General features: G+C 38.2%; 4 protein-coding genes and 1 long non-coding RNA gene across 5 annotated transcripts in view; 2 read left to right on the plus strand and 3 right to left on the minus strand.

Annotated features, from left to right (window-relative positions):
- Positions 1–2476: 2476 nt before the first annotated feature.
- Positions 2477–32796, minus strand: meis1a (Meis homeobox 1 a). The gene is made up of 13 exons (XM_079853044.1): positions 32419–32796; positions 31053–31264; positions 30422–30560; positions 30168–30218; positions 29979–30029; positions 29341–29487; positions 26309–26414; positions 23976–24121; positions 18949–19025; positions 11904–11962; positions 10950–11039; positions 3888–3988; positions 2477–3277 (listed from the first exon to the last, which is right to left on the minus strand). The coding sequence occupies exons 1-12, from the start codon at positions 32428–32430 to the stop codon at positions 3927–3929; spliced, it is 1152 nt and encodes a 383-aa protein (XP_079709170.1). The 5' UTR covers positions 32431–32796; the 3' UTR covers positions 2477–3277; positions 3888–3926.
- A 2724-nt stretch (positions 32797–35520) lies between these two features.
- Positions 35521–47230, plus strand: spred2a (sprouty related EVH1 domain containing 2a). The gene is made up of 6 exons (XM_079862531.1): positions 35521–35921; positions 42257–42440; positions 42522–42690; positions 42769–42833; positions 45190–45339; positions 46368–47230. Exons 1-6 carry the CDS (start codon positions 35896–35898, stop codon positions 47055–47057), a joined length of 1284 nt encoding a protein of 427 aa, XP_079718657.1. The 5' UTR covers positions 35521–35895; the 3' UTR covers positions 47058–47230.
- A 10417-nt stretch (positions 47231–57647) lies between these two features.
- Positions 57648–59638, plus strand: LOC307146968. Its single transcript, XR_013819194.1, has 2 exons — positions 57648–58987; positions 59081–59638. It is a non-coding gene; the product is annotated as an uncharacterized lncRNA (long non-coding RNA).
- A 555-nt stretch (positions 59639–60193) lies between these two features.
- Positions 60194–69379, minus strand: actr2a (actin related protein 2a). The gene is made up of 9 exons (XM_079851357.1): positions 69262–69379; positions 67944–68054; positions 64298–64513; positions 64136–64208; positions 63039–63175; positions 62418–62567; positions 62104–62249; positions 60969–61101; positions 60194–60641 (listed from the first exon to the last, which is right to left on the minus strand). Exons 1-9 carry the CDS (start codon positions 69307–69309, stop codon positions 60471–60473), a joined length of 1185 nt encoding a protein of 394 aa, XP_079707483.1. The 5' UTR covers positions 69310–69379; the 3' UTR covers positions 60194–60470.
- A 1117-nt stretch (positions 69380–70496) lies between these two features.
- atg4da (autophagy related 4D, cysteine peptidase a) overlaps positions 70497–72089 on the minus strand; it is a 10594-nt gene continuing 9001 nt past the window's right edge. Inside the window, exon 11 of the mRNA XM_079896455.1 lies at positions 70497–72089. This exon is cut by the window's right edge and continues 635 nt beyond it. The gene's annotated coding sequence lies outside the window, so the exon portion shown is untranslated.

Raw genomic sequence — 72089 nt, forward strand, 5'->3', positions numbered from 1 at the left:
TCTTTACCCTTGAACTGAAACAGATCCAGAGACACTCAATCGCCTCGTTTCCTGTTGACTGTGGGCACCTCTTATTATGTGCATGATTTAAATGGTTAAAACAGTGTGTGTTAATCAGGCAAAGCTGATTTAATAATAATAAATGATTATGCCCCAAATATTAATCTGTCTGGTTCTATCTATCTGTCTCTCTTTCTCTATCTATTCTGTCGATCTATCTATCTATACACACAAACACAAAAAAAAAAAAAATATATATATATATAACTTTTTTAACTACTTTAATAAAATGTTTTATAAAATGTCATAAAATAATAACGGTATATACGTATTTTAGAAGTTTATATGTAAGAGATAATGTAAAGCGAGGCGGTTGTTATAGCGAATACAACCCCGACAGGCTGATCGGTTCGCGTCGGGGTCTTGAATCAGCCTGAAGGGGATGTATTCGCTATAACAACCGCCTCGCTCTACATTATCCCGCTTATTACATGGCTACCTACCAAATAAATCAATAATTTGACACAAAATATTGATTTAAAAAGGAGTTTATTGATTTAAAAACGATAGTATTGCTTCCGCTAAAGAAAATAGTCCGTTCCGTCTCTATGGTTAGAATCCTGCGTCCATAGCAACGCTCTGTTTTTCATGGCAACGGTGTGTTCGCATTCTACATTGGAATTCAACCAAGCCATGTAATATATATATATATTTTTTACAAGTAAAATTTCTGGATGCATTTTTGTAATTGCAATTTTTGCAAAAAACACTTTATTGATCCTAAAATACTGTAGATTTCGGCTGAAGGTCTGTAGGAACTGTAAAACCCTCCAGAATAACTGATCTGAAACATACACTCATAATGCAAACAGGAAAGCTGCTTCAGAGTCAAATATGTCAACGTAAAACAGTTTGCCAGAATTGTAAACATGGTTTTGGATTAGCTTCAAGATTCTCCTCTGTTGAGATGATGGCGGGTTTGTTTTGGTAGTGAGTTTAAACAGGAAAGTGGAAGAAGAGAGAGATCAAGCATTAAAATCCAACCCAGACATTTTAATTACACTGACCATCACTCACCTTCATGCCACAGATGGTTTCGTTACAACCGCAACCCATGTTCGCAAGCCGCTGAACTCTCAGTCAATCCTCCTCCCTTTTCTATAGAAGTCAGTTGTGATATAGTTTTTAGTTCATTTTTGTTTGGACTAGACCAGGGGTGTCCAATCCTGTTCCTGGAGATCTACCATCCTGATCAAACACGATTGAAGCAGCTCATGAAGGTCTTGATCATTACAGACCGGTGTGTTGGAGCAGGGATGGACCTGACCTCTGCAGGATTGGACACCCCTGGACTTAGACATTCATTTACCCCCGTTGTTGATGAAATTTCCAGTTTAAGTTATTGGACTGCAAAAGAAACCACAGGAGAAAGCAGTACCTCTCATGCCCTACAGGGGGCGATACACACCACCTCCATTGTGCAACCCGCTTACCAACAAAGCAAAGGCTGTGCAAAGGTACTATTCTGCAGTATACAGTATGTGAAGTGTGCACTGTATGCATAGAATATGTAGTATTTAACAGAGCACATTGCATGGACTACTGTATCCCACAATGCATTGTGCTCAAATTCATCTTCCATGGTCAGTGTGAAGAATAAACCGGACATAAAGTTCACATAATTATCTCATTATATGGTAAGACATTTTTAAGACTTAACGGCAGAATTTGGTCAGACTTTGAAACTCATATTTTTGAGATTATAAAAATAAACATGCAACATACTGAGGTAAATATAGCTGTTTGCAACATGTATCAGTGCTTATTGTTTTACATTCACTACTGTTCAAGTTGGGTGTCCATTTAATGTTTGTGAAAGAATCTCTTCTGCTCACCAAGGCTGCATTTATTTGATCAAAAAATACAGTAAAAACAGTAATATTGTGAAATATTATTTCCATGTAAAAGAACTGTTTTCTTTTTGAATATATTGTAAAATGTAATGTATTCCTGTGATCAAAGCTGAATTTTCAGCATCATTACTCCAGTCTTCAGAGTCACACGATCCTTCAGAAATCATGATAATATGATGATTTGATTTTCAAGAAACATTTCTGATTAATATCAATGTCGAAAACAGTTGTGCTGCTTCATATTTTTGTGGTAACCTTGATACATTTTATTTCGGGATTCTTTGATGAATAGAAAGTTCGAAAGAACATAATTTCTTTGAAATAGATATCTTGTGTAACATAAATGTCTTTACTGTCACTTTTGATCAATTTAGTGCACCCTTGCTAAATAAAAGTACTAATTTCTTTAAAAAAATAAAAATCTTACAGACCCCAAACTTCTGAACAATAGTGTACTTTTTAAACTATGTACTGTATGTAATATTCAGAAAGCAGTACATTAGTAGTCCATGCCAAACACAGATGAATCACCCATGTGCAATAATAATGATATAACACACGTGTTGAGGTATGAATTTTTATGTGAATAAACCCACACTCACTGAAAACCAACCAAACACACACACAAACACACACACACACACACACATAGTGTGAATATACAGCTCAGCTCACTTCAGTCGAATCCAGAACGATCATTAGTACCTTTTCAAAATCTCATCGACTGTCCGGATGCATCTAAGCGCATTTATACCGCAGTAAATGGTGTATGAGAAACCTTCAGTTGCATTCATTGGGCGTTTATGAACCTTTTCTGTCATATTTGACACATCCAGCAGCATTATATACAGTTATGGGCTTTGTATTGAATTGCTTTGCACAGATTAGATCGCAGACTTCCGTCAGTGTGACGTAGGCATCTGGTGGTGTGACGAAGGCGTCTATCGCTCCCGGACTTTTGTCTGCAGAATAATGACTCTTGATTTCAGGTGGCACTTGAGTTGAAACACGAGACTTTGTTTTGACCTTTCAGGCCACTTGAAGATTCACCTGGTTCCAGGTGAGAGGTCACGTGAAAGAATCTCCCGGCCCAGAGCGAGTACGTCCAGGGCTTGAGGCATTTCTTTTTTTCTGTATTGTTTACTGATACAGTTGATCTGCCCATCACAGGGAACACGAGTCCCGGCGGCCATCTTGAATCCGTCTGGCGCCTCGCTCCGAGAGTAAAGCTGTAGGGGTTTCTTTAGGGTATCTGTACCGTTGAATAAAGGCCGTTTATTGTGATGCAAGTCAAAATCCAATTTCCGAATCCGCCCGAAAACTCCGGGTCCGTGAGCAAAGGATCGATCCTCTCGCCAAAAAGCCTGAGTGTGTAATGAAAAAGAGTTGAAATCATTTATGAGGAAACACTACTGGCGACAGCACGGTCACAAATCAATTCAGCTGACATTTCTGTCAAAACCGCCGCTTTCATCTTTATCTTTTCCTGTGGGTTGAGACATTAACTGATTCCAATGTCATAAACTGTCTCCACTTAGTAATTGAGTGACTAATTAATTGGACTGGGCGGTCTTGTGACGGTGGAAATATGGGATGGTGATTTTGCTGTACAGTTGCTGTGAGCTGATTTTTATAAATTATTTTTATAAACTGCTCTTAAAAATAAAGGTTCCAAAAGTGTTTCATTTTGTTGTTTTTTTGCAAGAACCATTGCTCTTAAAATAACCTTATTTTTAGTGTGAAGAACGTGTTAATAATCCAAAGAACCTTTTGTGGAATGGAAAGATTCCATGGATTTTAAAGGATTTTCATGGAACCATCGATGGCAGTAAAGAACCTTTATTTTTAAGAGAGCATGAAGAAAACTGAAAAAGTGAACAAACATGAAAGCGTTAAAGAATTACGACTATTAGCTGGGTCGAACCGCCGTGAGGGATGTTTCCATACAGGGGAATCCCTGGTGCAGAAGCGTACCTCTCGTCTGCTGTGTTCAGCAGGATGGCAGGGGTTTGTTTACATGTAGTGCCACTGACTCTCCAGACCCATATTCACTCCCCCAAGACCACCCAGAGCCGCTGAGAGAGAGAGAGAGAGAGAGACTTTCATGAAATCACAAACACATCTACTGGACAGCCTTGAGAATGGATCATTCTCATCTTATATATTAAAATGTTTTTTGTGAATTTAGAGTAAATGTTTATTATTAATTAGTTATTTCATTTCAGTAATATTGTATACATCTAATTTGCTAAAATAAATGTATATCTATGCATATAAACACTGTATATAAACCATATATTGCAGGTGGACTGACATTTTTATGACAGTTAAGCAGTTTTTTTTTAAATGCATTATTTTCAACAACAAAAAAATGTAATTTACAAAAATATAGTAAAAACAGTAATATGGTGCAAGAACATGTCCTGTATGACACATGTCCCACTGAGATAATAATAATTATATATATACACACACACACACAATATATAAGGGCTGCCAAACGATTAATCGCATCCAAAATAAAAGTTTGTTTTTACATAATATATGTGTGTGTACGGTGTATAATTATTTTCTATATATAAATACACATGCATGTATATATTTAAGAAATATTTGCATGTATATACTGGGTATATATATTTATATTATAAATAATTTATATTATATATAAATATTTTATATATAAATAACACATTTTTCTTAAATATATATGCATGTGTGTGTATTTATATATAGAAAATAATTATACTACACACACATATATTATGTAAACACAAACTTTTATTTTGGATGCGATTAATCGCGATTAATCGTTTGACAGCCCTAATATATATATTCTACTAGTAAGTGTTTTCTATTTGAATATATTGTAAAATGTAAATTGATGGCAAAGCTATCAACTAATTAGAGAACTAATTAGTGAAATCAGCTGGCTGAGTTCATGGCTGGAATAAACAGATGGCAGGACTTTTACTTTCTGCCCCCTGGACTTTACACCTCTGAAGAAACATTTATTATTATTATCAATGTTGAAAACAGTTGTGCTGCTTCATATTCCTGTGGAAACTGTTCTCTTTCATAGGTTCACTCAACGCTGCGGATAGCGCAGTGGGATATTCTCTGAATGTGCCGATTGTCTGAAGCCCTATAGAATCACGCCAATTCATTGGCTGATGGCGCTCGCGCAGTCTGGCTCCGCCCCGACGCTCTTACGTCGCATCATTACATATTCGCGCGCGCGCCATCTGTCCTCAGATTTCTCTGCCTTCAGAACGAAGCGGTCACGTTGCCCTTCGCTCTTGATTTTTCTAAGCTCATACGACTTCTGGATTATTCTCGGCGCTTCTGCGACTGTTCAAGCGGAACTCTGTTTCTCCTTACGGTGAAGTTGCCATGGAAAACCGACGCTGTTCTCCGCCATGTGCTCGTTACATCGCTAACGACGACCCGCACAGTAAGTGTGTTAAATGTTTGGGTTTTTCACATGCGCGCGAGGCAGTCATAGGATCGTCTAAATGCAAATTCTGTGAAAATTTGTTGCTCAAAACCCTCAAATCGCGGCTCGCGGTTTTTGAGAGGGAATCATTCGTCCCCCCCTGTCGCGCTCCCGAGGCCTCTCGAGGATCCGCGACTTGGGGTTCGGATGTAGAGCTTGAGGATGTGGAGTTCGAGCAGATGAGCCCCGCTCTTTCTCTCCCTCCCTCCCCTCGGCACGCGCGAGGCATGCCAGTCGAATTTTCATATGATTATTTGCGCCCCAGCCCGGGAGCACGCGACGCGGTTTCTTTCGGGCTGGAGGATGTACTTTTTACCGAGGCTTCCGACTCCGAGGATTTCGGGCCTACTCTCGCCGACGAGGTTATCCCGCCTAGCGGCCAGGAAGCGCGGCCTACTGCGGCCTACGCGGAGCTCGTTGATGTACTTTCGCGCGCTACGGAGAAGCTCGCTATTGATTGGCCCGACGAGCCCCGCGAATCTCAGTCGTCGAAACTCGACGAGAGACTTCTCAGTGGCCCTAATTCTAGGCCTCAACGGAGAAAGCTGCCATTTTTCAGTGATCTGCATCACGAGATTTCCAGATCCTGGAAGCAGCCTTTCTCTGCGCGCCTCACTAATGCGGCAGCTGCTGATTTCACCAACCTAGTAGGTTCTGTGGAACAGGGCTATTCCGCCGTTCCGGCGATTGAGGAGACTTTAGCCGACCATCTTGCTCCGTCCTCTGCGCCGTCCTGGAAGTCGCGCCCCCTCCTCCCCTCTAAAGCATGTAGGACTACCTCCTCTCTAATTGGGAAATCCTACATGGCGGCTGGCCAAGCAGGCATGTCCCTGCACACTATGGCCATTCTTCAGGCCTACCAAGCAGACGTCCTTAAGGAAATGGACGAGGGCGATGGCATGACCCCTGAAGCAGTCAAGGAGCTTCGTAAGGCTACGGATTTAGCCTTAAGAGCCACCAAACATACAGCACGTGCTATAGGTCGCTCTATGGCTGGTTCCGTTGCGGTGGAGCGCCACTTGTGGCTTAATCTCACGGAGATCCGTGACAAGGAGAAGGTTTTCCTCCTGGACGCCCCCATTTCTCAAACAGGTCTGTTTGGTGAGGCGGTCAACACAGTGGTTGAGAAATTCCGCTCCTCCAAATCCCAATCGGCCGCGTTCAGACAGTTCATGCCCAGGAGGGCTAGGGAACCTTCTGCTCCCTCCCCTGTTCGACCCAGAGAACGTCCCTCTTTTAGACCGGAGTTCTCTTCCAGGAGGAGCGAACCGGTGCATCCCCCACCTACCACGGTTTGGGGAGCCCGCGGTCGCCCGTTTCCCCGTCAACGGCCTCACAAGCGCCTCCAGATGAAGCGGTCCGACAAACCGACCGCTCCGGCGGCCCAGAGCCGTTCCTGACCCTCCGGTCGGAAAAAGGAGAGCTCCTCTGCTTCCTCAAGGTTGGGACAGACCGCGCAAGCGTTTCTGCCCACCTCCCAGCTCTCCTTTCCTTGCCCTGTCACCTTCGCCACTCACAGTGTTTCGAAGTGCAGGCCATTTTTCATCATCTCAACTCAGCCCGGTGCGGGAGGAAGGAGACGCTTTTTGCTTTCTCCCCTCACCCCCGACACTCTCTATAACTGCCGGTCGCATCCTCGGAGGCACTTTTCGCTTTCCTCCGGAACAGGCGGACCTGGTCACCATGACCCCAGCATCGATGCCTCCCATCACGTGCCAGGACGCCAAGGGCTCTCCTGCACGGTCAACTTCTCTACCCCACGAACGTCAACACGGCACCCTCACTCAGGTATGTCGTCTGCATTACAACATCCCTCTTCCTCTTTCACATTTCTTTCAAGAGTGGGAGCGCTTACCAGGGGTATCGTCTTGGGTTCTTCGCACAGTTCGGTTCGGCTACACTCTTCAGTTTTGCCGCAATCCCCCTTGTTTCAACGGGGTCTTTCCTACCGTAGTAGACAGCGCCACTCAGGCTTCTGTACTTCAGCAGGAAATTTCATCCCTCCTTCTCAAAGGAGCGATAGAAGAGGTTCCTTCAGGGGAAACCGAACGGGGCTTTTACAGCCGCTATTTCCTGGTCCCGAAGAAGGGCGGCGGTTTGCGTCCCATACTGGACCTCCGCCGACTGAACTTCGCCCTTTACAAAGGGAAATTCAAGATGTTGACGCTGAAAGCTATCATATCTCAGATTCGGCCAGGGGATTGGTTCGTGACAGTAGACCTAAAGGATGCTTACTTTCACATCCAGGTTGTACGGCGACACAGGCAGTTCCTCAGGTTCGCCTTTGGAGAAAGAGCGTTCCAGTACAGGGTCCTTCCATTCGGCCTCGCTCTGGCCCCGAGGACATTCACGAAGTGTATGGATGCAGCTCTGGCCCCATTGCGGCTCCAGGGCATCCGTATTCTAAATTACCTGGACGATTGGCTCATTTTAGCCCAATCCAGGGAGTTAGTGACCCACCACAGAGACATCGTCCTGAGTCATATCCAGTCTCTCGGTTTGAGGTTGAACTCGGAGAAGAGTGTTCTTGCTCCGGCTCAGAGCACCGTTTTCTTGGGAGTGAACATGGATTCCGTTCTCATGCAGGCCCAATTGGCTCCTGCACGGATTTCCAGTCTGACGACATGCGTGGCCCGTTTTTCGCTAGGCCACCATGTGTCTGTGGGCACTTGCCGCAGGATGCTGGGCCTTATGGCCGCGGCCTCCTCCGTGCTACCGCTGGGCCTGCTCCACATGAGACCTTTCATGTGGTGGATGAAGCTCTCAGGGGTTCGGCCCTCCGGGCCAACCCTTCGCCTACTGAAGGTATCGCGCAGTTGCTTTCGAGCCCTGTCAGTTTGGCGGGACCCTCTTTTTCTTCAAAAAGGGGTCAGCATGGGTGCGGTATTTCGTCGCCAGATGATTACGACGGATGCCTCTCTCACCGGCTGGGGAGCAGTTTTCGAGGGCAGACCAGCATGTGGCGTCTGGACTGGCGAGACTCTCTCTTGGCACATCAACTGCCTGGAGTTAAGAGCCGTTTTTCTGGCTCTGCATCATTTTCTCCCTCTTCTGGAGGGACACCATGTAATTGTCAGGACAGACAACATGGCAGTGGTGTCTCATGTAAACCGACAGGGGGGTTCTCGGTCACGCACCCTGAACAGGCATGCGCGTCACCTTCTCCTGTGGTCTCAGAGCAGATTCCTTTCTCTGAGAGCAGTTCATGTCCCAGGGATTCTGAACCTCGCAGCAGACTTTCTGTCGAGGCAGAAACTCAGATCGGGAGAATGGATGTTGAACCGCCAGGCAGTGGCCCTGATCTGGGAGGTTTTCGGAGAAGCGGAAGTGGACCTCTTTGCATCTCAAGAGTCGTCCCAATGCCCGCTTTGGTTCTCCCTGAGTCCCCCGGCTCCATTAGGGATAGATGCGTTCGCTCACCCTTGGCCAACGCGGAAACTCTATGCCTTTCCGCCCATCAAACTGATCCAGGCGGTCTTGGCCAGAGTGAGAGAGAGCGGAGTCCGCCTCCTCCTGGTAGCTCCGTTCTGGCCGTCCCAGCCATGGTTTTCGGAGCTAATTCCTCTGCTGGAATCTTCCCCCTGGAAGATCCCGGTCAGGGAGGACCTGCTGTCCCAACTGCAGGGCAGGATATGGCATCCTCGCCCGGACATGTGGAAGCTGTATGTTTGGCCGATCAGAGGCTGTTAGCATTAAGTTCTGATCTCCCATCTGACGTTCAGGAGACCATTGCGAGTGCTAGAGCCCCTTCTACAAGGAGGCTATATTCTTCCAAATGGAAGGTGTTTGAGACATGGTGCTTAGCACATGATAGGAGTCCAGTTAACTGCCCTGTTGGTTCAGTATTGGAATTCCTGCAGGAGAAGTTTGCTTCTGGAGCAGCTGCTACCACTCTCAGAGTTTATGTCGCAGCTATTGCAGCGCATAGGGAATCGGACGAGATTCCCCTGGGGAAACTAAGGTTAGTTTCGGCCTTCATGCGTGGGGTTAAGCGCCTGAAACCGGCTCGCTCCCCTAGAGTTCCCTCATGGGACCTTTCTGTTGTCCTAGAGGGTTTGACAAAGGCTCCCTTTGAGCCCTTAGAGTCAGCTCCGGAGCGGATTCTGACTCTCAAGGTTTCGCTTTTGTTGGCTTTGTCATCATTAAAGCGTGTAGGAGACTTACAAGCTTTTTCTGTTAGCGAGTCTTGCTTGGACTTTGCTCCTGGCTTGGTCAAGGTTTCCTTGAGGCCGAGACCAGGGTATGTTCCCAAAGTTCTTTCCACAACTTTCCGCTCGCAGGTGGTTAACCTTAACGCTTTCCACCCTCCTCCATTTTCTTCTGAGGAAGATAGGAAGCTTAACTTGCTCTGCCCAGTTCGTTCTCTTAAGATATATGTAGACCGCTCAGGCGGTTGGAGGAAATCTAACCAGCTTCTGGTTTGCTTCGGTGCTGGCCGCCGTGGGCTTGCTGCATCAAAGCAGAGGATTTCTCACTGGGTTACAGAAGCTATCTCGTTGGCTTACGAGGTGCATGGCTTTCCTTCACCTCTTAGCATTAGAGCACATTCCACCAGAAGTGTGGCATCTTCTCAAGCTCTTTTTAGAGGAGCACTTTTGGAGGACATTTGTGTTGCGGCAGGCTGGTCCTCTCCGCACACTTTTGTAAGGTTCTATAATTTGGATCTTGACATGACCCCGGGTTCCCAGGTTCTTTCTGTTTGAACTCCTCTTGGTCGTTGTCTATTTTTGTACCAGTCATGGAAAGCGCTCTAGCTTGGCGAGTTTGGTAGTCCGTTCCCACTGCGCTATCCGCAGCGTTGAGTGAACCTATGAAAGAGAACGTCTCTGGTTACTTGCGTAACCTATGTTCTCTGAATAGGGAACGAGACGCTGCGTTAGCTGCCAAGCTCCTCGCGCTGCTGACAGTTTCCTTTTCGGCAGAGAAATCTGAGGACAGATGGCGCGCGCGCGAATATGTAATGATGCGACGTAAGAGCGTCGGGGCGGAGCCAGACTGCGCGAGCGCCATCAGCCAATGAATTGGCGTGATTCTATAGGGCTTCAGACAATCGGCACATTCAGAGAATATCCCACTGCGCTATCCGCAGCGTCTCGTTCCCTATTCAGAGAACATAGGTTACGCAAGTAACCAGAGACGTTTTTTCAGGATTATTTGATGAATAGAAATGTCAACAGAACAGCATTTATTTGAAATAGAAATCCTTTGCAACATTATAAATACCTTGACTATCACTCAATTTGTTCAAAATCTGTCCTTGCTGTATAAAATTATGAATTTCTTTAAATATAAATATAAATATCGAACAATTGGGATTTTTCTGTGTTATAGTAACGAAAAAGTTTTGTCATAAACACATCAAAAAACAATGCAATGATGGCTTCATTTTCTTTAAGCAAAATATAATTTCTTATATATTGATTATTGGTGTGAATCATCCTTTTATAGAGCGTTTTATAAATGAAGCAGTGCTTTGCTGGCTTCAGTTACAGGACGTGTGTTCATTTCACCCTCAAACATTTGAGCATTCGTTGATGTACCTGGTGGTCTGATGCCCATGTGCGACTGACCGTCCATTACGAAACCTCCCATTGGCTGACCATCAGGGGTGTACGGGCCACCGTGACCTACTGCGCACACACACACACATACGAGACAGTTAAGAAGGTCAGACATATCCACACATAACAGCTTCCCAAAGGAAATGTGTAAACTGTCACAATGTTAAGAACACTTCCTTTCCAATCCACCCAGACATTTACTGAAACCAAGCTGTGTGTGTGTGTGTGTGATGGATAAGGCTGAGTTCAACTAATTCATCCTGAAAACCATTTTAGGGGCAGTTCATACAGGACATGTTCTTATGTTTAAAAATAGCACAACAGAATTGGACCAAAAGCATGTTTGGAAATACATGATTGGTCCATTGTTTTCAAACTGATGCACATTAAAACTTTTTTTTTTGATTTTGCATACATCCAATTTGCTACACAAACATATATCTAAGCACATATAAGCTGTATATAAACCATATATTGCAGGTGGACTGACAATATTCTTACGAGAATTAAGCAAAATAAACATTACATTTTTTATTCCCAATATATGTAAGAAGTCTCTTCTGCTAATTTATTTGATCAAAAACACAGTACAGTAATATTGTGAAATATTACAATTTAAAATAACTGTTTTCTATTTTACATGCTAGTTTATTCCTGTGATGCAAAGCTGAATTTTCAGCATGTTTGGAGACAAATGATTGTTTCCATTGTTTTAAAACTTCATTTGACTCCTTCAAAAGCATGATACTTGTGGTGCAAGACACTGAAATAAACAGAAAAACAGCAATGCAACAGCAAAAGTCATCCATCTGTCGCATGCTTGCATAGACCAATAATTAAAACATAGTGCAGATTTCCTGGATGAAAGAGCATTTTATACAGTTTAGCTCTGAGAATTGAAACAAAAATCCGTCAGTTTTACAAGGCACTTGCCTGCGCGGTTGGACTGGTCGATCATCGGCTGGACGATCCTTCTCCTGGCATTGATAAACCTGATGGAGCAAAGCAAAGAAAAGTTGAAATGAGCATAAAAGGACATTTTTTATTATTATTAATGTGCTGGCTCCTTTCAAACGCAAGCATCAATAAAATTTATGGTTCTGGATCTGAACAAACGTATTTGAAAAAGTATTCAACTTTGGCGCGGCTCATCCAGCACAGTTTGTGCTACAGACACGAGTGATTTCTCAAATCATGCAGCTTATTAAGTCTAAAGAGAACAGATTTGGGTGAAAACGGGTGAAAATCATTGTCATGTCGGCGAATTCTGCATATGCAAACACGCCTGACGTTTACAGAACACTAAAAAAACCTAGTTTATTTTAACACAGAACATAAATTAACACAGAACTTCAATGCTTTCCGCATTTATTCCCATGCTATGCTTGACCTATGACCCCCTGACTCGGTGACCTCACACCCCGGGCAGCAGCCCAGCTCTGCTCTTTCTCAGCCTGAAAAATTCCCCGTGACCTCTGACCTTGGAGTGCCAGGGCACAAGTCCACACATGATTAATGACCCCTCTGCGTCACCCCAGGTGCTTCGCTTCCATTCGAACCTTCACAAAAGAGGGGAAGTTCTACTTTTAATTCATAGGAAGTGAATTACACACACTGACCATGTGATCGTTCTTTCCATTAGAGGAGAAGCCTGCCTTTACATCAAGTTTTCTGGCCAACTTTGGCCAAATCTAAACATTCACAACAATATTCCCTTATTGCAACAAAGATGCATTTACTTAAGAAGCAAAACTGCACAAGACACAAGGACTCATTTTCAGAGAATGGATGAATTATGTTATTTCTCTTACCGCACTCTTGTTGTTAGAATAATAAGAAAAATAAATTCTTTGAAATCAACTCTTACACAATTTTTTTTTTTTTTATAAATAGTATATAAATTCATACGGGAAAACTGGAAAAAAATACAGATTTAGAAAAAAAAATCATATACACCTGTTCAGAAGTTTAACAAAAAAAATAAATTAATATTTTTATTAGACAAATATGCATTCAATTGATCAAAAGTGACTTAAGACATTTATAACTTTCTATTTATCAAATAATCATGAAAAAAAGTATCCTGGTTTCCACAAAAATATGAAGCAGCACAACTGTTTTCGACATTGATCATAATCAGAAATGTTTCTTGAGCATCAAATCATCATATTAGAATGATTTCTGAAGGATCATGTGACACTGAAGACTGGAGTAATGATGCTTTGATCACAGGAATAAACTACATTTTTCAATATATTCACATAGAAAACAGTTCTTTTAAACTGTAGAAATATTTCACAATATTACTGTTTTTACTGTGTTGTTAATCAAATAAATCCAGCCAAGCACATTACTATTCCCATTGCAGGAGTGAGAATGTACCAATTAAAATGTCTATATTTTATAAGATTTTATAATATATTTTCCATGTAGTGTTGCATCCCACAGCTTGAGAAGCAGTGGCATAGATGAATGTCAAGAAGCAGTAAAAACAGATAAACAGGATGAGCAGCGTGACGAGCAGGTACAATAAACACTTTTTTGAGGTTGTTAAGCGCTAGCATCTCTCTCAACTCCGCCCGTTAGGTGACCAATCAGAGATAAGAGCCGTTTCCCCAGCGGGGACGAGCCCGTCCCACTCTTTAAGGGGGTTAAAAGCTGACCCCTCACTGAACCCCTCTTCTCACCACGAGACCAAGTTTACGAGCTTCATGCCTCTGCCTGTTCACTCCAAACACACACACACGTACACGGCCCAACACGCACGCCAAACACATAACAACACTACGCAGCAAGTGAAATATTTGGGGGCCCTTTCTTGTACACAAGGGAGCAAAGAAACACATAGTACCTTTACTGCACAATCCAACACAGAACAAACCTGCTGTGCCGTATAGGCTCATTTATATAGGAAGAGCTAGTCTATGTGGGGTTCAAATGCTAAGATCTACTATATATACAGTGCGGTTGAAAGAATCCACTGGTAAAAATACCTCTATTCTGAATTTTAATACAAAATATTTACTTGCAAATTTTATTGCAAATGCAAGATATATATATATATATATAGTGGGATTAATTGGTTGTTGTTGTTTTTTTCAATTTAATACAAAACATTTATTTTCAAATTATATTATCAGCATAATTTGAGTGAAAATAATTTTAGTTAATGCTCAATTTTTATGCTCTTTGTCAGAAATAAATAGTTAAATCAATAAAGTTAATAAAGTGGGAAATATCAGTTTACATTTCCAAACATTCCTTTTGCCATTAATTGTAATAATCCAATAATCCAATACAGCAAAAGATATAAATAACTGGCTTAGAACCATTTTTTGGGGTGAAAATACTAACGTACCTAAATATATATATATATTTAATATTTAACAATATTAAATTAATAAAACATTTATAAATGAAGAGTTCAGATGCAAAAGCCTCTAAGTGCTATATTTCTCTCCTCTAAGCTCGTATATTTAAGTTCAGTAATTTCACTTAAATGGCAATGAAAATCACCTATTAATTGTCACTTAAGTGAAATAACTGAACTTAAATAAACAAGCTTGATAAAAATGATCATTCTAGAAGAAAATTTCAGATGGCACTTAGAGGCTTTTGTATCTGAACTCTTCAAATAATTCAGCATTATATATATATATTAGGGCTGTCAAACGATTAATCACGATTAATCGCATCCAAAATAAAAGTTTGTGTTTACATAATACATGTGTGTGTACGGTGAAAATGTGTTATTTATATATAAAATATTTATATATAATATAAATTATATATAATATAAATTAGAGGTGGGCATAGATTAATTTTTTTAATCTAGATTAATCTAGATTAATTTTGAAATTAATCTAGATTAATCTAGATTAAAATGGCTCATTTGAATTCTGCCGAAGGCATTCAGAGTATGTGTGCTACCCAAATAATGACTATAAAAGTAAGTCTTTGAGAACGGGTTTCTCAAGCCAGGTGGCGCATTAGACCAGGTGCTCATCTCCTGTTTCCAAAATGCATCACAAACTGCTTGAGAAAGCTGTTCTACTCATAGACTGTAAAAGGTTACTACTGTACTGTTACCGTCCGTAGGCAACATTAGGTAGGCCTATGTTATTATCAACTACTATAGGCTATCAATTAGGGATGGGCGATATGGCCTAAAATCCATATTGTGATATACATTGCAGCCTCTTGCGATAACGATATTATAATAAAACCATTTCAGAACAGGTTACACAGACCCTGCTAAACAACTGCTAAATGTATTTTTTTTTTATTTTTTTTTTTTTGAAAGGGTGTATGTAGTTTTGAGAACATATATTGTGCAAAACTGTAAGTATACAACATAATTTTGCAGATAAATAAAATTTAAGTACACTAGCTGCAGAGACTTAAGTAGGTCTAATGTTTATTATGGCTTGGAGCTTATGAAACCCCAAATTTAAAATTAGAATATTGTCTAACTGATGTATTTTCAGTTAAAAAGAAACACAACAACGATTCTTAAAATCGGGCGCTTTTAATAAAAAGAGATTATGTGCTACACCACTCACTAAGATATATTGGGAATAATACGCGCGCGCTGGTATTCAGTGATATGTTTCGTTTTGAATTTGAGGTGGTAGAACGGATTAGTCGTGTGTTAACTTACCGAACTGTTACACCATACAGTCTACGTCGGACGGCTTAAATACAAACCAAGTCCAAATAATGGATGTTGCACGGATCTTTTACACCAGCTTTCACTTTCAGCCGTGTTTAATTAAGATGACGACGAATATGATGCGTTGCAGCCGGGTGTTCCTCGCGGCCGCGGGTAGATTGCGTCATCATAGCTTGTGTAGCTTGAGCCAGCTCCCAACGCTCCCAACCCAACTTGGAGAATAGATTAACGGCGATATTTTTTTTATCGCGCGATAAGAGTCTCGCGTTAACGCAGCGCGTTAACGCCGATAACGGCCCACCACTAATATAAATATATATACACAGTATATACATGCAAATATTTCTTAAATATATACATGCATGTGTGTGTATTTATATATAGAAAATAATTATACACCGTACACACACATGTATTATGTAAAAACAAACTTTTATTTTGGATGCAATTAATCGCGATTAATCGTTTGACAGCCCTAATATATATATATATATATATATATATATATATATATATATATATATATATATATAGCATCTATATAGCATCTATATAGCATATATAGTGGGGTTACTTGTTTTTTTGCAATTTAATACAAAATATTTATTTGCAAACGGTATTATCAGCATAATTTGAGTGAAAAAAAACTCAAATAAAATTTAACAAGAATTTCAGTTAATGCTCAATTTTCATGCTCATTGTCAAAAATAAATGCATTTAAAATCTAAATGTACATATTTCTTTATTTTATGTCATCGCTTTTCTTTGTTTAAAGTTTTTTTTTATTATTATTCTCAAAACTTAATTTCCAGGCTTCTTTGAATAAAAACAAAGATTTTCTATGTGGTCTCTTTCTGGACCCCACCGTACATTCCTAGGCCTCCCAGTTTATATTAACTCACCCTGTGATACTTGTAGCCTATTGAACCTAAAACTCAACAGCAAATGTTCCTGTCTGGAAAGCATAGACATAAAGTTATCTTTTAGTCCCACTGTATTGTGAGGTCATTCGGAGGACAGTGTTCCTCTTTACGAGTGTGTGTCTGTGCGTCTCCATGTTTAAATAAACCAGTCCAGCTGTTCCCTGTGATAATTTCTGTTTAATTTGACAGCAGCTCGTTTTCGCCCCTCGCGTTCCCTCACCTGTTTCCTCTGCGCGCCGGAGCTGCACACACACACCGCTTTCTGCGCTCTTGTTTGTGTTGGGCTTTGAAGAGCACCTAATGTATTTTCACTCCGGTTATTAAAATACTAATTAGTTGTCATTTTGATTATGAAGGGCTCTTGAGGGTCTAAATACCGTTTACAGTGATGAGCAAAAGCCAAAGATGAGAAAATGTTCTGCCAATTAAAATGCTCTAAAAAATATTCACAGAAATGATTAGATATGACTGAATCAACCTGACGACACACACAGTCCAAAATGTAATATTTTAAAATATTAAAAAATATATTTTCTACAAGCAATGAAATTGTATTTTGCATTATTTAATTATTATAAAATTATATTTTAAATATATATCACAGTGGAATATAATAGATATCACACTTTTATTTTTCTTGTGCAAATAGCACAAGATGAAAACCTTTCTCAAAAAAAAAAATGTTACATTTTTTTGTTTTGGTGACTTGAGGAATATTCCACATAATGGTGTTCTGCAAATAAAAAGCTCTGGCGAAGAACAAACTTACAGTACACAACTATAAATTAACAAGCAGACATGTTAAAATAACTGTTTTGTTTAAGTTCTGCTTACAAATCTCAACTTAAATCTGTAAGTTGCCTAAACTTTTGAAATTGAGTTACCTGTACTCAAGTTTAATGGTAACCTCTACAAATACACAAGTTAACTCTACAAAGTAGTAGAGAGTAGTATCAAGTCAAAAATGATGACCTATTTTACTTGAAAATTTTGAGGCAATCAGTTTCCACAGCTTTTCTAAGTAAAGTCAACTTATCACTTTTTACAGTGTAGAGCTCAGCAAATTAAAGGACTGTAAAGAAACCAGTCCAGATCTTCAATCACCACACCTAACATTGTTTAACTCTACTTGTCAGTTACTATGGCAGAAGCAGTCGGTTTATGTCCTTGTAGAAATGTTTCTCATGAATCACGACTGGTGCCGGGACACCACAGCTCATTTCCTTTCACATTAAGCCGGATCAGAACATACACTCTTAAAAATAAGACTTCTCCATTGGTTCTTTGCAGCAAACGGTTATAAAGAGCCATTTTTCACTCTATAGGGTTCTTGAGTCGACTAGCGGCTCTCAACTGGAAGGCCACAAGGAGTGTGCAAAATGTTAAAGGAATTTCTGCATGGGAAAAAAATGCTAAATGCTTGAACTAACCATGTAATCGCGCACAGTTAGGATAGCAGAACAGATACGGTTATCAGCGTAGAAGTTGATAGGGAGGAGAAAACCCTTCCTGTATCTATTGCTGTTGACGACCAAAGCTGTGAGTTCAATCAAAAGCACAAATAAATCTAAAGCTAGTCAAAGTACAGATGCAAACATGGACAGATTGCCTGTCATGCCTTTAAAAACATGGACAGAAATATGCAAGCTTGAAAAATGATCCAGACTACATTAACTCAGGGTTCAGTTGCTGCGAGCAAAGCATTGTTAGTGTCGACCACAGTGTGTTTTATCTATCTATCTATCTATCTATCTATCTATCTATCTATCTATCTATCTATCTATCTATCTATCTATTGTATCACGTTTTCCACAAAAATATGAAGCAGCGCAACTGTTTCCAACATTGATAATAATTAGAAATGTTTCTTGATCCTCTAATCATCGTAGTGATTTCTGAAGGATCATGTGAGGCTGAAGACTGGAGTAATGATGCTGAAAATACAGCTTTGCATCACAGGAATAAGTTATATTTGACAATATATTTAAATTCCCCCCACAATATTACTGTATTTACTATATTTTTAATCAATGAAATGCAGAAACTGTTCTCAAAAACCCCAAACAACACACACACACACACACACACACACACACACACACACACACACACACACACACACACAATGTATAGTACACTTTGTCTAGTCTCAGTACTGCGATATAGATCTTGATGTTACACATTCTATAATGTAACATCTGTCGTGACGTAGAAGAACTAAAGATTATTTGATGGACGTGAGAAGCTTCTCCTTTGGTGTCAGGATGCAGAACCCCTTTTCCTCAATAGAAATAATAGCATACTTTCACATCACTTGCTCATACTTCCACATCTGTATTTTTTCAACCTGATGCCGTGTTTGTCTGATGTGATCAGCCCTTACCAGTTGTTGACCTGCAGGATGGTCAGTCCAGTGTCCTGGGACAGCTGCCTCTTCTGCTCCTCAGAGGGGTACGGGTGCTACGGGCCGCAAACATCGACAGTTACAACACTAGCAAACACAAGAGTAGCAGTACAACAGTAGAATTGCAAGAAAAAAAAAGGACACAAAGCACCAGGTTTCAGTTGCATTTGTTCTTCTGTTGAACTGTGTTATGTGGCTGTAGGGTGTTTGCATATGCAGCCAAACAAATTCCTTGTATATCTTGGCAAATGAAGCCCTAAACTCTAAAGGAAACCCCATGCGCTAATCGGAGAGTTGCCAGCTGGGATTTAGACGCCAAGCCACAAAGTCATTACAAATTGCTATCCTGTAACCAAGGGTGACGGCTCTAGCAAGCACCAAAGCCTTTCTCTAAACCCAGAGGATACGCACACAGTGACAGGGGAGGTCTCAACCTGTAATTAGACAACAACTGATCCCGGGTCAGCCGTCTAAACCTCAACGAGATCTATAAATAAAGAGGAGTGAGCATTAAACTGATCCTGGAGCAGGAGTTTTACAGCAGCGACTATAAACACCTCACCCATGAATGACTCTCTCTTAACACCTGTTGCATGCCGAGAGCTCTGGTAGCAAATGGTGGGTAACTTTACGACCGAGTGAGCCATGCTGGCTGGAGGTGTGTGTGTGTGTGTGTGTGTGTGTGTGTGTGTGTGTGTCCTGTGAAACTCAATGAAGAGTTAAAGGTGTGTGTGGGGTCATTATCCTGTTTACAGAGGCAGTAAAACTGTTAGGGCTCTAATGATCTGTAATTCAGGGTGAACGGTACTTAAAAAGCTTCTAAAACACACCCAGCCTCACCCGCCGCTGCAGCTGTGTGAGTGTGTGTGTGTGAGTGTGTGTGAGTGTGATGGTCCCTCTATTGTACTCAAACACTGAGTCTAGACTTTAGACTATTCTACTTAAACTCTACTATACCAGTGGTTTTCAACCGGTGGGTCACAACCCAAAAAACCCCACAGACAGCAGGGATGAAAAACAACACGAGATCCAAGCACTAAATCTAACCATCGGGGAAAAAACTTGCTCATGTCATGACGATACTTTTGCATATTTTTTGGTTCAGTTAATGGTAATATTAAATTACAATACAATTTATATATTTAAAATAATATACAAATATTGAATTGATTTGATACATACATGTATGTGTTATAATAAAGCATTGTAATATAGTATTATAATAAAGATATTAAAATATATATATTTTTTTTTATTTAATATGTCCTTATTTTATATACATTTTAGTTTTTCTCAAATGTTAAATAATATATAAATGTTTAAATTGTGTGTGTATATACATAAAGCATTATAATAAAGACAGATACAAGTATTATAATAAAAAATATAATTTTTTTTTATAATGTATTTATTATTTAATTTTTATTTAATATTTATGTTATACATTTTTCTCAAATATGTTAATACTTTTATACACACACACACACACACACACACACACACACACACACATATGTGAGATAAAGTATACAAGATAAAGCATGTATATGTATATATATATATAAATATATATAATGCTGAGTTATATATAAATGTTTTATTAATTTAACATTGTTATATATATACACATACATACATACATACACACACACACACACACACACACACACACACACACACATATATATACAGCATATATATACACGTGTGTGTGTGTGTGTGTGTGTGTGTGTGTGTGTGTGTATATATATAGTACTGTGCAAAAGTATGTTAGTATTTCCCCCCCAAAAAAAATGGTTCTAAGCCAGTTATTTATATCTTTTGCTGTATTGTATTATTGAATTATTACAATTAATGGTAAAAGGAATGTTTGGAAATGTAAACTGATATTTCCTTCTGACACACTACAGCAAAAGATATAAATAACTGGATTAAAACCATTTTTTTTGGTGAAAATACTAACGTGCCTAAAACTTTTGCACAGTACTGTAAATATAACTTAATAGATTTGAAGTAGTTAGCTAGTAGTACTTTCTCAAATGAGTATCTTTATGGTATGTAGAGTATACTTTGATTTATAAGTAGCTTGTTACTTGGCATGCTAGTTTTTAAAGTAGCTTCTCCAACACTGCATAAAACAGATTTTCATTTCTAAAAAGATGTTCCCACAAAGACCCAGCAGGCCGACTGTGATTTTCATTAACTTTGCAGCTACAGTCTTGAGTGAATCCCAAAGTGAGGCATGACTTCTCAGTCCGACGGTTCTCCGTTTCATCTCTGCGTCTCCGCGTCGCCCCCCTCCCCTCTGCGTTTACAGGGGGAAAAAAAGAGTCTGGCCGTGATGAATCACCTCTCCTCTCTTTCATTCTCTCCAACATTTTTCTTTTCCGCATCCCTTTCTTTTCATGGGCAAGGACGGAAATTCCCTGTAGGTCTAGCAGAACCCAGGTCCCCAGGAGGAGCTGTCAGAGCCGTAATGGATGGTGTTTTGATAACAGCGAGTTCGACCCTGGAGAGACCCTGGGGGGGGGGAAGGAACCCCAGCAGATCCATCCTCACACAACATGCCCGTGCAGTTAGGCTAAATGAACTCCATCGCGCCCACCCCGCCCCCAACAAAGCCCTCCGCTCCTCATTTTTTGAGACTGACGCTAATTGCGGCTCCCTCATTACAACCAAATGCTCCACCGCTTCAAAGGAAAAGTACACCTGTGGAGAAACCGGCTAAAACAGTAGCATGAAAGCCTAGAAAGTATAAATAAAGCCCAAACAAAAGGCACCCCAGCTAACAAAAACATGTTCCAAGAACGTTTTGGTAACGTCGCCATTAAGCTTCCATTCTGAAACGTTCGAAAAGTCCAGTTTTTAAAACGTTTGGATTTTTGGTTAAGGGAACATTCCATTTGATGATTCTGCAAACGTTGCGGGAATGTTACTTTGAAATGTTCTCTGAGCATTCTAAAACAAGTTACATTTAAAAAACCGTTAGATGAATGTCCAACCAAACGTTCCATGAACGATGGTATAAATAATAAAACATTCTGAGAACAGTATTAAAGACCAGATAACTTTGAACAAACGTTCTATTAATCTTACTGAAATTCGTAACATTGTTCTGAGAACGTCTATCACAGGCGGGTGTTAAATAAGTGAAATACAGTGAAAATTGACTGATGAAAATGATGGGATTATTTAATAACCTTCACATTGTTCCAAACCTGCATGTTTTTTTTTGGGGGGGGGGACAAAACTCAATGCAGTTCTTTTTCATGCAACAAGGAAACTATCAAGCTCCAAAAAAAGCACCATAAAAGTAGACAAAATGACTCACGCATCATGAAAAATAACAGCACATGGTTTTGTACAATAAGAGTGAAAAAATAATGAGCTAAATCTTTAAACACGATGCCTTTGGTCTGCTCTGCAGCTGAATTAGGGGTAATCAGCGAGCGGAGGTCTGCGAAATCACATTTACAACTGACAAACATCAATATGGAGATTTAGATTGATCAGAGCCTGGGAATAGGCGGGGTGGAAAAACATATGAATTATGTTTTGCATGCGCTTCTCATATTTCTAAACTTCAAACAGAAGGATGCCGTAATGTCTGAGGTGGCGCTGCACGGTGTTTGTGTGCTTGCCGGAGCTGAACGGATCAGGGAACTGTACTGGAATAAAGGTTGGGGGGGGGGGGGGGGGGCGTTCTTTTACGCACACGACCTTTGACCCCCCCTAATGATCTCAGGGAATGTTGTAATGTCATCTATCTGAATGCTCACCACCTTAATCGGCGCCTGAAGGAAAGTCCTCGCGTCTAGAATCCGCATTCTGTCTCAGTGTTTACCTCCAAATCACACTGATGGATGTTCAGGTGTTTATGTGCTCATATCTCCAGTCTAAAGTGTCACATGATCCTTCAGAAATCATTCTAATGTCTCGAGAAACATTTCTGATTATTATCAGTGTTGAAAACAGGTTAGGTTTAGCGTATCTGAAAACGTTGTCTACACTGTGTTTGAAAGGAGCTGATTTGCTGACGCTGTTATTTGTAGGTTTCAATTAAAGATCTTGAATATGCATAGCCGCAGTGACTGGTTAGCACATGTTCAGCTCTTTTCTGTCCTCTTGTGACTCTTATATAAATCTTAAAACATTTCTTCCATAACGTTGGTCGCTCAGGCAGCCGTGTGTTCTGCTGCTTCACATCTGCTGGCAAGAAGGGAACAAACTACCCACTAATTACCCAATCCAAATCACAGCCTTTATGTGGGAAGCATATGAGCTAGTGTTTATGAGGTAGTGTGAGCGCCTATTTGTTTGGAAAGAGATTCAACAAGTTTCCGAATGAGAGAGGAGGAAAATGAGGATGCAGAAACAAAGGCTTAATGTCTGTTCAGATTATATATTCAAAGCCAGAGCGAGGGGGAGGGGCTCTGAGCTGGGCCCGCCCACTTTACCATGGAAACCGTTATCACACCGTACACATGACAACAGTAAGGAAACCCTGCCTGTGTTTCATCCCAATATATTGTTACACCAGTCATTAGTGCATCTCTGTGTGTGTGTGTGTGTGTGTGTGTGTTCAATAAGCCTCTAGGCAATGTGGGAGCGTCACTGAGCTTGAAATAATGCAGGCGTGCAGGTACAGACTCGCCGGCACGAGCTTCTTATCATGTTCTGTGCATCTGTAAGCTGTTTTATATGCCTATATGTGTGTTGATGAACTTCAGATTAAGTTTCAAAATGGAGAAGCACAACTTTAGGTTACATGATAACTACTGAGCACCTTATAATGATCCTTATAATCACATAACTTGCATTTATCTTGGGCTGCTTTCATTAATCTCAAAGTAGTTGAGCATTATCGTTTCTGAAAGCCATAATTATGTCATTTACATTTATATCGAACTGCATTGAATAACTTTTGTTCAGCACGTGCTGGTTTGGTTTTTACTCTGTTATAAATTAACACACATAATTATGATCATAAGAGAGACATGTTTTACCGTGAGGTGCTGGAACAGCCATGCCCTCATGATGTTGGTTGCCACTTTGGGAAAAATGCCTCTTTTCTTGTTGTTCTTCCTCTCTCTGTCGGGGTCTTCCTCCTCTCCTGTGCTTGGAGAGGCGACACTCTGATCCAGAAAGTCACCTGAGAAAAAGAAACCAACTATTAACATGTTTGAGATAGTGACAGTGAACTTAAGTATTTTTTATTTTATTTTTTGTATTTGCATTGGCTGCATTAACTTTTTAGAACAAGGTTTTAAGATTTTCAAAAACGAATAAATGCAAATCCATATGTATTTCCACCATTAATGTACCGCGACATGCATTTTCAAAAACAGTATTTCAAACACATAATTTTTTATTATACTCAAAATACATCATTCCAACTACTTATTTCACTTCTGTTCAATATGGTTTAATTTAGCAGTTAGTTTTATTAAAGGGGTAATATCATGACTCATTTGTAGGGCTGGGCGGTATGATGATCGTTACCACGGTATATAATATCGTTAGAGGTTTTACTATATTGTGTATATCGCGGTATGTATATATATAGCACTATTGACACTTGAGAAGTCAATAGAGCAGACATGCTTGATGTTAAAACATTTTATATATCTTGAAAAGGGGCTTGTGTTGAGTGGTACACTCACACTCAGAAGGCATTCGCGAATTTGGGACGTGCTCGATGATAAAAAGTGTTATTAAGCTCAAATAATAAGCAGTGAAAAAGAGCTCAATGCGGTGCTCGCGCTGACTGACACACAGAAAGACGCGTCTCTCGGCATGCGATCGTGAATTCAGCTCTCTTTCACGTCTTATTGAGCTTGAATGGTCGAATACACACGCAATTATGTCAAAATGCCCATGGTGTGAAGTATTCATGTAAACACAGCTGGTTATGTCTCAGGTGAAAGTAAACAGTTGGGTGTAAACCGGATGTGTATCATCAGTGTAATGGATCTGTGCGTTTGGTCTTAAAGTGACAGCAGCCTAATATTCCTGCTTAATGTGAATCAAACAAAAGAGAAAATCACTCACTGCTCTTGACTGAATCACTTTTTTAGCTTTAATAAGAATACATTTATATTTAATTCATACAGCGCAGACTATGTAATATTTTATATTTACATTTGATTATTACATTTCTGTACTAATATGTTTCACCTGAAAAACGTAATTTGTTTAATTCATTTTTTTGTTTTTGGCATATTTTTGTATTTGTACTATTGTTTGTAATTTGCTTCTTTTTTCTTATTTTTAATAACAGAAATTAGATAAAATAACACAAAATAACTATATTGTTACACCCCTACTCATTAGGAGCCAGCATTTCCTTTCTGTACTGTAAAAACAGTAACTTTCAAAGCTAAAAACTTCCTTCTTCATTGAAAAATAACCTTTTTTTTTTTTTTAAAAGCATAAACATCTTGTAAAGCTGATGTCAGACAATAAAATACTGCACTGTAAAATGTGTAACCTGCAGCTGTTATAAATAGCAGCTGAAAAGAGCTATTTCTACCTGGTTAAACCCATACAATTAGTTTTGCTGGTATGAATTAACGTATGTAGGATGATTCAGTGATATTAAATAATATTTTTTGACTTGAATAGAACCAGTTCATTTAGAATTTACCATTTTTAGGTTATCCTTTTTTTCTCATTTCACATGCAAAAAGGCATTTATATAGCCTTAACAGCATACAAGCAAAAAAGAGCGCAGAGAGAGGGTACAAAATGTCACCAAACTTTACATAAAAAAATAAAAACATATAACGGGGCTTCTGAAAAGGCAAATGTTTACAGTATAAATAATGCTCTAGGACAGACTCTGTGCTTCATTGTGATCATTTATCCGTGTGTTTGTCTGTCTGTTGTTTCTCTTTCTCGGGCAGTGAGATATTCAGTCCGAGCCAGACTCACAGCTGCTGCGCTGAGGCAGAGCGGACAAAACACACACACACACACACACGCAGATGCGGTGCTCAGGGAAGTATGTACTCTGGTTTTTATTGGCCATGGTTGGTGCTCAGAGCAGAGGAGCCCAGAGAAGAGTCTTTATATCCATCATGCACCATTTCCTGTCCAACACACATCCACACACAAACACACACACACACACACCGAGAAGCTGCAGTTATTTAGGAGCAGTCTACCGATGTGTGTGCATGCGTGTACGTGTGTGTGTGTGTGTGCAGTCGGAGACCCCCGTGGTGGTGCTAAAGTGTAAATGTATGCTAGAGATGACAAACCTGCTGCAGATCTGTTTCACTTGGCACACAGCGAGCTCTTGCGTGTGTATCTGTAGCATAGCGTGCAAGTGTGTTACCGTGCTCGCTGCTGTTGTCTCCATTGTGTGAGCCGGCGCGTCTGCTGCAGGCCGCCGGAGCTTCAGAGGAATGAACAGATGCCGCGTCGTCCTCTCTCCAGAACACCTAGAGAGAGACAGGTAGACAGAGTAATAAGCGTAATATATTATTGGTTAAGTACAGTATAGCGGCGCATACCAGAGGCGTGCTGTAAGGAGTAATACAGAACACATGCTGCAAGAGCAAACAGTTTCAAAACGCTGGATATAAACACACGCACAAACATCTGCACGTAAATTATAAGACAAACAAACATACACGCAGCTTTCACCGATGAAGCGGATGGATACGGTTCTGGATGCTGATTGGTCAACTGAGCGTTCGAACTGTGCTAAAATACATAATATAATAACAGATATGACGTGAAACACCTGTTCATCTGGCCAGTGTGTATATCACTGCACAGCGCCCGACTGAGAACGTTTACATGTCAGTGACTACAATTTTTTTTTTTTTATGTTTTAAAGATGCAATCTGATCAGTGTGTTGCAATTAACTGACACTAAACCTAAAGAGAAATGTCTTAACCGGAGAACCGGAGAACCGTGAGAAGAGTGAGAAGGATTATATTAGGGGAGACCGGGGCTAGTTGTCACATTGATTACTCCATATATACACACACACACACACACACACACACACACACACACACACACACACACACACACACACACACACACACACACACACAGAGAGTGAGAGATGTGTGTATATATGGAGTAATCAATGTGACAACTAGCCCCAGTTAGTTATATATATATATATAAATATAGTGGGTTTATCTGTGACTAAATCTCTGCATAGATTTAAGTTATATATATATATATATATATATGTGTGTGTGTGTGTGTGTGTGTGTGTGTGTGTGTGTGTATATATACAAATTTAGGAAAAATAATCTCCTAAGAACTCAAAATTCTTCAAAAATAGTGTGGTTTATTGTGTTCACTTTTTACACAAATGCAATTAAAAAACATGATGAAATTGGAATTGTAGCTTGGACGATATACAAAAAATTTTACCTATTTTAAGAGGATTTTGAATTTGTTTAATTGGATTTACCTTACATTTCCCAATGTGACAGTTTGCCCCAGTCTCCCCTATATATTCTATTAATTATTCATTCTATATCATTTTATTAATTAATTATTCTATATATTAATTACAGTTATTTTAGATTTGTTAAAGTATCTCATACATACCAGACTACAGATTTTATTCAGTTATGAGTTGTTTGGGAAACTAATGATTCAAAAATGGGACAAAAAAAAACTGTATTGTCACTTTTTTTCCTTGTACAAATAAGGAGCTGTTTTAAAGTGAGCATCTCTGTGGAATAAGGAGACAGTCTCTTGCGAAACATATAATAAATCAAGATTTTCAACCAGGCAAACATAATCCTTAACATTCCAAATGCAATGATGGTGACTCACAAAAAACCCCACATCATTAAGGGAAATACAGTCATCATCACATTACACAAAACTCACAAGCATCCATACAAATAATGCAGTAAACAGTAAAGACAGTCAACAACGCTTCAGTGATAGGTATTCAAGACATACACAGCACTAATGAACTCTGATGGATTATTTACACACTAAATAATTAACCCTGCCAAGTTTGCTGTGTGTGTATATAGATGTATTCTGAAATAACAACATATATTTATTTATTTTTGATTGATGGGAGGCACTTCAAATCCTTGGTCTGAACCATACTTGGTCAGTATTGGAATGGACAACATATACTTGTAATTTGTATTATCATGTGATCTGTAATAATTTTGTGGGACGTTGTGTATATTTAATTATGCATAACATGTATACTGTAATGTGAAGGTTTCATTTAACCTCAAAAGAGCAAAAATGATTCATTATAATATGACAGAAGAGTGATTCTCTGCTGTTATTTAATATAGACGACGGGGACGGATAGTCTGTGGCCGTATTGTATCTCATGAAACAGGAGTTTCTGGCCTCCCCACAAAAACAATCTCTCCAGGCTAGTGTTTCAAGTTCCCTTCGCTACTGTATTTGAGCAGGTGACCAATCTATTCGACATTTTAAAATATATTCATATATTATGGAAAGGGTATATTTTGGGTGCTTTTAAGTTTGTGGTTTTATTGTTTTTTTTTTTGTTTTTTTTTTTGTAGTTCACAAATGAATTTTTAAAAGTACAATATTCCATGTAATGTCTCAATTATTGCGTGGTCATAAAAGATGCATGCATAATAAGAATTACAAAAATATTTACACAGGTTTCATGTCAACCGTGCATTTGCTGAAAAAAAGGGCAACACTTTACTTAAAGCCTTTATGCATGATGCATTATTAAAAGTATTTTTAATGCATTAATTATGTCTTGTATGTATCTCATGAATACCACAGTTATAATAAATTATAATACTTATCTAAAGTATAGTGCATTAAAAGCATTACAAATAACCAATTTCAGATGTAACAAGGAATCTGCAAATATTATAATGCATTTTAACTTTGGTTTCAATTATTTATGAAACATATAATGCATTATAGCATACATAATGAATAATGCATTATTCATAAAGGCTTTAACCACAGGCCCAGAGAAATCATAATAATATATATTTTTAATCTGTTCTATTCTTTTCATGTTCTATATCAGCTCCATATCATTAGTAAACTTTTAGCCTAATAGATCAAGCAAATCACTTTTTCTTGATAAAGTCTTAGCTTCATAAAAAACAGTAAAAAGTGATCAGTTGACTTAACTTGACTTAGGAAACCTGTTGACTTAAAATTATTGAGTAATAAACTTCATGCATAGGACTAATTGAAAAAAAATTCGTTATGCGAATTTGACAATTCCACTCATGAAGTTTATTTACAGGCACTTTTTTTTTTTAAGTTAAGTCAACTGATCACTTGTTCTAGTACAAAGCAAAACATATTCAGCACTGCCCGTTTAAAAGCACACCAATGCAGAAGGAGTTTATCTGAAGGCTTGCCTGGTCTGTCCCTCCCGGGGTGCGTGTAAATTCCTCTCCGTCAGATCTGGATCCCCCCTCTTTATCATCCACCACCAGATCAATGGGCATCTTGCCCTTCAGACAGCTGATGTAGCGGTGACAGAAGTTGTCACACAGCTCATGCACCTACGATGAGAAATAAGAAAAGACAATTAACATTAATGATGGGCCTAGGCTATGTGTTATTTACATGTTGACGCACGTCATATATAGCCTACACGTAGCCTAATGCACGTAATATAACGAAATAACACTTAACAATAAGGTCTCATTTATTAACATAATGCGTTACCTAACGTGAACTAACAAGGAGCAATTCATTTGTTACAGGCTAGGTTATTTATTAATCTTGGTTAATGTGAGTTAATAAAAATCCTGCTGTTCATTGTTTGCTCAAGTCAGTGCATTAACTATAATATTAACAAATACAACATTTGATTTAATAATGTATGAGTAAAAGTTGAAATGAAAATTAACTAAGATTAATACATGCTGTAGAAGTATAGGCTAGTTCGTTAGGCTATTAGTTAATGTTAACTAAAGTAGTTAACTAATGAAACCTTGTTGTAAATTGTTACCATAAAAATATAAATTGTAATAATAATTGAAAGCCAAACCTTCTCTAATTCGAGCAGATGAAATCGTAACACTTGAATTGCTTGAATCATCTAAAACGAAACGACATATCAAGTCACAAAATGGCTTTGTGGTTATTGCTTTATTTTATCCAGTTGTAAAAAAGGAATTCAAATGGTGTAAAGTAAAAAAAAATATTGGCAATTGTCTCAAACTACAGGGCGACCTACCAAATTATCCAAGTCTGGATTCGACGAGAAGAAAGGTTTTTCCGCCCTTATCTGAAATTAAAAAGACAAAACAAAACAAACAATAGCGATCGTATCGTTAGCCCGGAATATCGATTGTAGCCTACAATTGTACACAATTACATTGGGCTGTGTTGTTTGGTTGTTATTACAGTGGGGTTTTTTTATTTAAAAAAAAAAATTATATATGCAAGTAATAATAACCGGTTGTTAGAGAAGTAAAACGAGGGCCTGACCTGTTTTGAAAATACTGTAATATCTTCGTCAAATGACTCTGACGAGCAGACGTCGCCGGTCACCCCGCTCTCTCGAGGCGTACACGTCGCTAATTCACATTTCTCGAAAACTAGTGCAAGCAGAGGGAAGAGGGGGTGCCTGGAAAACAAAACACATTCACTGGAGTTTATATAGACTATCTGTTCTGCATCAAGCACAAGACATTCTGCTTCAAGGCCCTGTCTTTTTTCCCCCTCTCCACACCTTTTCAAATAATGGAGAAATCTAAAATAAACTGTGATTTTTATGTGAACATTTAAGTACATTTAAAATTGTATGCAAACAGTATGGTTGTGACAGCAGGCCAACAGCATTAATTCCATATCAATGAAAACATACGTAGCCTAATAAAAGTGAATTTGTAGTCTTCGTTTTAAGGGGGAAAAAAACACTGTCAGACACGTAAATATTTCCTCAATTTCAGAATTACAAAGTTGGCTATAACAGAACATCGTAAAAAAAAAAAAAATGCACAAAATAACAAGCGACTACATCGAAAAATATTTTTACTTACTTGACATTCAGCCCTACATCCTAACTCATCAACATAATATAATAGGCAGCATGGGGTAGTAATCACACGTAGCCTACCCGTAAATGGCGTCTTTGTCCCGTTTTAGCGCGTCGTTAACGGGCGCCGGGCCCCCGGGAGCCCCGGGGTGCGCGTGCGGGTGCGGGTACTGGTGAAGCGGCGGGCCGTGACTCACGTGAACCGCCTGCATCGCTCTGGCCGCGTGAGGATCCCCGTACATCGGAGACGGGATCCCGACCGCATCCATGCCGTAATGCACCAGATCCTCGTACTGAGGAAATTCACAATGTGGAAGTTAAAACTCAGAATGGGATTTTTGTTGTACACACACCTTTACACATAGGCTACACTCTTAAAAAATAAAGGTTTCAAAAGGTTTCGCAGCGATAGTAGAACCATTTGGGGTTTCCCAAAGAAGAGAGTTGTGAAGAAGGTTTTATTAATCTAAAGAACCCTTTTCCACTATAAAGAACCTTTTGTGCAATGGAAAGGATCCATGGATTTTAAAGGTTATTTATGGAACTATCGACACCAATAAAGAACCTTTATTTTAACAGCAGGCACTTATTTGTTTAAATTGAGCATCAAACCCCAATTAAACCGAATTACACGTCAGTAGTTTCATACTTAAAGCAAATTAATTAACCAGGGATTAGTTTTAGTTTAGGCCCTTGACTTCAATGTGCAAGAACGTACAGCTGAAAATATTAATCATTGCAATTACTTCTTTAAAACATTTTTGGACCTGTTTTTACACATTAAACACATGGAACGTTTTAATTCACATCTGATGTAAAATTTAAATATGTTACCTTAAATTACCGTATCATAAGACACTGATTTTTTTTTAATTAGGCTACTATTTACAATTATTATTTCAACTCAGTTTTCCTGTTTACGATAGCTGAATTTCAAAATGCACAAAAAGTATAGTGTAACAGAGAAATGTAGCAATGTTTCAACTGCGTATTAAATAATTACTGAAATTAATATCGATGTTTTATAGCATTAAATCGGTCTCGCACAAGTACCCAACGACAGCAATATGAGTTATGAACCGGCTGTAAGCATCAAGTTACACTTTTGGCTGTCAGCTAAATATGGAATTTTAGGATAATACTTAAAATAAATTAAAAAATATATATATTTGAATTTAATCCAAAATAAAATAAAGAATGATTTTTATAAAAGCATGCTGCATGAAAAAAATATCATGACTAAAAAGAAAAGAAAAAACGTTTTTTTGTGTGTGTTTTTTTGTGGTTTCACTTGTTGCTGCGTATTCCAAAACAATTTATGTGTATAAACGCACACACACGATTCATTGAAGGAATTAAAGGACATCTGACTGTAATTATGTCCTATGTTTTATCAGCGTCTGAGCAGAATTAGTCTTGACGGCCACGTTTGAGGGTTTTTACGCACCCGTTGCGCCATGAGGACTCAGCGTCACCGACTCCCTGTTCTCAACACGTCCAGATCTCAGAGCCGCGAGCCCGGGGAGCCCCACACCGCACTCACAACTCTCCCGAAGTTCCCGTGCTGAACAATAACATTGTAATCCACCCCAAACACTCAGCTGGTCAGCTTTCGCAACAAACGCAAAGCTGGATATCAGTAAGTTAGAATTCCAGTTCTCGACGCTCCGAAACAGCCGAAGTGCGCGTCTGACGCCTGCCTTGTTTTTCTATTTCCAGTCGAAGATTTGTAGCCAAAAGGTGAAAAAGCAAACTCCATTCGGGGCTTTGATCGTTTGGCTGGTTTATTCCTAATGCAATAACACCTCTATGAGATGTGAGGAGCGCGGAGAGGGAGGAGGAGGAGGAGTAGAAGAGGGCATTTGGACTTCTTAAAGGAGACGTAAAAAAGGGAGACCAAAGCGAACCCGTGCGTAAAGGGCGCACAACTCTATAAGGAGCGGGATACTGGGAAAATGCCTTTTAGAAACGAAATTAAAGTTTTCAAGAAAAGTGACAACTAGTCGCATATTCATTAAAATGTAAATAATAATAATAATAATTAGAGGATCATATTAGGCCAGCAATAAGAGAGCCAACAATTGAAGTCGCACGGTAACTCGGCTGATGACCAGCTTAGATGTGCATTGTAGACCAGCAGAAACCAGTTTTTGTCCCATTATATGAATTAGTCATTCAACGGACAGTTCTAAGTCTAACCCATTTGGTTTTATTTAGAAAGAAACTGAATATTAACATCATAAGAAATGTACAATATAGCCTAATCCCACGGTTTCACAGACGAGACGTAAGCTAGTTTTAGACTAAAATGCATGTTTGAGCTCTTTTAACTGAAAGCAACTTGCACTGATATAGCTTAAAATATGTCACTGTCATTGTTTTCTCAAGATGCACACCATGTTTTAAGTGCCATCAGCTGTCTGGTTTTCCAACATTCTTCAAAGCATCGTCTTTTGTGTTTTCAGCAGAAGTTAGAAACTCATACAAGTTTGGAACAACATGTGAGTAAATGATGACAAAACGTTCATTTTTGGGTGATCTATCCCTTTAATCTAAGCCCTGTCTGTGAAACCAGGCCAATACGCCTCAACTCAATAAATGAATTCAAAGTTGTTATTTTGCGTAACATTTTTACTTTGTAAATTCCTGAAAATACACGCATAAATGGATTTAACACTGTTTATTGACTAAATACATCTTCTGATGTAAGCCAGGGAAGGAGAAGACGGAAATGGACTGTATTTTAACCGTGCTCGTGGCGCCCTCTACTGGCAGTACTCATGTTGAAAGGATTCCAGCGTCAGAGACTCGATTGCATTCCCTGCTTAACGTGGAGTTGAAGACTAAATACCTTTCCTTTTTTTTGGATTTGAACCCTTAGCCTTTATCGTTAACAAACCATTACTGCAGTTTTTCTATGTAGACTGTTTTATCAAGACTGTTTCTAAACAAATACTGTAAAAATAATATATGATCAATAAGTTATGACAACATGTTTTTAAATTGCTTCAACTCATCAAAATAAGTTAATTTTCTACTTTTTTACAAGTTATACAAGATCCAACTCATTTTTAAAGTCAGTTTAATGTAATTTAAGTTGAAATGACTTAAACATCCAAGTTGATTGTACTCAAAAAATTAAGGCAGCAACTTTTTTTTCCAGTGTGTTTTTTCTCGTTTCTGATGCACATTCCTGTTTTTTTTTTGTTTTGTTTTTTGGATATCTGTGAATTTAGTTCCATCAGCAAAAAAGTTATTAATTGTAACCGCCTCTTTTTACCTCGAGGTGGCGGCATATGATCTGATTTGACGCAACGCGTAGCGAATGGACAGAACTGGCACACATTTCAGTTCAAAACAGCCTCACTATTCCGACTATTTTTGCATTTCTATGGGTTTCAGTTTGTATTTAAGACTCTTTCCCTCTACAAGTATGCAACAATACCTTGTGCTTTCTTCAAGTCTTCAAAAATCTACTTATGTTTTAGTTTCAGAAAACATACTCCCGATGGCATTTTAATAACTGCCTCTGGAAAAACGGGATTCAAGTTCAACAACAACCGCATTTTACCAACACTGTTTGTTATTGAGACTAGCTGTATAGGTCCAATGTATATTATATATACATTTTCTCAAGATTTGCCTAGATAGACACAATTTTTATTATGCAGGCCTAAAGAAAAATGATTGGCATGGTTCCATGAAGAACCTTATTAGCGGTTCTTTACACTGGAAAAGGGTTCTTTAGATTATACAATGTTCTTCACACTATAAAACTAAAATTCTTTTAAGAACTGTTTATTAAAAGTTTGGTTACACTTTATTTGGTAACACTTTATTTTACAGTGTCATACATGTTACATGCAGTTATATCGTAAAAATGATAAATTAAGCATAATTACATGCAACTAAACCAAACCTAATCCTATAGTAAGTACATGCTGTTACTTAATATTACTCAGTACTTAAATGTATAATTACAATGTAACAAAGACACCTTAAAATAAAGTGCAACCCTTTATTTTAAGGTGTCTGTGTCACAGTGGAATTATACATTTACTGAGTAATAATAACTAACCACATGTAGGGTTAGGCTTAGGAAAAGGGGTTGGCTGCATGTAATTATGCATAATTTATAGCCTAGTTAGTAACTACACGTAACATGTGTAACAAGGACGCTGTCAAATAAAGTGTTACCGAAAGTTTACGGGAGTTTTGGGGAACCAAAAATGGCACTTCTATTGCTTCACTGCCTTGTCTAACCTTTATTTGTAAGTGTGTAGACCAGTTAGAAACCAAACTGGACTTCGAGCAGTGACAGAACACAGACATGTGTGTTCTCGTGAACTTTATTACTACAGGGGAAATAATAACCCCTACAGATTAGGGCGAGAGGAGGCACTAGGTGGCGGGACGTTGGCACAGCCCGTCACACTGGAGATCCCTCAGTCCAAAACGGGCTGCAGTCGTTCCTGTGTGACGTCATTGCTTCCGCAAGCTCCCCCCCCCCCCCACCTCCCCCCCTCCTCCAGTGTCGGCGGCGCTCGCCTGCTGCTGCTGACTACACAATCCAACATGGAGTAGTGAGAGATGGGGGCTCCTCTTCGAGACCAGCGCGCAGGCTTCAGCCACGGCAGAACGCGACGCGACGCGAACAATCATCGATATAGCCATCGGGATGTTGCATAACGCGAGGATTCCTGGATCTTTAAGCAGATGCATTGCAAACCTTGACGGATAGACAGTGCAGTGCGCGGAGGAAGAACGAAAATAAGGAACGCTGAGACGGATTTGGGGGAAACTCGTTGATGCACTGGACTTTAAAAAAAAAAAGGCGAGGTGGAAAATCGAGACAACATGAAGCCCGAACGCTGCGCGCCCGCGGTGGGATATTATTTTTATTGTAGGTGAAACGAGGGGGAAAATGACTGAGGAATCGCACCCAGACGAGTGAGTATTCACTTTTTAAGAAAACGACGCATGTGGACACGAATGGAAATCTTATCCTGTGTCCAAGAATGTGTTCCCGAGCTGAACGAGGGGTCAGTCAAATGCAGGGAACTCGTGCATGCATGCGCTTCTGAGAGGGACGTTGGAGATGTTATTACTAAGAAACAATGCAGTGTCAAAGAGATTTTGAGTGCTGGGCCCCTGCTGCAGGGCTCTGGTCTCAAACCGAGAACGGGGGGAGGAGGAGGAGGGGCTCGAGCGGAAACATTTTGTGGAGGGATCCTTTACTGAATTCCTTATATCACCTCGACCCTAAAGGCGAATTTCCGCTCCGAGGAAGCAAACTGACGACTGACAAGTTTATAAACACACAATGCTAGAGCAATGAGCGCGTATAAGCTCTCAGAGCGGCCGTTCTTGGTGTCTTTCTTTGTGGTGGTCTGACATGCTATATCCGCCATTTCTTTTTCGTGAATCGCTCTCATTTGCATACTGTCCTTCATTCATAAAAATACAGGCGGGGGCGCGCGCAGCAGAGAGAGCTCCTCAGAGCTGTCCTGATGTTAAAACAGGCCCTATATGCCATATATAGGCCTATATGTGCTTTTTAAATGTTGAATTTAATCAGGCCGTGTCTTCCATTTGCAAGAAACAAACAAACGCGAACGCGAATAAACACGTTATGAATGCAGCGCATATATCGGTTGTCATAACAGTAGACTGTTTATCAAGTAGGCTATGTTTTAGTTAGTTTGGGATTTTTTTTTGTTGTTGCCACATTCTTCTGCACAACATAAACACTCGTATCTTTTTTTCACGGTAGTTTGACTCGGACGATCAAAGTCTCGTTAATAGCATTAGGGCCGTGTTAAATGGCTCGTTAACTCCGTGAGCTCTTTAGGGGCTTAAAAACTTCTGTAACGTAGCCTACACTCAATCTGTATTAACAAGGCGATGTTTATTTGGTCTTTTGTCCCGCCATCCGTTTTGATCAAACGATTATGTGAACGTTCATCGTTAAGTCTAGTGTAATGAGAGTCGTAGTTTTAATATCCCTAAGGAGTACTATTTAGAGGAGACTGAGGTGTAACATTGTTTCAACGTCCGTAACTCTTTTTTGCATTACTCAGAATTTAATATTCCCATATGTGTCTACTTGAATTTAAAGTATATTACTTTTTCTTAACCGGTGAATATTAATGTCAAGTAGCCTACAAAGAGTGCTTTTGTTAGCCTATAATTTTCCTACTCCTGGTGTTGTATCGCCAGTTGAAAACATGGAGGTAACATTTTGTTCTTGAATTAATTATGATAATCAAATTGACGTAGCTAATAACGTAAGCTATGTGTGCCTGATTGTTTAAATTTGTTAAAAAACATTTACTTTTTGTTTGCCCTCAGGTCACACAGTTATCTAACCGTCAAATATCTTAAAAGTAACACCAAGTTTTTTTTTTTTTTTTGCCTAGTATGGTTACCTCAAGGCGATTTTTGTTCGCGAACTAGCGCAATCTGACTGCTAAAACATCAATTTATAATCAACGACCATCCTAAACCTAGTAGGAATTGGTTGCGCAAGTTACATTTATCATTTTTATTGCTTGAACTCAAGTTGTATTTCCTCTCCTGGACATCATGTATCGCAAGAGCGTAACCCCGAAGCTGGTGGGGAATTTCTCTTATTTTAATTTATGGCACACTCACACCCGTTTGAGTAAATACGTGTGTCACACTGGGATGCAAAGGCCCATATAATAGCCCGGGGTTGTGAAATGTTGACTTTTATCGGCGGAGGGGAGGGCTACAGGCTACTCCAAAATGGGAGGAGGTTTCTGAGAAGGCACGGAATGATTGTGAAGGGAAACAATGGTGAGAGGATTAAAGAAAGATCCGGCGGAAGTGAAAGAGGAGGGTGAAGCGGTGAAGCGTAACTTTGCTGTCACGCCCCTCGATTGTTTGATTCTCATGACGTGCCAATAATGAATGGATTACTTTGCACAATTCATTTCACTGCGAGGAAATCTTTCTCTTTTACTTAATAGGCATATCTCTCTTTTTGTGTAGTCTAAACCGTTATGGCCCCAGGTATCACAGATTGGAGTTTCATGTCTTGCAAGTTTTGAAACATTGGCCATATATCTGGGCACTTAAACAAAAAAGTCTGAAGGCCATTGCACAAGGTTTTGCTAGGCTTTTTCGCTGATTTGACTGACCCCACAAAGTGTCCAATGCTCTTTATTTAATTGAACCATTTTTTAAACAACATTCTTGTTTGTGAAATGCTTGAAAAGTGTATCTTTCTTTTCTCAGTTGTTTTGATATATTGTTATCTCATGCATTGTTTATTTGTGACCTATGCCTGGTTATACATTGTATGATTTTGGGCTGTCCCAGACGAAAGATGACCAATCGTGGTGATTTATGTGGTTGTGGTTCCTCAGCGTTGACTCTACGTCGCACAGTGAGAGAGATTCAAAGACGGCCGTTGTCTCGGTCTTGCAACCAAAGATAGCCTGCGATAATTTTCTGACAGTGTCAGAAATTTTGCATGATAATCATCTCACAGTGTGTTTGCTGCTACGAACTATCTCTATTGACTACTAGCCAATAAACATGCAACATGATGACATGGCACTAAAACTTAAAACCACTTACCTCAAGCTCCATTTGCAAAATGGCATGTCAAGTTGGCCTCTTTTCCCAAGCCATGACTGTGTCCATATTCTCCTCTTTCGCTTCCTCGTCTTTTCTCAGTGCACATACAAGCACAATTGCTAAAATGCGATTCATCTTGGTCTATTTGTTTACAATAAGCGCATGCTGATGACGTTTTATTCTTCTACACTAACTTGCGTCATAGCCTACGATTCAATCGGTGTCATCATCGTACAGTCTACATGTCGTACCCAAGTTTATTAGATCCATGTTGTACAGTGTGATTTGTAATGATCTTATAGGATTGTAGCAGGCATTAAGGGTCTAAATCGGGTCTTTTCGGGGCCACTGTTTCAACATACCAAACATTTGTCACAAGAACTGGAGTGGTGGAAAATTATACCAATTTATTTAACATTTTTACTTTTTAAAAGTGTTGTTTCGGGAGATTGAATTGTATATATCGCCTTTAAAGCAGTTTTACTCTAAAAAGCTACGTCATGCTACATTTTTTACTCGAAACCATTGGTGACCGTTGCCTGCTTTATGTATTTTGAGTTTGCCTGACTGATATTGACTAAATAGGTCACTGTCCTTAGTACTGTAGCGCTGTTCTCGCTACTTCCTGTGTGTTATTGCAAATGACCTCTTGGCCATTAGGCCTTGTATCACCACAATGCAGATCTGCTCTCGCTCTCACACAAGTTCCATTTTTCAAAATTAACTGCATAATTCAGGTTCATTGTGACTGAAAATGTATAAATATCATAGGGAGCTGAAAAGGGCTTAAAAAAATTAGAATTTTATCATCATTTACTCATGTCTTTACAACCTTGTACTATTATTCCTACTTCAGAATGACATGAGGGTGAGTAAATGATGATAAGATTTTTTGTTTTGGTTGAACTATTCCGTTAGAATGTTAAACACTTTAGAGTTTTCTGAAAACTCTGGAATGCTGGTGTTTGTTTGTCTGTTTTTGGAGAGGAATGCGAGTCCCTCAAAAACGTGCTGAGCAAACCAGTGGCTCCCCATTGGTAATGACTGTAGCCTGAAGGTGTGTGTTCGTGCTCACGTGAACTGGCTGGCGCCCAGATCTCAGACCCGGATGCCCTCTCCAGCCTCTGGGCCGTTTGGGAGGGGAGGAATGCAATCTATATTGATCAACCCAGCATGACCTATATGCAGCACCATTATGGGTCAATAATATCTAAGAGGGGAAGAGAGAGTGACTTTGAGGTAAAGTCAGTCCAGATGAACTGTTCTGATGGATTTACGGTAAGGATCAGGATTGATTTGCGAGCCAGGAAGTGTTAGGGTAGTGAAATACAGAATGAAGAGACAGCAACGGTGTGACGGGAATTGAGTTTTAAAGAGTGGAAGATGATCGGAATGAAACGTTCTTCCTTTGTATGTTGTTCAGTGTGTGGGAGACAATGGTTGCTTTGGCAGCTGCATGTGTCATTGTATTGTTGTATACCAGGGCTGTGTGAAGAATCTGGCGATACGATACAGGGGTTACAATACGATATAGTGCGATACAGTAATAAAGGTGATATATTGCAATATTATAAGAATTAAACCCTTTTTATCTGTTTATGTGGACACAAACTTAAAGATTTTTTACAGACCTATTTTACAGACTCCAGAAAAACCTTAGGCTCAGATAAGGAGGAAATGAACTCATGTTCTTGCCGTTTACATTGATTTCTCAACAAATGTTCCATGGCGATGTCCTGTTTTTAACGCAAGTTCCTGTGTAAACGGCCTTTAAATGTTCTCCACACCATGATTACTGCTCCTTCCTGACTGTGTTCAGCGCTGGAGAAAATTCCTTTAACCAATCCCATTCCAAATGGCCATGTTGCGATTGACAAAATTACAAATGAGGCTCCATTTCTGTGAGTTTTTGTATTGCTGTGAAATGTTTTGAAGTTTGAAGTCAATTTGTGTTTTCTTGACCGAGCATTGTTGTCGTTTCCATTCTTTTACATATTTCCTTTAGCTAACTTGGTAATAAAAAAAAAAAAAGCATAGGCCTATGTTAAGAGAAGAGGCTTAAGGCCCGTTCACACCAAGAATGATAACTGTAAAGATAACTATATTAGCGATATCGTTCTGTTTATTCTAAGCACGTGCTCGTCTGTCACTTTAAATGCTCGAGCTCGTTACAGCACGATGGATTCTGATTGGCTGTCTATGTTTTTACTGTTCATCGGCTCAGATTCGCACTATTCATGATGGATTTGAATGGCTTGAAATATGATTGGAATCACTTCAAAAAAGAAAAATACAGTAAAGTGCAACATGTGCAGTCATATAGGCTACAGAAAATCATATCATCATTATAAGAACATTATAATTGTGTGATTGGGTCATGGCTTTTAATTGTGAGAGTTTTGTTTTTGAAATCAGGCTCTCAAAAAATATACTAAACTTGGATTTGGATTTATCTGCCAATTTATCGTTATCGGCTTTCAAATGTAAAGAATTATCGGTTATCGGCCAAAATGCTCATATCGGTGCCTCCCTAATAAATTTCTATCTCAGCCCTGAAACTGAAAATATAAGTAATAAAATTAACAAGCAATCAAAATAATACCATGAACGTCCGACTTGACGTCTAATGGCTTAAATGAGCGACTACTAGTCGACTATAAAAATCTTTAGTCAGGGGCAGCCCAAGAAATAAGAGCATGATGGGTGTTTGGACACTGATGCTACACGTTAAAATGAATTTTTAGACATGAGCTGTGAATGAAAGTTGAGGTAGTATATATATCAGCTGTTCTGATGTTGACTGGCGGGTTAATTCCACCATTAATACGAGGTAAAGATGGGGCTGTAATCGAAGTTCCCATGCTCTACCGCAGTCAGTATGTAAATCACATTCTGAGAAATCCTGATCCCAAGTTTTGCATTTGTTAAACCGTCTGTCATATTTGTGGTTCAGAATTCCGGATGGCATTATCCTATCTCTGCAAAAGGCGTATCACTGTCTTTAAACAACGACCGAAAATCTCATTAGCATAACGAACATCATCCTCTTCGAGATTTCTGTACACCTTATTTGCAATGCAGAGCTGTCATTTGTAAGCTCATGCATCTTCCCGAACGGATTATGATGTCATCATTATGAGTCAAGTCTGGGCCCAATGATCAGGCTGCTTAGGTTAGATGCTGATATTTTACTATAAGCTCAATAAGCTCCAAAAATCAGCATATTAATAAATATATATGTAGATTTATAAATATATTTTATATATTTGTGGCTGTTTATTTATTTATTTATACATTATGATTTTAAATATGTAGTATCTTAGAATATTTCTGACAATTTGACCTTTTCATGACACAAGTCAAATGCTTTCAAATGCAAAAACCCCAAGAACAAATTTGTTCATGATTAAAAAATTTCTTCAACATTTTTCTCATGTTAAAAAAGTTAAAATGTATAATGATTACATTTTCAAGGTGTAAGGAAAATGTTTTTTTATTTCTTGCTTGTTACACCACTTGGCATTTGTAGTCATTAAATAAAAATTTTCATTGAAAATGGAAACAAAATGTGTGTAACCAAACCAACATGAATACAGAGAGTGCATTTGTGTGTTTTAAACTACATTTCTTCCTGGAATCATTCTTATATGTCATTGAAGTTCCTCCGTCTCTCCCTGCAGTGACAGTTACATAGTGCGAGTGAAAGCTGTGGTAATGACGAGGGATGAGTCTAGCGGGGGTTGGCTGGCTCAGGAGGGCGGAGGTCTCAGTCGAGTGGGCGTCTGTAAGGTGGTCCCAGCTGACCTGGAGATCCTGGGACGCAACGGCTTCCTCATCTTTGGCGAGAGACTCAAAGACAAGCAGGTTAGAGAGCCGACCGCATAGTACGGTTCAAAAATCTGATTCCTCGCGCCTAATATCTCTGGCTTTCTCTGTGTTGAGCAGGTGATCCTGCAGTGCTTTCTGAAGAAAGATCTGGTCTACACTAAAGCCACGCCCACTTTCCATCACTGGCGAGTGGACAACAGGAAGTGCGGCCTGTCGTTCCAGAGCCCCGCTGACGCCCGAGCGTTCGACCGCGGCGTGAGGAAGGCCATCGAGGACCTGACGGAGGGTGAGCGAGATGTTAATGCCTGAGACATCGTGTCCCATTCTGACTGAGATTATAACCCGAGTCCTGCTTTTTCTCCAGGCTCCACTACTTCTTCCTCCACCCTGCAGAATGAAGCCGAACTGGGGGACGATGATGTTTTCACGGTGAGTGAACAGTCCGACTAGAGTCTTGCATTTGCCCTCAAATGGCATGGAAGGGTTAATTATTTATTTTTTAATCAGAGGATAATTTTCATTTTTACACTCCACTTGGGTAATCCATAGTAATAAATGGCACGTGTTGCTTTAACATGACAAATGTCGTGCTTCTGTGCACGATTTCGAGTGATGAAAGTGATTCAAGTTTGGAAGTGATTCATTCACAGATTTCAAAATGATTCATAGAAATCAGTCTTATCAGCCTTATCAAAGGCTTGTAAAACATATCTTTCTTACATCTTGGCATTGCTTAACTTCTCCAGCAAAAGTATTGTGACTAATCATGAATGTTCAACATATCAACAGGGTATTATCTTCTTTTTTCTATTCATTTATCTACCCAACCTCTGAGAATAGAGGCTATTAATGGGTCACTTGCCATAATTTTTCTGATGAATGGTTTTGTGTGTGTGTGTGTGTGTGAGCTGTGCTCAGGAAGTGACCTTTGCTCCCTTTGTCCTCCTATTGCTCTTAATTCAACACAACAATGCCACAACAAAGCCTTCGGATACAAGAGTCCATTTAACACGCACGCACGCATTCAAGAGCCCAAGGTTATTCAGAGTGAAGAAACATGAATGTGATTTTCTTTTGGTCTGACTTCAGGCTTTAGGTGCGTTTGCCACGGTCGCTCGCAGTGGTGTTCCTCTAATCGCTAACTTTAGAAGTTTATGACTCACTGCTATTCATACAAGCCCAGCCAGACACTGATTATTACTAATCAGAGTAGTCAGTCGCTCCTAAGTTTAGAGAGAGAGAGAGAGATGGGATGTGTGCTGTAGGTTTAGAATGGGCAGCAGCTGTTGGATGTCTAATTCCCTCTGAGGTAAAGTCTAAAGTGATAATTAGCACAGCCACAAATACATTTCCATCCAGACATTATGCACACAACTCTGTATGTACTTAGTATGTTTGTACATTCACACTCTCATATACACTCAAGACACTTACATAGATCGATCTATCTATCTATCTATCTATCTATCTATCTAAATTAACTATATTTTTATAGTCATAAGGAATAAGGAATTTTGTTCCGTCTCTATCTATCTAAATGAACTATATATTTAATTATATAATATAAATATAAATAATTATATTATTGTGTATTATAATTAACAAGGCAATACATGCACTTTACGGAAAATTTTTTTTTGTAAAAATTACAAATAAATTATAAAGTGAATAGTATAAATTATCTTATAAATTTAACGAGATTGCAAATGTTTTTTTTAAATATAATGTCTAGAATGTATCACCTTATTATTTATGGTGAACATTTAGATTTAACAAAATGACCCATGTATTTTTACAGTAAAATTATGTAAAAAAAAAATGTGGAAGTAAAATTAACATTTACAATATTTAACAAGACAATAGATGTTCTTTTATGTAAAAAAAAAAAAAGTTTCCTTTTATAAGACCATATCATTTGTGGTTAAAACGTTAAAGAATTTTCCCAGAAGTCTAAAAACACACATCACATTTACTTATATTTTCTTTTCTTATGTTCTCAGTTTATGTATACTGGGGAGTTTATGTTACATTATGTTGTGTAGTTGATGTTTATTGCATTATTTTAGTGTCACGTGTTACCCTGGTGCTGCAGCTGCCAGATTTGTGCTGTAAATTTAACAAAAGTCTTTTACAGTGTAGTGTAGATTTCAGTCTTTGCAGTAGAAAGGAGCCAGATGACTTAAGAGAGGCGAGCTGTGTTTGTAATCATCTCTCTCTCTCTCTCACACACACACGCACACACGTACTCTTGAGTTATTGATGGCCCTGTGGCTCTCTGTCAACTCTTAAAGCAGATGCTCGCGCACACACACACACACACACACACACACACACACACACACACACACTCACTCTGCTGGCTCTAAACTCAGACTCCAGGCTTCAGGAAGAGTCACAGGAAGGAGACAGTGTGGATTTCAGGGGTTGAAGGTCAGAGATAATAGTGCTGATGATAGTTCTCAAGCACTTCATTTACACTAACCTCACACACCCAGACACGGGGTCAAAGGACAAGCAGCATGACCTGTGCAGTGTTGCTGTGGAGCGTTTTAAATGCTTTTATACACAGACACGTTCTGCATGGTGAAAGTTAAATTTGAAGTTCTTGATGATTTGATGCTTTTAAATGTTTTACCCCCCCCCCCCCCCCCCACAAAAAAAATTCAACGAAAAATACACCTCGTGTAAAGGGAGTCTTTCGGTTTGTGTCTAGTCACCATGATCCTGCCAACATGCTCAAATTGGGAAACAAATTCTATTGTTGCTCTCTCTGTGTGTCCGTCAGAATGCCACAGACAGCTCGTCGAACTCTTCTCAGAAGAGAGAGACGTCCATGCAGACGCTCGCACCCATCAGCTTCTCTGAGCCCCACCACTGCATTCTGGGACATCTCTATGACCAGCACAGGCACTCTGACCGTTTCTACCTGGAACAGGTGAGTTTGTATGAATCATCTGTTTGTGCAACATTTACTCAAGTTATGTCATCACAAGGTACTGTTTTACTGCACTTTTTGAGTCTCTACTTGCAGTATATTCTTAAGACACTAGGGGCAGTAAACTGTTCAGTCAGCCAGACGTTTACTATTTTTTAATATAATTTTTTAATATTAATATAATTAAAAATATTTTATTTATTTTACAATAATATATGAAAAATGTATTATGCAGTGTTATATTAAAACAATAATAATTATTAATATTTAAGTATGAGTTAAACTTGGCTAAAATGATGTTCTTGCGCAAAAACAGAGTTTTTTCTCACTCTTTCTCACTTCGTTCACTTTTGGATCAACTGAAGAAAAAGAACTACGTTTGATTATTTTAACTCTTTCCCTGCCAGCGTTTTTTACAAACAAACAAACAAAAAAAAATGTATTCTAGCTCCATGCATTCTTTTTTATGAACACTTTTTTGTGTCAAAGACGACGTCTGGATCGGATTGAGAACTATGATCAAAACATAGATGGAGTAGATAGAGTCCATCAACACCCCTAAAGCTTCACAGTAGCTCGTCCTGGGTCGACATTTTATTTAGTAACATTAGGCAGTTTTGATTTATATGCTGTTACGTTATTTTACATATGCTTACAAATGATATCACTTGTTTCTGCATCTTCTTCGCATCTGTTTTGATCAAGAGATTCTCTACTCTTTCAGAAGATGCGTAATAGCGCCCCCTACCGTATAACAGTGAAAACACGGAAAGGCGGAAAATTCCGTCAATGGAGGGGAAAGAGTTAAAGAGTAATGGCATAATTAAGTCACAAAAGGCATCACTTTGCATCTTTTGTTTTAGTGTGGTTTCATTCTTTTTTTGATAAGTGGTGTAAATACGTGATATGAAATTTTTGTGTGTTTAATGTGTTCAAGATCAACCATTCCTGCTCCATTTCATTCTTCTTATATCTAAATCCAGCTCTTGTTAAACTCTCTAAACATTCTCTATGTTTGTGCCATTCAGACGGTGCCCATGTTCCCATGTTCCCGTCACGTACGGTTTCACGAGGAGGACGAGGAAATCGTCCGGATTAACCCACGCGAGCGCTCTTGGCTAACGGGCTACGAGGACTATCGGCACGCCACCACAGCCACACGGGGCAAACCTCTGCGACCGGACGCCACGGACGCTTACGTTCACCTCGCCAAGATCGAACCTCCCAAACACGACTACACTTACTCTTACCCACTCAGTGGGGACGGACACACTACCCGCGACAGCAAAACGGGCATCGGCGGAGGCGTGGTCACCGGTCAGCCGCGACCGCTAACTGCGAAATGGCTGCCGCGTCGCGTGGAGGACAGCAGAGAGCGCTTACGGTGCGTGTACTGTCAAAACATGTTCAGTCCGGCCGAAAACAGGCGCGGGCGCTGTCAGGAGGCCCCGGACCCCGTGCAGACGTGCATTCGTCGGGTTAGCTTCATGTGGTGCGCGGACAGCCTGCTCTACCATTGCATGTCGGACCCCGAGGGCGACTATTCGGACCCCTGTTCCTGCGACGCCAGCGAAGAGCGCTTCTGCCTGCGCTGGCTAGCACTCCTGGGACTGTCGCTGCTAGCGCCCTGCATGTGCTGTTACGCGCCGTTGCGAGCGTGTTACCACTGTGGCGTCGCGTGCCACTGCTGCGGCGGCAAGCACAAAGCCGCGGGATGAGCGGGAAACATGCTAGCACACCAGCAGCTGGGGGAAACTACAGCGGGAAATGCTAATGAAAAGTGGAAGAACGAACTTGTGGCTGCATTTAAGTTTTTCCCCTCCCATTTTTATGTTTTGTTTTCTCAATTTAATTGTACTGGACAGCTGTGTCCTGGTTTGTATTTTTCTTTGTTTTTAAAAGAGTAACCCTCAGCTTCCATTTAAAAGACTACACGATATATATGAAAAGTATATATAAATATATGTAGATATAAATATATAAATCCAGGTACTTTATATTTTTATGCTCATCTGCTTCGAAGGTTTTGAATTATCTGCCTTCCGTCTCGTCTGTGTTTTAACATGTTGGTTTGATTTGATTTTACTCTCCCGCGTCAGCCTTTCGTTATAGTGTCTTCTTCAGTCAGAGGCTTCTCTTCTACTGTGATCCACTCCGTCTAGATGAGACAAACCCAGAGGAATCCAAAATAGCTGACCTGTAGGACGGTAGATCTCGTGTATGTGTGTGTGTGTGTGTGTGTGTGTGTGAGGTCAGAATGGACGTGGGAAATGACATTTTGCCAAATTGCCAATATTAATTTGCAGTGTGCAAACTGATGGCAAACACATCGCTGCCCAAGTGTAAAGCAAGTGTGTGAATCTCAAGAAAACATGTGCAGGTCATATTTTACCCCAAAATCGAAAGAAAACGTGACCTTTTAGCATTACTTTCATGACAATTAAGCATGTTTGCCATTACCGTGATGCACCAAAAAAAAAAAAAAAATTCTCAGTACGGTAATATTTTTGTACTTTTTTTATAATTTTGTTTTTTTATGACAAGACAAGAGGGAAGAGTACACCAAATACTACCATTGCGTAAAAATACTTCACATTTTTTCGTATTCCAGTAATGAGAGTAAGATTGTTGTTGCACTACTGTAATGAAATAGCGTGCTTGATTATCATGACAATTATGTCACAATTGAAATACCTAAAAATGGGGTTTATATTCAAAAAGTGATTTTTTTTTGGTTGCTTTTGGGGTGAGATATGAGTTGGGACGTCCCGTGTTCTTATAAGATTTCGTGAGGTGTATGTGCCTGTTGTCGATGTTTTGAAAACCAGCCTCAAAATCGATGTACCCCCTCCTACAGGACGAAAAACAAGATGTCTTTTTTTCTCTGCCTTTGTCTTAAGCACAACACAAACTAGTTAAACTAACAAACAAGGAAAAACAACCATCTGAACACTGTGCAAAGTTGTTGTGAAGTTCTCGAAAATATAGTTCCAGTTGCTGGCCTATCAGCAGAATCCTTCAAAAACAACATCCAGCCAATCAGTGGACTGTGACAGCGTTGTCATGACGACTGTGATCCTGATGTTTTATGTCCTATTTGTCTCTCTATCTCTTGTCTGTCATCTATCTCTCCCCCCTCTTCCTGTGAAAAGCTTTTGCAGTAGTACTATCTGATGCGTGACTAAAGAGGAGCAGTTTTATTTTTTTATTGGTGTCCAGGAGAGTGAGTTCTCTGTCTGTCTGATGCTCCTGAACACTCTGAGATTAAAAGAAAGTGCCTGAATCAGCCAGTGCCGTCTCACCCCTTCTGTCCATCTCCACATCATTCATGTTACGTCACGCTGTTATTTCCTTCTTTTGACATCTGATTGCTTCAATTACAAAAGGTAACATTTTGTCACGACCAGTCCTTCATGCTACGCACATCCAGATCATTTGTTGGTCGCTCCATGGAGCACGACAGTTTCAGAGGTAAAATCGGACTTTTTAGCAACGACATTAATGCTTCTCAAGCTCGGAGATTGTTAAATGTTGGTATGCTAATATAAAAGTCACAAGTCGGTGTCATTTCAACTGTTTCAAAAAACTGTTCCCAACCCTCAAACTATTTATATATTTGTATATATTTGAATATTTTGTAACAAATATATCAATAAAAATATATTGAATATAAATATACTTGTTCTTATATTAAAATGACATGGGTTTTATATCTCTATATGTATGTGCACAGACAGGGTAAACTTCTTTGGCGGTGAACGGGAGACGACTGCAGATATAACTGTTGTATTTCCATTTGCTCTAATAGCAAAAGAAAAACCCAGGAAAGAGTTTCCACGGCTTTCCAAAAGAGAGAAAAAATATCGAGAGATTGATTATGTTGGTCAGAAGAGAGAAAGACGTTGTATTAGAAACCCTCACATGTATGTATCCTTCACAGCAGCGTTAATTCCTTGTTGTTTTTTTGTTATTTACTGACAACGTAATGTTGCAATATATAGCGTTATTAATGTGTTTTAAAGTCCCCCTGTAGTCAATCATTTTATCCCTTAAAACTCATCTTTGATCACCAAAATGACACATTTAAATGTTTTTTTCTTGGAAAAAAAATCGCCAGGCCTTAAAATAGCTTGAATGTAACTCTACACCCTTGCCTAATTTAGTATACGCAGTTCTATGAATATACAAATGAGCCCTGCCTCCACTCACTCACACCAGCTCAGAGATCCACTCGTTGACGATCACACGTTGATCTGATTGATTACAAGGTAGTGTGTGACGTCAGAAACACCAGCGATTTCAAACCGTGTTTTTGAGACTGTCTTTGGTTCACTGCAGATTTAGGGAGAAAATACTCAGCAATGGTGTCGACTTATGAATTTACACATGGTTTGTCTTAAAGCAGATTAAAAACACCACATAGACTTATAAACTGTTAAAAGCTGGATTTTCACCACGGCGATTTTAAATGTTTAAAAGTGAAACCTTTACTAAATTTGCTATGATGATAACGGTGGAAACGCGTCATCACAGTCTGAAAATTGTTCATTGAACTTTTTTTAAATGCGTATGGAGAATATTAATGTAAAAACATTGACTATGTTTGCATGAGCACCAATAAGGTGATTATTTCTAAAAAGTAGAGTAGGACTTTTACTCTTTATTTATTTATTGCGGTTAAATTCGACATATGCCACATATATTACTGCAATCATTATGATTAATACTATTATGAACTTAATCGCATCAATTTGGTCAAAGTATTACATGAGGTAAAGTTGAACTGCAATATTGCCTAAATCTCATCATAACTGCATTATGAGGGTGCATGCAAACATAGTCAATAATAGACAAATGACAGACTTTTGACCATTCGATATTATGGAAAAGTGTGTGTGTGAATGTGCATGAATTACATGTGACAGTGTGCGTGTGTGTGTGTGTGTGTGTGTGTGCAGAAAGCCTGGCACGTGCTTGCATGACAGCACGTCCTATATCACACCCCCAGTGACCCACTCTAACACTCAGTTTGTTTCTTCCTGTGCATTATCTCACACATCTCATGAATGTGCAGCCATTGTAATGCAAAGTCAAAAAACATCTTAATTCTGAGCTCCCGAACGAGTGAATAACAGCTTGAGTGAGACAGATGGGGAGAGCGAGGCTGTCCCAAAGGCCTTGTCCAGCTTTGGAGCTGTAACTACAAATAGCATCAAATTCCAGCATGTGCAGACATTTAGACCACGCTGGACTCAACAGGAGTCCTTCTTTGTCCTCTTCCCACTGTTAAAGCGGAGGAACCCGGTTACAGCACACTGTAATGCATATACCACAGTAGGGATGACCAAAACACCTTACAACATGACGAAATCAGAACCGTCCTGACGCAATCACCAAGCCAGCTTCTGGTTTTGTCCATTCGTCTGCAGAGAGATGTTGATTATAATGGGAGAATGCTAGTTTTACCATTTGACTTTTGCCTCACTCTCGTCATTCTGCGAGCTCTGTTGATCATTTGGATAACACTAGTACTAGTTTTGTTGTTCTACTTTGTAATGACCATTTTAGGTTTGTTTTTTGCTGCCATCTTCGTTGATGGGTCCCCGGACATAGAAACATAGTGTCGGCCCAGATCCGGCCCACATCCGGTACACGTGGATTCCACACGGCCCAGATGTGGGCCGACACTTGCTGTCTGTGGTCGCTCTAATGTATCCAGTTTTGTTTTTATTAATTAAAACCAAAGCATTCTAATTTTTCGTTTTGTCTGCTAACAGCTTCGTTGATGATGTTAGCATAATAGTTTTAGCATTGTACTTGGTGTAATTTTCTCATTTCATTTACCCACATCTTTAGTGATTATAATGAGAAAGTTCTAGTTTTGTCTAGTTGTTTTATCCACTGACAGCTTATAATTGCTGCAATTTTAATGGTAGTTTTGCCAGCTTCATTGATGGTTACTCAGACAGCAACATAGTGTCGGCCCAGATCCGGGCCACATCCGGTACATGTGGATTCCACACGTACCAGATGGGGGCTGGAGCCAAAAATATTCAGACTTATAAAACCGTGCGTATGCCAGAACCTGCGCAAAATTCCCTTTATAAATCCCACTCAGCGGAAGATTGTGCGCACATACGTCTCCTCCCCGAAATAACTATATATGAAGCTTACCATGCCTAATTTTACTATGGATATCCTCATCTGCATATCATTTGCATATGCATATTATCCACGTGATACCATGTTTAATGGTAGGCTACAAGACATTAGGAAAATATGAAATACGGATGTGCCGTCACATTACAGTGCTAAAAGTCATTTAGTAGCCTATCCTTGCCTTTTGAATAAACAAATCAAATAGTATAAAATACATTTCAGAGAAAGTTTTTCTCGATTTTTTTCCACTGGCCAAATAGTATTTTTTTATTGCTTTTTAACAGATAGGCCTTATTGTGCATTATTGATCATTATTTGACCGAAAATATTTTCTCAGACCATGAGTTCTGCTATTATCATACGCTAAGCAATTCTCCCTGTAGTAGTCAAAACATTGAAACACAGCATGCCACAGGAAAAGTGTTCAAAAGCATTGCATACACTACAAATATTTCTATTTATTAGAACATGAAAAATGTAACTTCTCGGTAATGATTTCATGTAATTTAAGTATTTCATGCCATATTTAATCTAAATGTGTATATCAGATGTAAAACATAGTTTAAATCATTCTTTTATTTATTTAAAACGTTATTGTGAATATACATTGTATTTATGATTAGGACTAAAGTGGTTTCCCTTCATCCGCGGTCAGTCCCTCAGCTCACCATCGGTGGCGCCAAACTGCTCCGTCTCCAAAATGTTGGTACGCATGGGTCGGAGTTTGCGTGCAGGTGCGCAAATTCTCCCGTCAAGTTTGTTTTAATAAATCACAACTTATGCGTCGAAAGTGGCGTACGCCTCTTTCAGGGCCAGTTTTGTGCGACACAACGGTTATAAATGAGGACCCTGGGCCGACATTATGTTGCTGTTTGGAGCGTAGAATAGGGTGTTAATCGTTTGCCGCTCAGTAGGCATGATTAACCTAAAAACGTGCTCGTTTATATAAGCATTACTGCCAGAATGGCCCATCTTCCTGAACCCCCGTGACCCATCCCTGCTCCCAGACTGCAGGAGGCGCCGTGATGCCGCTCCCCGTCTCGTTCGGGACCCTGTCGTGCCATCACACGCATTTGAGAAGGAGTGTTTGTGCAACACAGCTTCCTCCCAGTTGGGAACAAACAGATCACACACACCAGGATGTTATTGTGCGTGACACACAACTAAAGAGTTTGAAGTGTGTGAGAATGATGAAGGTCAACAAAGATTAAATGCACATTGATATCAACATTTGTAGCTTTATACAAAAGAACAAGGAAGAGGGAGGAAATAGAGATGTTCGGGGAGTCTGCGTTCTCCAGAGGAGTCTTCCCACACTGAACAGGGACCTCGGAAGGAGCCGTGTGTGTGTGTTTGCAGGAAAAGAGAGGGCCGGGCCAGCATTGTCTCTTTCCCCGTGTACACCCTTGTTTGTTTACTTTCAGCAGCAGTTATCTGGCAACCTGTCCACAGGGCCGGAGAGGTCATGGTAATGAATTTACTGCAATAGTCCGAGGTCAACTGGAGCCTTTTGGGCCGTACAAGTCCCTGTGGAGCAATGCAGTGCTTCAAATCCGGTTAAAGTGCATTTTAAGAGTCCAAGTCTGGAGTTTTTTGGTAGCGTCTGGATCCTTGAGACTAAAGTATTAAGAGAGACACTGTAAAAGTTGTCTCAATAGAGCCATGGGAGCAGTTTCTTATGAGCAGACAGCATGATGGGAAACAGACCCGGATCTGAGCAACTTGGAGGAAGCGGAAAAACACGTTGCCTTTACACTCTTAGTTCAGTTAAGTTAACGCACGATTCGTTTTTACTTACGAGAGTCACAACCGCATTTTATAAACGAACTCAGACCGGTACATTTTCAGGCCTAAAAACGGCATTTTCGACGAACTCATGCTGTGTGAAAGGAACTGCACTGGACAACTAACTAAACCATCCAGCTAACAATGTTTGGTTCACAGAACATTCTTTTTTTTAAGGTTTGTGTTTGGTTTAATGGAAATACAACGTTAGTTTTTGGTTTGTAGAACGTTATTCTTACATTATTCAAATGTTTCCCTAACGTTATTCTAACATTCCCCTAACGTTTTTTTTACGTTCCTCTAACGTTATTCTTACATGATTCAAACGTTCCCCTAACGTTATTCAAAAGCTCCCCTAACGTTATTCTAACATTCCCCTAACGTTTTTTTAACGTTCCCCTAACGTTATTCTTACATTATTCAAACGTTCCCCTAACGTTATTCTTACATTATTCAAAAGCTCCCCAACATTATTCTTATATTATTCAAATGTTCCCCTAATGGTATTCTAACATTCCCCTAACTTTTTTTACGTTCCTCTAACGTTATTCTTACATTATTCAAAAGCTCCCCTAACGTTATTCTAACAGTCCCCTAACGTTTTTTAATGTTCCCCTAACATTATTCTTACATTATTCAAAAGCTCCCCTAACGTTATTCTAACGTTTTTTTATGTTCCCCTAACGTTATTCAAAAGCTCCCCTAACGTTATTCTAACATTCCCCTAACGTTTTTTTAAGGTTCCCCTAACGTTATTCTTACATTATTCAAACGTTCCCCTAACGTTATTCTTACATTATTCAAACGTTCCCCTAACGTTATTCTTACATTATTCAAATGTTCCCCTAATGTTATTCTAACATTCCCCTAACGTTTTTTTTACGTTCCTCTAACGTTATTCTTACATTATTCAAACGTTCCCCTAACGTTATTCTTACATTATTCAAACGTTCCCCTAACGTTATTCTTACATTATTCAAATGTTCCCCAACGTTATTCTTATATTATTCAAATGTTCCTCTAATGTTATTCTAACATTCCCCTAACGTTTTTTTACGTTCCTCTAACGTTATTCTTATATTATTCAAGCGTTCCCCTAACGTTATTCAAAAGCTCCCCTAACATTATTATAACATTTCCTTAACGTTTTTTTAACGTTCCCCTAACATTATTCTTACAATATTCAAAAGCTCCCCTAACGTTATTCTAACGTTATTTATATGTTCCCCTAACGTTATTCATACATTATTCAAACGTTCCCCTAACGTTATTCTAACATTCCCCTAATGTTTTTTTTACGTTCCCCTAACATTATTCTTACATTATTCAAAAGCTCCCCTAACGTTATTCTAACATTTTTTTTACGTTCCGCTAACATTATTCTAATATCATTCAAACCCATACCGTTATTCTTATGTTATTCTAACGTTCCCCTAACGTTATCAACATTATTCTAATGTTCCCATTTTTCTGACTATCCCCTAATTTTTCTATTGTTACCCTAACATATTAAACTATAATTTCAGATCTCTGAATAGGTCATTACACAAAAACATCTGCAACGTTTTAATTGGAAGGTTATTTTACATGGCTATTAAATAATAACCTAACAATAAACATTAGGGAACGTTCAGTATAATTTAAGAATAACCACCCGGCAATGTTCTGGGAACATTATGTTACGGTTGCAAAATAATAACCTACAAATAACCATTAGGGAATGTTCTGTAGGCCTATAAGTTATTTTTTAGGTTAATTAAAAAAATCAATCAAAAAATTTTAAGTCATAATTATTCAATAAAAAGTACAAATTATAGGCCTTCTCATGAGTCATTATGATATAGAAAGTCGAAATGATTGTGTCATAAAAGTCAAATATAATGACATAAAAGTCATGATTATGACCTTTTATCTCAGAATTCTGACTTTTTATGTCATTAAAGTTAACCAATGGCAAAATAGCTATTAGGTAATCTGCATCTCTCTCCATTAAGGTAGGTTATGAATTATTTTCCCCATTATCCAATCAACTGTCGATAGATAAAATCAGTCCCACACTGCATTTGTTCCCCTTGTTGAATAGTCTGTTTAACATAAAACATCATATTATGGAAGTAAAACGAGTTTGCAAATGCTTTCATGCTGATTCTTTCTCCTTATATGCATGTAAGTGAGAAATATATTTGAATGCTGCATTATAGCCTAATTGTCCTCCAAACTCAATCCCAGCATGCCCTAGTGCTGACTGTTCCAGCAAATAACCCTTTGAAAACTACTAGAAAGGAGCATTTACACCAGATTTGCCCTCACGGTCCGGTTGCATAATGATATTGATAGTAAACATGTCTGTGGTTCATTTCATACACCAATGAATCGGCTTGTTGTGTGCTGGATGTGCATGCGGTGTTCAACTGAACAGAATAACTATTCTCTTCCCCACAGGCCAGTTCAGTCATGTGTACAGTGCGGAGTGGAATTGTGGGATATATATTATGTGGATAACACTGTTTTCTGTAGTCTGTACCATGTTACTTGTCATTAAGCAGAAAAATGACTGATGGCACAAACCACAATGAACCTTATCTTAAAGAGATAGTTCATGCAACAACAAAAAAAGTCATCATTTATTGTCAAGCTCTAAATAGGACCGCACAAAACCATATTTACACTTGCATGCCATCCAAATCACTGATAAGACATGGGACAGAAATGGCGCTTGCCATCATCATCAAATCTTGTTCAATGCATCTTCAAATGGGGGATATTTATTTATTTATTTTTTAAGCAAAAATGACATATTATGATCTATTCCTCACACAAAGATATTGTTTGACTTAAGAAGACATGGGATAAAGTTCACAAGCCATATGGACTTTTATGATACTTTTTTAGCGCCAAAAAGTGGGTTTGGAACAACATGTGACAAAGTGATTTTGGGTAAACTTCCAAACTTGCATTTCTGTGTCATTTATGCAAATCTATCTGTAGTCTCTCAGTACAAACAAACGTAACGTACAGCGAGTGAGCCGCTGTGTGCAGAGCAGCCTGGCCTTAATTTAAACAGGCCCCACTGAGTCTGACAGCCCCCCTTGTTTACATGAATAAAATCGGAAACAAATGTGAACACAATCACCCCCTCCTACACAAACACACACACACATACAGCTCTGTATCACTGTGCAAGATGACTGTATCACTCAGACCTCCAAAAACCTGACGCCTTCTTGAGAAATGTCAAGGAAAAGCACATTGTATTGTCCACAAACTAAAGTTGCAAGCAAAAAAGAATTCCTCCTAAAGCCGTGATTGAATATTCATCCAGCCCAGACCCAAGAGACAGAGAGAGGCTGACAAAGAAAAGCACGTATGCATGCGTACATATGTTTTAAATATTTAGGGATAATGTACGGTTCAATCTGGCATTATTGCAAGAAGTGATATTGACCGGCTGACTACACATAATCAAAATTATTACATGGTTACTTGCCAGATAAAACAAACAAACGGACATTCAATATTTAGTTGCTGGTTTTTTTTGCATAAAGTATTTTGTGAGAAGAGAGAGACTTCTATTGTCGGGACAGTCAATTACACAATATTTATAAAAATATTTAACCTCAGAATATGGTGACTGACCAATTAGAATCAAGTATTCCAGAGAGTTGTCCAGTTAAAAGTTACTATAACATAATGAAAGTGTGTGAGTATATATATATGTATATGTATATGTATATGTATGTATATATATATATATATATATATATATATATATATATATATATATATATATATATATATATATATATATATATATATATATATATATATATATAATAGAGTTCAGATGCAAAAGCCTCTAAATGCCATCTGAAATTTTCTTATAGAATGATCATTTTTATCAAGCTTGTATATTTAAGTTCAGTAATTTCACTTAAATGACAATAGGTCATCTTCATTGCCATTTAAGTGAAATTATTGAATTTGCATCTGAACTCTTCATACACACACACACACATATATATATATATATATATATATATATATAGTACTGTGCAAAAGTCTTAGACACGTTAGTATTTTCGACAAAAAATGGTTTTAATCCAGTTATTTATATCTTTTGCTGTAGTGTGTCAGTAGGACATATCAGTTTACATTTCCAAACATTCCTTTTACCATTAATTGTAATAATCCAGTGAGATTTTTGCATGCATATATATATATATATATATATATATATATATATATATATATATATATATATATAAAAAAATGTGTTTGTGTATATAAACACGGAATGGAATTTTGCCTACACATTTTATAACCTAAAATATGTATAAAAGCATGAATAAATGATGAGCATGTGTGTCTAAGACTGGTACTGTAAATCACCACTTTAATAGATGAACAGAGAAAAGACACTGCTTGTGTACAGCACATCTACATGGCAACCAGCCATTCCTTGTGCGCTTCCATAGTTACATGCCACATATGAAGAAAACTGACTGTCTCTCTTTCTTTCTTTCTCTCTCACACACACACACACTAAACAGCACTGGTTTCAGTCGGTTTCAAAGACTCACTTTGAGTTATTAATCAATTTTCTTTATTCAAATCAGTGGTCAGGCAGTACGCTACAAACAAAACAAAAACAAAAGAGCAGAAAACAAACAAAAACAAACAAAATGACTACAATACCCAGACTTGGCACTTGAAGAATGCGTGTGAATGAAATCAAAGGAGTCGTCACATAGTTTATTCCATGTGAGGAGAGTCTGAATGTGTTCAAACCCAAAGCCAAACACAGAAACATCACTGATCCAGCTTCCAAACAGCTGTCACGAGTACAAACACTAAAAATTATTATCATTACCAATACCATCATCATTATGTTGTTCATATTACAAATAGGCAGTAAACCGTTACATCATGGCTGCCTTCGGTCTGGGAATGAAGCGTCTGACCCATAAACACCCATCGGGCGTCAGCGAGACCCTTCGTTCCCAGACTATTAGATGCAGTGAAGAACGCAAAACATGAACGCAAAACGATAAGAAAAAAAGTAGAGAATGTGAACAATCGTGAGGTTCCTCCGGGGATCGAAACACGATTGAGACTCGTTAGAACACTAAATAAATGAGTTGATGAAAAGGATGCAGGGTTATTGCAGTAGAATATGCGACACAAGGTTATGCACATGTGTGAAACATGCATGAGCTGCCACTAAACACACTGCTGCTGCTGCTCGCCGGGTTTTACGGGGAGGCATTGTGACATTATTTTCTTGACAATTACACACATTCACCTCCCAAACTCATTAACATAATGTACACAAACATTTTACTTCCAGATGTTTTGTAATTCCCATTATTCTACAAGATGGTGATTCTTATTATATCCTCATTACTGTCATTTTTACTGTATTACAGTTCAAATAGCGTAAAAATTATTTTTACATTTAGATCAGCATAAAAGACAATACAAAAAAACCAATAACTTTTATGCTACAAACAAAATTGCATTACGGTAATGACAAATTTTTTGCATTACAGAAATGAAAATGTTTCGTTTTTTGCATTACGGTAATGAAAATGTTTCTTTTTTTGCATTACAGTAATGAAAATGTTTCTTTTTTTGCATTACAGTAATGAAAATGTTTAGTTTTTTGCATTACAGTAATGAAAATGTTTCGTTTTTTTGCATTACGGTAATGAAAATGTTTCTTTTTTGCATTACAGTAATGAAAATGTTTCTTTTTTTGCATTACAGTAATGAAAATGTTTAGTTTTTTGCATTACAGTAATGAAAATGTTTCGTTTTTTTGCATTACGGTAATAAAAATGTTTCGTTTTTTGCATTACGGTAATAAAAATGTTTCGTTTTTTGCATTACGGTAATAAAAATGTTTCATTTTTTACATTATGGTAATACAAATTCAGATTTTTTTTGCATTATGGTAATGATATTTTCTTTTTAGCATTACAATAATGAGAACTTGGGGTCGGGAGGGATATGAAAATAATGGCACAATGCAAAAAATTCCTTCACGGGAACTATAACTTCTTATTTCTTTCAGTTGATTTTGGAGAGAAATGTGACCCTGAAACAGACATGTTTCATGAGATTCACCCAGCCAAATGCAGAAATGAGGTTCTAGATTGCAGCTCTAAATGTATGTTAAACATGAGGCAGAATATTATCACTTCCCTTTCAAATGGAGTCTGATATTGATACTATTGTTTATGAAGGTCCTTTAGACTGAAAAGAATAACTGATCCTGGAAGCGCAGGTGGAATGACATGAAAAGAGAGTCTATATTTAAAGATTTCCAAATGCAGATTTTCATTACTAAAATAAGGCAGACTGACGCTGCGTTTAAAGCGTCCTCAGCAATGATATTTGACAAGAACTCTCTTCAAATGTTCTTTTAAATGTTATTTGGAGAAGTTTTCTCTCGCTATTTTCAGGGCATCATCAGGTGAAGTGCACATCCAATAATGAAGCGCACAAACGCTGAGATTAAAGACAGAGATAGTAAGATAGGAAGTAGGCGTTTCAGCAAAAGCAATCTGCCTTCGTTTGAACATCTATGTGTTTGATACCATCGGCCACAATTCTTATATTCGTTATCATTTTTATTAGCAAATTGGCTGCAGCGATTTTTTTGTAATCCTCATTACAAAACTTTTTTTTGTAACAAAGAAACTTTTTCTTTTTAAAAATACATCTTTTTATTGTTTTGTCCGTTTACATACACAGCATCCTCCTGTTTCTTACTCTTTTTAGAGCGATATTCCTCTTCATTAGGGGCGATGTGAATTCATGAGACAGACAGGACTCAAAACAAACAGAAGGTCATGATATGGTGGATGCATTAGATTAGAGGATTCATTTTGGCAGCATAAACGGCTGATTTCGTGAGCAAAATAAACATTTCATTCTGCTCGTGTTGTGCAGCAGCGATACGAACCTTTACATTTGGAATGTCGTACAAACATTAAGCGCGTTTTTGGATTGCAAAAGGAAGTTCAAGTATTTGATCGTTGTTCTCAAGTATGTCCGTAAAAAACTGCCGGAAACCTTTGTGTTTACGCTGCCAAAATGCCACCCTGTGACTGGGAGTGTGAGTGCAAGTGTGTGATGTTTTGTGTGTGTGTGTGTGTGTGTGTGTGTGTGTGTGTGTGTGTGATTTATCTAACGGTGACGCCTAGCTTCTCCAGAACACGCATGCCTTTCTCCTGGTACTCCTCTCTGGTCAACCAGAAGTTGTCTTTGTCCTTCATGATGTCGGCCAGCACCGCTCCTCCTAAAAACACCATGTGTTTACGGCGTGGAGGATCCTCGATGCGGATCTTAAACTTCTACAGAAAGAGAAAAGATGACAGATTCAGTAAAACAGCAATGCTGTATATGTGCGAAATCATTACTAATAAAACTCAAAAGGGTTAGAAATTGTAAAAATTGCTCTAGATATTTATGATACAGAGTCAAAAATGCTCCGGTAATGATTCATCCATTTCAAAATGGCTAATATTTGACACACGATTATACTTTATTGTTATCGGTTTAGTGCATCTGCATTTACTTTCTCATGGTTAGGGGAAAAAAGTAAAAATGTCCCAAATTGGGATGCCTGTATTCTAGAGCAAGTCTGTATTAGATGTAAGTTGTTGTTGTGTTTTTGGTACCGAAAGCTTGTCGACGTCTCCCTTCAGCACTCTCTCGAGGTAAAGCTGCTTGAGCTCACGCTCCAGACGGGACGGCAGACCAGGATACATCGTAGAACCGCCCGACAAAACAATGTGTTTGTAAAACTCCGCCCTGGAATAAAGACAGAGTCAAATATGAGTGTGTGTATACACATGTACACAGAAAATATATATAATAACGATAATATTATAATTATAAAAAATCAATACAATTATTCAATATTATTACAATTCTTAAAAAAATTATAGAATTATACATTTTGTTTAGTATTTTAAAACTTATTTAAAATATTTTAAAAAATTACTTTTATTGTGATGTGTTGGTAAAACGTAGCCTGAGACAAAAAAAATTATTAAAATAAAATAATATTTGACAATATACATATAAAAGATAAATATATAATATGTAATACATAAAATGTTATATTATATCCTACATAAATATATAATACATTGTAACAGATAAAGATATTATAATAATAATAATAATAATAATAATAAATGACCTAACAATGACAATATTATAATTATTATTAACATTATTAATTATTACAATTCTAAAAAAGTATATTATATAATTACATATTTTATGTTTATTATTTTAAAACTTATACTAACAATTTATTATCTTTAAAAAAAAAAAAAGAAATTACATGATGTGTTGATAAACGTAGCCTACGATTTTTTAAAATAAAAATAAGATAATATTTGAACAAATATTATATAATTATATATATATATATATATATATATATATATATATATATGTAACATACATTATATTATATAATATATAATACATTGTAACAGATAGACAAATATAATAAAACATTAATATATACTAACAATGACAATATTAGAAAATATTATTAACATTATTTAACATTATTATAACTATACAATTATACACTAATTATATATTTTATGTGTACTACTTTAAAAGTAAGCCTATTTAATTTTTTTAAGTTGTTTTCTTATTTTTTTTATATATTACATGATGTGAGTTATCAGATAACAGACACAGATAAAGATATAACAGGTAATATATATTACGTTATATCATATGCTATACTATAAGGAATAGTGAGTGTGAAATCGGTGTATCTGAAGAGACCTGGTGTCGATGTCGGCTGCCTGGATGGTGTTGAAGAGCAGTTCGGCTACACCCACTCCCTCCACGTTAATGAGGTGAGGCTGGAACAGAGCTTCAGGAGCCTCGAAACGCTCGCCGCCCACTTTAATCAGCCTCCCGTCCGGCAGCTGCAAACACAGAGAGAAGACACTGGTGATGAGAGTTCACTCGACACGCTGCTGCTGCCCTCTAGTGGCAACCACTGCCAAAACAAGGCATCTCAGAAGCCGGCATTACTGTTCCAGTCTACCAGTGCTCACTAGATTATGGAACAGAGCGCATGTATTCATATGTACCGTGTAAGACTCCACCAGCACGGTGGTCTCCAGCGCAAGCTTCTGCTCCTGCTCGATGTTATAGCCCACGTAACACAGCTTCTCCTTCATCATCCTCACCGTCTCGAAGTCCGCGGAGTGGTTGAAGGCGTAACCCCTCAACAGCAGCAGCTGGAGACACACCGAGAGCGTTACATTCAGTCTGGACATTTCCCTGTGGAATCCACCTATTTATAGTTGACTACAGTGTTGCTATAGGTAACTGAAAACAGAACTATTAAAAACAAAATGTGCGAAAAATTTATTTATATTTTATATATATGTTAAGAACACAAACAAGGTGATTACAATACACACTAGACTGACATGTTGAGCGGACTCGTTAACTTTCTCTGATAGAAGCAGCTTATTGACATGGTAATATTCACACTAAATGTATTTGGACTGGATTGAGAGAGAGAGAGTGAGTGAGTGAGTGAGTGAGTGAGTGAGTGAGTGAGTGTGTGTGTGTGTGTGAGAGAGTGAGTGAGTGAGTGAGTGAGTGAGTGAGTGTGTGTGTGTGAGAGTGAGAGAGTGAGAGAGTGAGTGAGTGAGTGAGTGAGAGAGAGAGAGAGAGAGAGAGAGAGAGAGAGAGAGGGGTACCTTGATGAGGTAGCGTGTGATGTCTCTTCCAGCGATGTCCAGACGGCGAGTGAGATGAGGAAGAGAAAAGCCTTCGTACACTGGACAGATGTGAGTGACACCGTCACCAGAGTCCACCACTACACCCGTCAGCAGACCTGCAGAGGACATTCATTCACAAATATCAACCTGAGCTGCTGAAGTTTCATTTTTCATTATACTTTATATATTTTATATTATTTATATTTACTATTTTTATATATATTATACATTTAATATTTATATATTGTATTTAATATCTATTATATTTATTACTTTATATTTATTTTATATATTATATCATTTTTATTTGTATTGTATTTATTTTATTTACTTTTAATTTTATTTTTTAAATATATTGTAGATTTATTATTCAATTATTTACATTTATATATTGAATTTAATATATTTACTATATATATTACTATATATAACTTTTTATTTTTTATTATTATTTAGTATTATATACCTTATATATTTACTATTTATTATATATTCATGCATTTATTATGTTTATTGCGGTTTACTGTTTATGTTTATATATATATATATATATATATATATATATATATATATATATATATATATATATATATATATATATATATATATATATATATATATATATATATATATATATAACATTTACATGTATTATTTATTTATATTTATATGTTGTATTTAATATTTATGATATTTATAACTTTATTTTATAATTATTTATACATTTATAAATCATATTTAACATCTATTATATTTATTACTCGTGTTATATTTAATATTTATTACTTTTTATATTATATACATTCAATATTTATTACTTATTTATATATTATATATTTAATATTTATTATATAATTCTAGATTATATTTAATATTTATTTATTTTATTTTTTAAATATTTAATTCTAACCATTACAACCAACATGAAATCAAAAATGGCTCCATTAACTAACTTACTGTCTTTTTCTGTCTCTATAATGCACATTTCATCAGTGCATGTTGTCCTAAAGAATCAAACGTTTGGTAATCATCACCAGTTCTTGCCTCTGGTTAAAGCCCATTGGCAGGTTCAGTACCTTGAGCGTAGAGCGTGAGCACGGCCTGGATGGCGATATAAACCCCTGAGAACTGATAGGTCTCAAACATCACCTACAGGGCGGGAAAAGAGGGTTACAAATAAATCACATCAACACAAACCTCGGTGAGGTCCATCAGAGGTATAGTACAACGCAACACACCTCGATGATCTTCTCTCGGTTCTTGGTGGGGTTCATGGGCGGCTCCGTGAGCAGGATCTTGCAGTTCCGCGAGTCGATGTTGAGCTTCTCGGGGCCGAAGGTGTAGTCCCACAGGTGCTTCATATCGTCCCAGTTCCTCACGATCCCGTTCTCCATGGGGTAGTTCACCTCCAGCATGGAGCGCAGCTCGCTCGCCTCGTCGCCCACCATTAGGTCCTACAGGTCACAGAGGAGAGGTCAAAGGTCAGCAGGCTCAGTGCCACGTTATCTTTCACTTCGAGCTGAACGGGAGCCGTCCATGTTGAAAGATGAATTAAGAGTTAGATGGGAAAATAAACTAGCAATTTCATTCCATCAATGTATTTTATGAAATTCACTCACGAGTTGACTAATGAAACTCTTCTGACAGCAAAAACATTAAAAGCACTGCAATCCAGTCATTAAAAGTGAGTAAACGTCTGCAACTAGAGAGAAAGTTGTTGAATGAACCAGGGTTGCCCTCGGTGTTGTTGTCGTAAATTAATATTTGCCTTGAACATGATATTTGAACCCTGTATATCCTCTTAAGACACAGCACACTCGTGTCATTCAGCACAGAGCAGTGCATTCTGGGTAATGTCAAACATCGCTCACATACAAGCAAGATCATTTCATCTGGGTTAGTGAGAGAAGAACTGTTCGTTAGTTTTGATCAAACCGCTGAGAGAGAGTCAAACTCACAGCCATACACACACTTACCATCCGTCTACAATCCTACAGGAACACAGGACAGAAAGAGAGAACAGGAGAGGAACTGATGTAAACTGATGCAGGATCAGCGCTCTTATCGCACTCACGCTTCAAATAAGAGCCACAACATGCCTTATATTCAAAATTCATAATAATAATTAAAAAAAAACCTGTATATTCAGGGCATTCATTGCAGTGTTATTTTAGCATAATTTATAGTTTTTTGTTAATGTGATATCTATATATATATATGTGTGTGTGTGTGTGTGTGTGTGTGTTAATAACATTGTGTTTAAATCTAAACAATACTCAGGAGATTGTAGGATCGTGGGAAACAAACCCAAACACGTTAACATTGACAGACAATAAACAGAAAGAACTCCAGGCTTAAATACACAGGGAACAGAAACTGGTGTGTGGAAACTAATGAACAACCAGGGAAACTAACTAGGAACTCAAGCAAACAGGAACAAAACAGAGTGAAAAAAAAAAAAAAAAACTGAACATACAAATAATGTTACATGAATAAAAGGTCAACTTAACTACATGACATGCTGTCTTATTTGCCCAGGAATATACATGTTTCATATTAAAAGAAGAGGGTAGAGAATTAAGGAATTTAGGAACCGGATTTTTCATAATAGTGTAAAAAAATAAATTAAATAAAAATACTACTTTTAGAAAAAAGCATTAAAAAAAAACAAAAAAAAACCCTGTTCCTCTATGATTGAGCTAAATAAAAATAGTGTAAAAAAAACTAAGACATATATCAACTTATAATGTAGTGTGGTATAAAAAATAATATGTATTAGAAATAACACTATCACTTATCTCATAAATCATAATGTGTTTGTAGCTAAAAAAGGGTCCAGGACCAGGACTAAGCGTTGGTGATATGCCTGAAACTCTCTCTTTCGACAATAATAAATACATCTTAATATTTCTGGATTTGCTCTGAAAGAGTATTATTAATATTTTCAATCAGAGAAACCCATAAAGCCCCTCTCACAGCTCATGTGGGCTCCAGCCCTACTGAAAAACACTCAGCAGGAACTTCAGCTCAAGCAGGAAGTTACACAAGTAGTGGTTTCTTACTAAATAACACCATGGGGTGTTTCTTTGAAATCTGCAGAATGACAATTTCCAAACTAAAGTCTAGTTAGGCAGCATCTAAAAGCTTCATAAATGTGCACCTGACACGTAGGCTGTTCCAGAAGGTCTTACGATACCGATTCACAATAGCCATGTTTCCATCCAAACTTAAAGCGAATTTAAATTATACGCAAAATTGGAAAAATCACACAAAACATTTGCGAATAAAACAGCGTTTCCATCCAGTGATCTGAAGAGAACAAAATCTAAATTCATGATAAACTGGCGCTACATATCACTAAGAAAAACGGAAGTGGATGCAGAAGGAGAAGCGCCACTGTAAATAATCATTTTTACTTTACAGTTATGCCATCCCATCGCGCAGTCAAGTCTTTTTTGATGCGCATCGAGGAATTTATTTGGTAAATGTGTTTCTATTGTAGTTTATGCGCATGTTTTCTTATCGGATAAAAAAAATTGAGCATACATTTTTTATGCACATCTCGGCGTTTCCAGCGTTTTTTTATGCGATATGCATACACTACTGTGCAAAAGTCTTACTAAAGACAGACTAAATCCAGAAGAACAGCGGGAACGTCTCCGAGACGCTTGAAGAAACCTTCCTGCAGAGCTACAGCACTGTGAAAAGTACTGGCACTTGTGTTAAAATGCTGTAAAGTGAGAATGCTTTCAAAAATAAAATCACAAATTGAATTTATTTATGATTTAACTTCTATTAACTAATTCAAATCAATATATGGTGTAACGACCCTTTGCGTTTAAAACGGCTTTTGTCCAGGTACACTTGCGCATAGTTTTTCAGGGAGCTTTGCAGGAAGGTTTCTTCAAGCATCTTGGAGACGTTCCCGCAGTTCTTCTGGATTTAGTCTGTCTCAGTTTCTTCTGTTTCTTCATGTAATCACAGACGGACTCGATGATGGAGAGATCAGCTCATACCGGCTGCTGTCAGACTCCTTGTGCATACACAAATCTCACTGGATTATTACAATTAATGGCAAAAAGAATGTTTGGAAATGTAAACTGATATTTCCTACTGACACACTACAGCAAAAGATATGAATAACTGACTTAAAACCTTTTTTTTGGGGGGGGGGGGGGGGGGGGGATATTAACATGCCTAAGACTTTTGCACAGTACTGTAAAAATAGGTGGACGGAAACATAGCTAAACACAGCTCTAACTTACCTCAACACATGCGCCTGGAAGTTTCTAGAATGCCTAGTAGGAGCTTGACGAGCTGGTTCAGGAGGTTATTTGGGGTGGGAGCTGAACTCTGCAGGAGAGTGGCCCTCCAGGAGAAGGATTGGACACCCCTGCTTAAGTTACTTTATTGTCGCTTAGTGTGTGTTCACACTTGGTGTGTTTGGTTGGATTAAAGCGAACTCTGGTGTTCTGGAAGTTCAGTCGCAAAAAATATGTAATAAAAGCCGAACCAATCAGGTTGTGAACGTATTCCTATACCTTTAGGTTCGGTGTTAAAATGCCAATGTAAACGCTAAGCGGACAAAACATTTTTTGGGGGGGGTCCGGACCAAATGAACCAACGAACCAAACTACAAGTGTGAACACCCTTAAGCCCGGGGACACACCAGGCCGTTGGGCCGTTTTTGAGCGTCGCCTGGTGTTTTTCCGGTGTGTTCCGCACCGTTGGTTCTAGTCGGACGCTGTCGGGTTTTTTGGGGTCGATTCAGCATGTAGAAAACGTCACAGATAGAAGGCTGTTCGTCATCATACCCGAGTCACACCCTATCATGGTGTCAGAGTAGGGAGAGATTTAAGGTGCCGTTTAATGGGGAAACTTTACCTTGATCTCGATGTTTCCCACTTTGGCAGTGGAGCGGATGATCGGTCTCCCCACCAGAGCTGGAAAAATGTGCTCCGGGAAATTAGAGCCGGCATATCCGCACTTCACAAACTGAAAGACAGACAGACAGGGAGTTACACCATTACAAATGTCACCAATTTGAAGGAAAAAAGGGGGGAAACTATTAAAACTAAGTGATAAATTAAAGCTAAATAAAAATATAAAAAAGACCATAACAAAATTACTCAAATAAAATTAAATTGAAAATGTTCAAAATAATAATAATAATACAGACCGAAAGAAAGACTGCTAGTCATTAAAAAAATCAGAAACAAAGCAAAAGATCAAGATGCTTCTAGACATTTATCAGAAACATTAGTGCGCATTTCATGACAAACAACAAAATTAGGCGTTTCACCTGTTAAAAAGACATATGCCATAGTAAACGCATTGAAAATGCGACACATCTAACCTAAAGTTCAGCTGAGAAAGTCTCACATTATTGAGTTTTTCTCCTTTTGTCCCAGGGTAATGTTTATATTTTGTATGTACTACTATGGTAATACCATGTCTTTAGGACATGCACTACAGTAATGGCGTGTTTTGTGAACATTTACCACTAAATATGAACATGTATTATGGTAATATCATGTCTTTTGGACCATTACCATAAAAATATGTTGTTGTGGACATTTAATATCTCGACAGGTAATACAGGATATGCACCATAATATAATTTGAAGTAACTTTGTGTATCATTTGACTATCATAGCATTATCATTTGTTGTCGGACAGACAGAATGATGATGATGGAATGTGTCTCTATGGTTTGTCTCGAATGTCACTTCCTCCCTCGGCCAGATGTGAGATTACAAACTCGGAAGTGAGTTAGAGATCATCTATATCTTTGCTTTTACAGACACAGATACTCGAGCATCATTGATATAAATGTGCATAGACATGTCATTTATTCAATAATGCATGCTCACACTGCGACCTCATTAAAATATAAATCAAAATACCTGTAAACGTCAATCAGGCCAATAAATACACACAGCTCCTTCGAAACATCCACATGCAAAACCATTTATAATCTATCGTGATCTATGATTGTTGAACATCTGATCAGTGTCATTTCCACATTTAAGGTCGTGTGTAAATCACAGATAACCACAGTGTAAAATAAGGTGCTAGTATCAGTTCACTTCCTGTTCCGCTGCATCTTTCTCCTGCAAGCCGTCATTTAAACACACACAAGCGCAAAATATAACATCCTTCAGACCGGACAGAGCCGTATGAGGTCCGCTCTCACACTCACCCCGGTCCCGTTGTCACACACCACCACTTTTCTGCCTTGACTGTCCATGTTTCTACAGACTCTGTGAATCCGCCCTGATCTCAGCGCTGCTGCCGCTGTCTTCGGCCAGCCGGAAGTCACTCAGCGCCCCGCCCGTCACACCCCTTCAAAATATAAGTCCGCCACGACGCTTCAAAACAAAAGCCGTTGTATGGCTACAAAATAAAAGCTTTTAACCATTTTTAAATAAAAGTTACTTTAAACAGCACATATCTTGTGTCAACCTCTTTCACAGGTGAATTTTATTTAAAAACCCAGATTATTTTGCAATTCAGCAACTAAAATATCTATTACAAAATGTCCTTAAAGTCCCCCTGTGGTGAAAATCAAGCTTTTAATGTTGTTTATATGTCTATGTGGTGTTTTTAATATGCTTTAAGACCAACGTGTAAATTCATAAGTCGACACCATTGCTGCGTGTTTCTGTTCTTAAAACTGCAGTGAATCAAAGAAAGTCTCAAAAACGCAGTTTGAAATCGCTGGTGTTTCTGACGTCACAAACTACCTTGTAACCAATCAAGTCAACCTGGCGTGAGTGAGTGGAGGCGGGGCTAATTTGCCTAATCATAGAACCGTGTATACTAAATGAGAAGGAAAAAAGTTTAAATATGTAATTTTGGTGATCAAAGATGAGTTTTAAGGGATACAATTATTGACTACAGGGGGACTTTAAAATAAAAAAAATTGTGATTTATTAATATTCACATGAACTGTATAGGTGCAAAATGACTAATAATAAATATTTTTCTTTGCTACTGTAAACCCTATTGCTCAAAATAATTGGTTTGAGTAGACAACGTAAATTTGAACAAATTAGCTCAATCAAATTAACTTTCGAGTATTTAGAACTTTTAAAATACTTTTTTTTTCTTTTAAATTCACAAAACTGACACATTTAAAAAAAAAATTATGAAGTTTTTTATGAACTTGTTTCTTTTTATTTAGACAAACTTAAATTTAACTGAAACTGCACTGGGATTTTTCTTTTACTAGAATGCTTTGAAACCATGACACTCAAAAGGGAAAGTAAATGCTAACATTAAGTGTTATTTAATAAAAAAAAAAATTTGTCCAGGATTAATTTTAAGTGGTAGATTTAGTAGTGCTTAATGTTTTTCTATGCTAATTTAGAAGAAAGGTTTTTTTGGAGTGTTGCCATCACGTTGACGAGTGAAGCATGAGCTGAGTTTGAGAACAGGTATATATGTTTAATGTTCTGTACAGCCACACTCATTCAGCAATTGCTATGCCGATACTATCAAAGCATTGTGCTACAAATGAACAAATCAGCATTTATTTAATTAGCTAGTTAAAACTAGCCAACTTCCACTACTAAAAGTACTTAAATTGAGATTACATGATAATTTTAAGTTAAATGTATAAATTAGCTTACTCAAATATGTCATGTTAAGAGCAATTAAAATGTATGAGAACACAATAGAAATCTGCAAGTTCTGCTCACTTAAACTTTGATTCTTTTAACTTAAAAATGTTTATGTAACTGATTACCTCAATTTTTTTGAGTTTTGCTAACTTATTCAGGTTTACAGTGTAACTAAATATGATTATATGGTCTGTTGCATTTTATTGTTTGTTTTTTTCCCCTTCTCTCCATGACCTTTCAGAACAGACAACAGGGGGAGGGGACTCCTTAAGAGCTTGCAGATGACAAGTCACAAAAAAAAACAAAAAACAATTTCATCACTCTTTTCATAATTTTTCCTTGTTCTAATTGTGACGGACTTTAGTTAAAATTACACCGAAACCTCAAAAGCAAGCAGGCCAGTAGCTCTCCTGTTCAATGGATGCATAAAAATAGATAAAAATGCATATTAATTGATAAAAATAGACAACTCAGTTCAAACAATGTTGTTTAAAAAATACCTGAAGTTATTTTAAGGACAGATACTCAGTTGGGCAATTATGGAATTATAAGCAATTTACTTCTCTCTTACTTTTAATTCATAGTTTCCATCTTCCAATTCTGAAAAAAAAAAAAAAATCCACACAGAGGCAAATCACCCTCTCGTCCACTGCTCCTTTTGAGCATGTGTGTTCAGGAGAGAGAATCCAAAAAAAAACAAAAAACAAAAACAAATCAAATATCTATTATTATGTCAAAAATGATTGTTCAAACAGTGACAGCAGTTCAGCTTCATCCGGTGCATCCTCAGACAGAACTATGATCAAAAATACAAGTTGTAAAAATAAAATTAACAGCTTAAATAAGATCGAACAGTAACAGCTAATTTGGTTGACCTGAACAAGTCAGACATCAAATATTCAGACAGCTTCCAGCATCAAACTCAAATGCCACACAGTCTCCCAGAGCTTGAGGAGGTACTACGGCTGTGATTCCCCATAAAATATACAATTAAATAAGAGAAAGCTGTAAACTGACGACAAACGCAGCACAACGACTTAAAACAAAAACACACTCAGTTCAAACACAGCTGAGAGATTTACAATATACACGACTTAGAAAACCAGACATACCGACACAGCAACCAGGAGGTTTTCTCAATGTCAAAATTACCCATAATCCCTCCAGTGCTGTCCTGTTATAGAGCACAGTCTCGGAGAAAAACACTTAAAGAGTACCCGTTTACCTTCATCATCAGCAGGATCATGTGTGCAGTGTGTGAGACAAACAGGAGGAAGTAAAACCTTAGTGTGTATGAGGCCTGAATCGGGTGAAAATTGAGCTGAAAGAGAATGCTCCTCATCCATTCATGAATCATTTATAATGTATAGATAATTTACCAAAGAAATGTAGGTGTCACCCCAAA

The sequence above is a fragment of the Squalius cephalus genome, assembly GCF_949319135.1.
Source record: "Squalius cephalus genome assembly, chromosome: 2".
In the NCBI taxonomy this organism is placed as follows: domain Eukaryota; kingdom Metazoa; phylum Chordata; class Actinopteri; order Cypriniformes; family Leuciscidae; genus Squalius; species Squalius cephalus.

Excerpts from the sequence above, each read along its gene's own strand:
- spred2a (XM_079862531.1), top strand. The coding sequence starts at position 35,896 with ATGACTGAGGAATCGCACCCAGACGA. Across the intron at positions 42,441-42,521 it reads AGAGACTCAAAGACAAGCAG|GTGATCCTGCAGTGCTTTCT; the intron begins GTTAGAGAGCCG and ends TGTGTTGAGCAG. Across the intron at positions 42,691-42,768 it reads CATCGAGGACCTGACGGAGG|GCTCCACTACTTCTTCCTCC; the intron begins GTGAGCGAGATG and ends CTTTTTCTCCAG.
- meis1a (XM_079853044.1), bottom strand. Across the intron at positions 30,030-30,167 it reads ATCCAGACTTGGATAATTTG|ATGATTCAAGCAATTCAAGT; the intron begins GTAGGTCGCCCT and ends GTTTCGTTTTAG. Across the intron at positions 29,488-29,978 it reads ATCTGCTCGAATTAGAGAAG|GTGCATGAGCTGTGTGACAA; the intron begins GTTTGGCTTTCA and ends TTCTCATCGTAG.
- actr2a (XM_079851357.1), bottom strand. The coding sequence starts at position 69,309 with ATGGACAGTCAAGGCAGAAAAGTGGTGGTGTGTGACAACGGGACCGGG. Across the intron at positions 64,209-64,297 it reads ACCGAGAGAAGATCATCGAG|GTGATGTTTGAGACCTATCA; the intron begins GTGTGTTGCGTT and ends CCCGCCCTGTAG. Across the intron at positions 60,642-60,968 it reads GAGACGTCGACAAGCTTTCG|AAGTTTAAGATCCGCATCGA; the intron begins GTACCAAAAACA and ends CTCTTTCTGTAG.